The sequence below is a fragment of the Coptis chinensis genome, chromosome 4 (genome assembly GCF_015680905.1).
Source record: "Coptis chinensis isolate HL-2020 chromosome 4, ASM1568090v1, whole genome shotgun sequence".
Classification (NCBI taxonomy): domain Eukaryota; kingdom Viridiplantae; phylum Streptophyta; class Magnoliopsida; order Ranunculales; family Ranunculaceae; genus Coptis; species Coptis chinensis.
The window spans coordinates 91,287,058-91,338,632 of record NC_141459.1 but is presented as its reverse complement, the minus strand read 5'-3'; the positions used below and the strand labels follow the sequence as shown (position 1 = coordinate 91,338,632).

The window sequence follows — 51,575 nt, the reverse complement described above, 5'->3', positions numbered from 1 at the left end:
TATTTTTCTATTTACTTTTCTTTAAAGCAACTAACTAATTTTTGTTTACACAAGTTTTTTTCTTCTATTTTCTTCACTCATACTATTTCTCAGACTTATTCAGATGGGTAGGCTTATTTTTATTTTTATTGGTTTTAAAGATGGTCGGGTAAAGGATTTGTGGTTGCGAAAAGGCTAAATGAAAGGCTCAGTGGGGCGACTAGCGGATAATTACTTATAGGTATAAATTTTTAGCTATATCGACCCAAAGAGGGCCTAAATTTTTGCTTAGGATATGGTATGATGATCAAGCAAGTGGATGTATGATTTCTTTACTCGTATTTTACTTCTCTCTTGTGTCATCACTCAGATATTTCACTCATATTAGGCTTTTAGGCTAGATGCTCACATGATATGTATTAAGTACTCTAACTTAGGTCTCAAAAAAATACTGCCAAGTACAATCATAGATGCTCATGCAAGATGTTCGTGAAAAGATGCAATGACTATTATATACATGTTAATCTAAGTTTTAAAAATTAAATCCTAATTCAAGTACTACGTGAGATTTTTATACTAATATCATCATGGAGAAGGGAACAATACCATTATCCCTAAGTACATAGTATAAACTATTTTTATGATTTTAACTATTTTATACGATAATTAATATGTAACATACAACCTAATATGTACTTAAACATTTACGTGTTTCTATACCACCCCAAACAGAATCATGCTTTGTCCCCAAAGTATGGAATGAAAATAAAGGATAGAGAGTACCATAGAAACGTGCTTGTAAATGAGAGCACCTGAAAAGGAAAGTTAATCTATACTAATATAAAGAAATAAAAACATACGCAACTCCTATATGAGTTTTACCCGTTATGGGGATAACATGAAATAATAAATAGCGCTTGGGACATAAGCGGACTCTAACAGAAATAAAATAATACCATACGTTCACAAATCAAGCATGCACATATCATGGTTCCTATAGGATTAGCTTATGAAATTCCGCAAAATAGGGAAATTTTACGAAATTAAGGTACCTAATTACATTATGCATCCCAATTAATTTTAATACGTGAACGTACTTTGTGCTACAATTAAATATACCACCCCTAAATAATTTGGGAGAAGGGAGTTCATGAAATAATTCAATAACACAATTAAATTACTTAACTAACTAACATATACTCTATTGGAGTAAACATGACAGGCAAAGGGTGACAAAAAGTTCTGAAATGAAAGGCCAAAATACGCCACCCTCAAACAAAATTTGAAAATTATATTTAAGTTTGAAGAATTTTGTGGCCTATACTTCATTAAGGTGGTATGTTACAAAAACTTAGGTCTTTTAAAGTCAGATTCCCTTGACTTTCTAATACATGTTCATGGTTTAATTTTTTAATTTTATATATTTGATTTTTGGAAAAAACAAAATTATGAGAAAGAAATAAAATGAAAATGAAACAGAGTATACCAGAGAATACAATGAGTATTTTATAGTCAGATATTCAAGATTTTATCTAAAATATATGTTATAACATGCATTTTACCATATATCAACAACCGAAATAGTTATGGGTCTTTCCATAAATAATTATCATGGAATGCGCCCCCCCCCCCAAACAGAATTAAGCACCAAGATTTTCTATGACGTGGCTTAGCGAAATGAAAGTGAAATCTGATTGATCTAGAACCTAATCAAGCGTGTACTCTCTTCTTTTTCCTCCAACGAAAGGGTCTCCAAGTAAATGATTGTGAGAAAAAGAATGGTTGTGGAAAATATTTGGGATATGGATAAGTTTTAGAAAGAAGGGATGGAAAAAATGAGAAAGTGTCAGGTGGCTTGACCTTGGGTATTACTTCTTCACCAGATGGGTTTAGAAAGTCCAGAAGCACATGAGAGAAAAAAAGGTCAAGTGCAAACTCAAGGTTCCTTTGAAAAGGTAGATGGTGGGGAATATTGGTGGTGGTAAATGATTGGTATTTATGAGGGATTAACTCAGTGGATGATGGTCGGGTGGTGCTTTAGGTAGTTCTTGAGAGGGTGGATCATCACAGGCTCTTAGAAACTTGTCGAATTCCTCATCTAGGTTATTCGCATCCACGTAATTGTGGTATTCATTTGCATCTTTGAGGAATTCATCTATTTCGTCCATTGTGAGATTGACACCATCTCCCATAGGGTCGAAAGGCAAGGTGGAAAATTCTTCCTCTATTTCAGTTATGTTCAGGGAGTGTCTTCTTCCCTAAGATGGGTATCTACTAGTGTGGGGATAAAAGCGACGGCCGCACTAATGTGAGATACAAAACTCTCAATTGACTTTACTTCTCCTTCTACATGTAAACCTAATTGTCCCTGCTTGAGTCTAAACATGTTAACTTCCATAGACAGATTTCCAAAGGAAAGAGTCATTGATCCATCCCGATAATTGATTTGGGCATTGACAGTTACTACGAAAGGATGCCCTAAGATGATGGGAATAAAATCATGAGCAACTTCTGTGTCAAGAATAACGAAGTTGGCTGGGTAGTAAAATTCCTGAACTTTAATGAGAATATTTTCATCTACACCCTTGGGATACTTAATAGAGTGATCGGCTAACTGCAAAGTCATTTTGGTTGGTTTAAGATCATGTATACCTAGTTGTTTATAAAGGTAAAACCAGAGTAAGTTAACACTCGCTCCTAGATCTAATAGTGCAGTTGTTATAAAGTTATCACCTAAGGTGTATTGTACAGTAGGACGACCAGGGTCCTTGTACTTAACAATTCTATTATGTTCAGATAAGGAAGGATACTGTTTAGTTAAGAAGGCTTCTTGGGGTATGTTGGTTTTTCTCTTTGTGGTGCACAACTCTTTTAGAAACTTAGCATGTCCAAGTAGACTTTTTATATATAGCATCTAGAAAAGGTAGGTTTATAGTTAGATTTTTAAACACTTCCCTAATCTTATCAAAATTCTCATCATTTTTAGACATAATTGGTCTTTGGGGAAATGGTGGTTTTTCTCTATACTTAGCATATGGGTTAATATTAATATTAACTTTGTCTTTATACCTAGCATGAGGGTGAACATATTGATAGGGTTATATACTAAAAGCATTACTTTTGTATTAACTCTAATTCTTCATTTTTTGAATAAGAATCATATGGGCAAATATTATGCATATTATATATATTATTAGTTATATGCATGTGTCTAATACTTTATGTTGTAGATGATATGGTGTAAACACACAGAAGATCATATCATCAGTACCTTATAAAGTATAAGTAATCGTTTACAACCTAGATGGATTTGGACAAACCATTAGTACGGTTGTAGTATAATCTGATATTAGTCTATCTTGACTATAGGATTACACTAGTACACTTTGTGTGTATTGAATCAGGGACCAAGTGAGATTGTTTCTCTTTATCTCGACTATGTAAGAGAACAAACGCCCTCTGTTTATTATGAATGCTTGTCCTCTTAATCCGGATATAATAGCGGGCACTTACGTGCATTGTACATTGCTTTAAATCATCAATGAGTAAGATTCATTTGTGAATCAACAAACTCGATGGATTGGGTAATGACATTGTATGTAAGGTGTCTTTGCTGATTATAGAAGGAATCCGTGACCCAGCAGAAGTCGGGTTGATGATGTCCCCGAGAGGAGCTCAAAAGATTGTTATGTAAACCCCGCGGTGGATTTATTCCGACATGACAATGAGGTTGAGTGGTACTACTCAAGGACATAAGAAGTTGATTAATGTAGTTGTCGAAGAACTTGACTTAATCAAATGGACATTGATATCTTAAACACGAGGAGATCAATGAGCATATAATATGGAGCCCATAAACGGCCGACCGCGTAATTTGGGATTAGGGTGGTAGTCAACAATGACCTTTAGTGGAATAAGCCATTTGTTGTTTTGACTTGGGCGTCATTGATTCGAGGCGAACATGGGAAGCCCAAGCCCGTCAGGAGGCCAAACCCTAATTTCTCCTCATGGTCCCTGTTGTAGCCTATATATAGAATCCTTCTTCTCTCTGGCCGAAATTAACCTATTCACTATTCATCTGGATTAGAAAAAGAGATAAGGAGAGATAGATCCAAAATTGGATCTAGCTTTGTGAGAAAGAAGGGGATTGGTAGATCATTGCCCACACAACGTCCAATATATTCTAAAAGAATACAATAGAAGATCAAGGGGTTGATTTCGGATTTGATAAAGCTTTGATTCCCAGAGATTACATCTACGCTGATTCTCAAAAGGTATGTTTTCTATCCAAAATCGTGAGAACCCCATTGATTCCGCTGCGCGTGGGTTCTCGCGGTTTGTAGAAATATTCATTCTGAAATAACAGTTCCTACACATATTTATGATTTTTATCTTTTGGTGGATTCCCTTTTGGTTGTGGTTTGACTGGTACTTCTACAGTTGTAGGGTCTTCATCAATTTCTATGACAGTATTAGCTATGGTTTCATTTTCAACTTTCGTTTGTGGGCAATCTTCAGACATATCTACTTTGTTATCAACTACTACCTGATCGAAGGGTAGTGATGGCCTGTAGTCCCCCTTGGTTTATATTACCATTACACTGAATACTGTTTACTTTAAATGCGGTGTTGGTTAACTTAGGGTTAGGTAGTGCTTGGCATGGAAACATGCCTGTTTGGTTATTATTTTGGTTAGCAGACATGTCAATAACTTGTTGGCATAAAGACTGCATCATTTGCATCGTTTGTTGTAGCATGTTAGCGTTTTGATCATGCTGATCTTTCATAAATCTGGAGTTTTATTTGTTCATTTTGTTCCTTCATCAAGTTGGAGTTTTGTTGCATGATTTGATTTTGATGTTGCAGCAAAGTTACTACTATGTCCTCTGTAGATGGTTTTACTATAGGAGGAGTGACTAGAACTAAGGCTTGTTGCGTGGTCATGTCTTGATGTTGATAGTTTTGGGTCATGGGCACTAAACCTTTGTTCTGGTCACCTAAATCTCCCTATCCTAGATGTTGGTTAAATTGGTGGAAGTTTGTAATGGGCCTAACATTTTGATTATTAAAACTTAGAGGTGTAGCTTGTTGTTGTGGATTATAATTAGTGTTTTGCCTCCATTGTGTGTTAGGGTTGTTATTAAAAGCGCAGACATTGTCTGGCTGTGGTGGTGGATGTTCATGGACAATAGGATAATAGAAGTCAGAATGCTCAGGACTAAAACATAAATTACAATGAGGAGAGTTTATATTCATGACTGGAGTGGGTTTCGCTTCTTATTTATTGACAGAGAGGGTATCGACCTTTCGAGTGAGGGATTCACTTAGAGATATTAACTCAGGGTTGGGTGTAGCCTCAAACATATTGGTTGCCTTAACTATTGAAGAAGAAGTATTGGAGCGGGAGTAATCGTTACCTCCCCAGTTGTTTCTTCTCTTGGATTGATTATCTAAGAAGTTATATGCATCTGTGGCTCCTTTACTTAAGAAATTTCCTCCATTCATGATGTCTAAAGTCTCCTTATGGTGTTGGGATATGCTTTTAAAGAAGGCACGAACTAGTGTGTCTTTACCAAGTTATGATGGGGACATTCTACTAGAAGATCAATGAAACGATTCCGAGCCTCAGAGAAAGATTCTTGAGGCTTTTGGCGAAAGAAATGAATATGTGATAGCATCTCATCAGTCTTCTGTGGTGGGTAAAATTGTTCCATAAATAATTCAACTAGTTTTTCCCATGTGTCGACAAAGTTTGGCTTTTGTGTTGTTAGCCAAGCTGCATCTTTCTCAGCTAGGGTGAAAGGAAACACCCTGAGCTTTATTTGTTCAGGTCTTACGTTAGGATGATGGAATGTTGTTAGTACTTGTTGTATCCTACGTAAGTGTTGATAAGACTTCTCATGGTCTAAGCCATGGAAAACAGGTAGCAAATTAAATATATTAATGGGGATTCTAAAATCTCCCGTAGTATCTACAAGAATTATGCAGGACTTAGGTCCATCGTTTAAAGCCTTATAAAAATCAGAGAGGGTTTCTTCACCCATTGCTACATATGTAGTGGTAGTGGGTGTAGGTGGTGTGTGTGTGGTGATGTGTGAATTTCTAGCTAGATAGGCGATTATTATTGCGTCTATGATAAACAAATATAGCAGGTTTATGCATATCATATCTTAATCTCATGCAAGTTTTAAGTCTAATAGGCAAGTCCTAACGAGCATGCAAAAATAGCATGATTATTACTAGAAATAGAATCCTCAGACAATAATTTCGAGGATATAAAGAGGTGTTACCTGGAGCGTCCTTGCTACGCATATAAATAGCGTCTTCAACATCCTTGAAGCATGTCTACGTTACTTGAACAATTATACGAATACTGGTCTGGGTACACGGTGTGGATTGTGAAGTCCTGTAAAAAGATTAACCTTATTAGTTCAAGAGTTTTAAGAATTAGGTTAAGGCTTTTTACTATGGGCTTTGTGTTGGGCCTTGATGTTAGGCCTATGAAACGGGCTTTGGTAGTGAGTGGGCTTACTAACTAATATTAATTATTTTTTTTTGTATTTTTGTATCAAACCAACGGCCAGGTCACTTAGGAATTTGAGGGAGGTTGTCCGTGCGTGCACGTTCCTTAATTAGAGAACCCCAATTCTTTCAGTTTGCTAGACACCGTTTAGAATGAAGAAAAATAATTTTTTAAAATTTTGTAATTTTTAGATACGAGTACTGTACTATATTCGTGGGATAATATTGCAATTAATATTAAAAAAATTAATCTAAGCTAACTAAACTAGAATTGCAGCTTTTTAAATAAGGTATATTGGTAGCGGTCTTGTTGTGAGTGAACGTAGAGTGCGGTGCGCGCTCTCTAAGGACAAAACTGATGCGCGTGTCGCACTCTATCCAAAAAATATGAAAAGTTTACAGTAGTATGCTGAGATATCCAGAAAGGATCCTGTAAAATTTCAGAACAATTAGAGTTAGGAAAGTCTTTCTACTGCGCTGCAAAGTTAGTGAAACAGTTTTCGGTACACAATACAAACAAACGAATGGTTAACCAATCAAAACAAAGTAAAAAATTTCCAAAATTTTAGTGGAGACTCCTGACAGATCATGTGTGTTCCTGTAGAAAGTTTAGAGCAATTGGAATTCTACAACCCTCCTTATCAGCTGTTGTTCCAGATATTAAGTGTTACAAAACTGCAGAAATACACTGGAAACAATTAACTTGTTAGGTGGTCAAAACAAGTCAAAAACTCTTCAAATATTTACTGCAAACTCCTGACTTATGATAGATACTCCTGTAATTAAAAACTTAGAATTTTTGGAACTTCCTAAGTAACAATACTTGTCTGTTTTTCCAGAACCTCACTGGTTGAAAGCTAAAATGCAACACCTGAGAGATTGTGTTATTTCACTAGGTAAACACAACTAAGATAATTATGAAAATATTCTATTAAATCACTGACACATCACAGAGTGTGCCTACAAAATTTCAGAATTGTTTAAAATTTAGAAATATGTTTATCGGAGTGTTCTTACTGGTAGTCCGCAGTGTAGTGAAGAGCGTGGGTAGCGCTCTTAAAAGGCAAATGTGAGGGTGGGGCGCCCCTTAAGTTTAAAACCGTGAATTCAAATTTTTACAGATGACTCACAGAGATGTCTGGGCAACTTTTCTTTAGTCGTATACCCCAATCGGCAGTCAGAAAAAATTGAGAAATTTCGAATAGTACGAAAACAGTTAAAAAAAAAGAAAAATAGGCAGTGAACAGTATTTTCTAGGTTTAATCATGCTAGAGGAAACAAGATGGCAGCGGCGCCATTTGATAAGTATAAAAACAATGCTATCTCTAACACTATTCTTATGCTATCAAGATTTTATATTCTACTCTCTTAAATCATGCAATCTAGGGAGTAATCGTGTTCGTACTACTCTTGCTCTCACATACTTAATGAATAAACATGGAAAAAACTATTAATTGGATGAGAGAGTAATGATTATGCTAGAAAAATAGTAACTTGTATAAGAGTAATAACAAAGAGACATAAAAGTAAAGAAATTTTGAATTGAGATATTATGGAGGCTACACTAAGAACCCTAATTTAATTAACCCTAAAACTAAACTACTCTACTCTACACTAAAGAAAGGGCTGGAAGAGGAGTATTAAGTTTAGCCTTAAACCTCTTTATATAGGAAAGGGTTAGGGTTACATTTTCGTACATGGGCCAAAAAGGAGGACTTTGGGCCTCTAATGTGAGCCCAAAGTCCATTAGGTTAAGTCTAAATAGGTCACAACTACTGAAAATTACTTCAGTGTCTTTTTCATCAATTTTTACAACTTTGATTGGGACAACGCTGGGTCCATTGGAAAGATTATTCCGATCCGGTCGTTTTGACATAAAATAGGCCCAATTCCGAGTCCCGAGTCCAAAGATACGCCCATTTGAAGTTCTGTTGATGTTTATGTTCTTTTTCTACCCGAATTGACTTTGACTGGGGTAGAAAAAGGATTTTCTTCATGATTCTTGGGCTTTAAATATTAAACTTCTTTAGCAATCATCTTGACTCGTTTTCCATGGAAAATGACATATTTAAGCATATAATCAACTTCAAGACTTGAAATACAAAAAATTACGTAAACAATACTAACTCTTATATTATATATAATGGGAAAACTTGCCGCCGTTTATTAGTTGCCGTATTCTCAGTTTTAACCCAATCTTTTGGTCCAAAAGGGTACCGAAAAGTTTCACCCACAAAATTTCCTACACCGCACGTTCAAAGGGTAAATCAGTCATTGCGTGTTTCCAACACTTAAAACTCACGAAAGTTGGAAATTCTAGACCAATAGACGCATCACTTCGCCTACAATTTTCATGAATAAACCGATAATCCACCCCCTTTCAGAATTCAAAAAAGGGCCTACTGTTTGTCGCCCTTTCTCCATATTCTTACCCTTCTATTGTAGAGAAAAAAAATTCCTTCAATCCATTTTTAAATTCTCAGTTTTAATATATCCCTCTAATCCTCCTCTTCTCTTCCTTTCAAATGAATTGTTATAGATGTTTAACACTGTCGGAATGGAACAACTTGTTATTTGTATTTTTTATTTTTATTTTTTATTTTTAAGTTTTCATCATTTTAGTTCTTTCTTGGTTAATGTGTTATTTGCTTTGTTTCGTCAACAGCGTGCGTAGTATTAGAGACAGGAATAGATATCAAATTATATTATACTTACCAGCCAAGCATATTTTATACTTACCGCATTTCATGCTCAATTATAGAGTGGGTCGTCTCTGCACAAGTAATTAGTTTGACCCACCCTTCTGCAAAACTATATACAATCATATATTTAAAGATATATCATTAACCAACATATTACCATAATTATATTATTTAAGGCTTTCTTTGCGTGTCCCTAAAATCACGTCATATCTATGTCTTACCTAGTTTCCCTAGCTACCACAATCGCTACCCAACGCCGAACATGTACATCCACATGCCTCCCCTCACATAATGAACCACTCTGTGCATAGCTACCCTAAGCAGGATATCACATACCAGGTAACCCTCACACGAAAGCCATTATGTGAGTACTGCCACTATTCGGCATAAAAATATCGCGCGTCTGGTTCTAGTTTTTGACGCGAATAATCAATCCACTATTATTCGCCCGAGAAAGGGCCATTCAGATTCACTAAAACGCTAGAAGGGCTAATCAAATTACTTACGCCAGAAGGGCCAATCATATCACATACGCCCATCACTAGGGCCAAATCACATGAGTTGTGTAGCTAGGTTCTAGGATTTTCGTTACGTAATTTATTCAGGTGCCATACCTTAGTATCTCATAACCATTTCACTCTATCACGTGCCAAATAAATTATTGCACTAAGCCACCATATTTGGAAAATCTCAATAATAATTCTTGTTCTATCTCATGCCAGTATACTTAATTGTACTGAAGCTCAACGTTTCTCGTTATAATAAAAATCCACATTATCACGTGCCAATACTATTCATTGCACGATATACAAGCATCTTTATATCAAATCTCAAAACTTATTATTTCACGTGCCAATCATATATTGCACTACACCATATGAAACATCTCAAGCCTTCATAAATACTACAATTCATTTAAGTAGCAACTCATAATAGTAATCAATCATGTAAGGTATTCGTTCAATATATTTATGTGAACTCAATTCACTATCAAAGGCACACATTATTTCCATTTGTGCACAATATAAATAGTAAATAAATAATCAAAATATATGTCCATTCTACCAATGTCAAAATGAAACGACTTTAAAAAGAAAGAACAACTCGAGTCCAAATATCATGCATAATTATTCGAGTCCAAATCACAAGTCAAGTCAAACTGATCAACCATCAAAAGCCCAATACTAAAGTCCATGAATCTAAGTCCGTATGTAGTTTAATTCTCATAAAAACGTATATATCTAAGTCTTATAAGAATTCCCCTATTGTTACGTGCCAATATTTATATGCTTTACACACAACTCATGTCAATATTAATTAGATAATGGCAAACAAATTTATACAAGCTTCCATAGCATTTGATTTGTCCATACAATTTACAACATAAAACGTAACACAATTATACAGTCAAGAGTCCACGATCAAAGCCCAAAACCAAAACCCAAAAGTCCAAATATTTAAAGACCCCATTTGGATCTATATTAAGTTATATGGACCAGCCCCAAAACAAACTTGAAACTGGCCCAAATAAAACTAATTAGTTTTAGCCCAAACAACTTAAACTAAATCGGGCCCAAACTAAACAATCTAAGGTGATCTGGCCCAAAACAAAACAAATAGAATTGGCCCAAAACAATAAAAATGAATCCGGCCCAACAACTAAAATCTAAAGACTTTGGCCCAAAGCCCAAAGCCCAAGCCCAACCGGTCATCTTCCTCACCAGCTCCAGCAGCCTCTCCTCCACCACCAGCCACCACCAGTTCTTCTCCTCCTCCACTCATCACCCCATCGATTTTGATCCTTGGAAAAATCCCAACGACTTTAATACATGAAAAACTCGATTTCCTCTCCCCCTCACCAGCGCCAGTAGCTATAGCAGCTCTCCTCCACCAGCCACCACTGACCACCCACCGGCACTCCAACCTAACCGAAACCACTCAGGAGGAAAAACCCAACCAAAAGACCACCAAAAATTGGAAGTGAGACTGGGTGCACTGGGTCGCGATCTCGGTCACCCAAACCAGCGCACCAGCTCAATCCCGCCACCATCGATTCTTCTCCTCCTCTACTCTCACCCCATTGGTTTTGGTCCTTGGGAAAAACCCAAAGACTTTAATTAACCACAAAAAACGTAATACCTTAAATCGATTCCCTTCCTCCAAATCTGGATCTGTATTGCGCCACCATTAACAAGCATGAAGCTTCAACAGCTCCTCCCCACTCTCCAGTACTCCAACACCCACTACAACTAATCCTCCGTCAATCAAAACAACAACAACCACAACAGTATTCAAGTTCAAACTAATACACCGGACGATTGTGGGCTCGCGCCGCCATTACCGACCTCAGTTCCAACAGTTCAACAAATCAACTTCCAGAGTTTTAGTAATTAAGCAAAACAACCCATAGCATTTAACGAGTTAGCCATTCAATAGGATGAGAGAAAAATAATAGCATAGTAAAAGGAGAACAAAAACTAAGCGGAAGAAAAACTCGACAATAAATGTTTTTATTCGTAATAAAAGTAAAACTCTAGTTTCGATGGAAAAAGAAAAAACATAACTACTCACTTGTATTAAAAGCTCCACGAATCTCTTATAGTCCGAATCGTTGCTCTACCACTCTCTAGCAAGCGAGCCGCCTCCATTTTATATTATTATTATCCAAAAACCCTATTCTCTGGAAAAATATGAATATATACCTGGGTTTTGAAACCTAAGCCCAACACAGACTCGGGCCCAAAAATCAGGCCCACATATCCCAAATCCAATCCAACAAATTTTAAATAAATAAACTAATTAATAAATAAATAAATATATATATATTACAAATACGGACGTTACAATTTCCACCTATACATGTTGCCACAACCTAGAATTTGCAACAAATGTGGAGCAAAATAGTTCATTCATGAAACCGCAGAAATATGTTGCTCAAAAGGAAGAATAAATCTCTCGAGACCATCAGCACCACCAGATTTAGTTCAATTATTTTGTAATGAAGGTGACCTTGGGAAACATTTCACAGAAAACATACGGTCGTACAATCATGTGTTTCCATTTACTTCAATGGGTGTTGTATATGATGAAAATGTAACTCTCATCTATTACTTACTAAGAGTTGGTTGAGCCTTTTCTTCCTAACGTCTGTTGTACGTATGGTCATGAATCTTCTTTTGTGAAAATATTTCAGTTTCAAAATATTTGACTGTAATGCACTTTACACAGATTTGATTGGAATTTGGTGGAGTTGGTTTCTATTAAAAATGTCATTTTTTGGGTTCTCTCAAGATTATGTGAGTTCCTCTTTCTATGTTTTTATTCTTCCTCTATTCATTGTCTTACTAATCATCGCGTAATTTGTATTGATGCTTTAATTTGACAAAGAGAAACTTGCAATAGGTATGAGTTATTCACTCATCTTTATATATATATATATATATATATATATATATTAAATGCTCAAATATTTGTTGGATTTTCGGTCTAGGAAGTTCTAATATTTTTAGGATAGACTGGAGTCTGAGATGGGAATTGCGTGTGCATAACCGCTAAAGTTTTTATTTACTTTTTTCCTTTAGTTTTTCTTTATCATACCTAAAAGTTTTCATTAACGACAGTGTGAAATTGTTCTTTTCAAAGTTTTCTTAATAGCATATTGTTGCAAATATATTTCCCAAAATGAATAGTCATACTTCTATGTGTAGAATATCTTTTCCCATCTGCAATTTGATCAATATTGATTCTTCGTTTTTTGCTTTGGGATAAATGTGATTCTCATTATAGTTTGAATATTGTGGTAGGGAATGTTCCATTAAAATTAAGGTAAACGATGGGCAGAGACATGATATGTGGGTTACCTCTTCAGAACATTAGAATGGGAACAATGCATGTAGTAGACACTGTGATGTTAACTAGAAGGTACATCATTTCACTGCCCCACTCGATTTTTTTTTGTCTAATATGTTCCTTTAACGTTAGATAATTCATATAGGGAGGACATACCATGAACTATTAGATCATCCAATCAGAAAAGAATTATAGGAAAATATTGTAAGTTAACCAGATGGGAATATGGGTCCATCTTCGAAGTGTTGTTGATCAAACCTCGAAATCAGAATAAAAAGGATGCATGTCAAATTAAAAGAGGATAATTATTCATTGGAAAACATGCACTTAGCAAGTGGAGAATAGATAGTTAGTTAATTGGAAATCGTGCGATAATCTCATGCGTCAATTCTAGGACCGGTCGTTTCTAAATTTAGAAAGCCGAACAAGATCAATATGACTTCTATTCAGAGTTTGCTTTTGAGTTCAATTGCTGCTTCAGAGGTCAGAGGCTTCTTTTGTACATTGTGATGTTTAAATCCGATTGAATATGCTGGTGGTGTATTGGTGTATTTGGTTGTTGCAAGTTTGTTTCTACATAAGTTGTCGTATCTTTACTGTTGTTGCAAAGTAAAAACCTATTCTTAAAAGTCAATTGTTCGATCAATCAATTGGCATTCCAGATGTACTACTCTCTAATTTTTAATTAAAAAACTGAGGTTTAATCTGTCTGTACACAAACTATAGCTTATGAACAACAAATACATGGGGGTTTTTTTTTGTGCAGTTTGCATGCTTCAAATTAATTAACATTGCATTTTTATTTTGTGTAATGGACATTATGGGAAGTCCAAATATTTTGGATCGCAACTGTAGATTAGATGGATACAACCATTAAGCAATGAAATTTTAAGTTCAATTTAGGCTATTTTCAGACATACGATTAAGCCAAAACATTTTCTTCCATTGGTTGAACTTAATCATGTAAGTTTTTTCCATTCTCAGTGTTGCAGGCTACTTTCAGACATACGATTAAGCTAAAACATTTTCTTCCATTGGTTGAACTTAATCATGCAAGTTTTATCCATTCTCAGTGTTGCAGGCGCAACGCGTGTGCCTATTTACTAGTTTATTATAAACATAATTGGTCTAAATGTAATACTATCAAGGGGTTTAAACTACACTTTTGGATACTTATCAAGAGACATCCTGGATTATGTGCATTCAGATGTGTGGGGACCTTCTAGAGTGGCTTCTAAAGGAGGTAATCGGTATTATGTCTCTTTCATCGATGATTATACACGCTATGTGTGGGTATATATCTTGAAGTCCAAGGATGAAGTTTTTGTGACATTTAAAAGGTGGAAAGCAATGGTTGAGAAACACACAGAAAGAAAGGTGAAGACTTTGAGGTATGATAATGGTACTAAGTATAACTATAGTCCTTTCAAGGAGTTCTATGCGCAACAGGGTATTGTTAGACACTAGATAGTGAGGGGCATGCCACAGCAGAATGGGTTAGCAGAAAGAATGAATCGCGTTGCTTAAAAAAGCTAGATGTTTGCTTTCCAATGCCAATCTTGGCAAAGAGTTCTGGGCAGATGCAATGGCCATGGCATGCTACTTGTATAATAGATAACCAATTCTGGCGATAGACTGCAAGACACCTTATGAGGTGTGGACAGGAAAACTAGTTGATTATGATATTTTGCGCGTATTTGGATCTAGTGCTTACTACCACATGAAGGATAGTAAATTTGATTCTAAAGCTAAGAAAGCTATATTCTTGGGTTATGCAAAGGGAGGAAAGGGATACAGATTATGGTGTCTTGAGAACCACAAGTTCCTAGTCAGCAGTGAGATTACCTTTGATGAGACTTCGGTGCTATATTTTAGCAAGTCGAGAATGCTGGAGAGAGTGGTGATTCTATAGAATCTCAAGTGATTGAGATGCAAGCGTCAGAGGATGGTATAAAGAGTGAGGTTCTTAATGAAAGAACTATTCAACAAGAAGTAGAGTTACAACAACCTGAGCAACAAGTTGTGGCTATATCAAAGCCAAAGAGAAGTGTTAAACAAGTTACAAAGTATGGGTATGAGTGGAGCATTATGGTTGACCGGACTCGGTTGCCTACGCATTGAATATCGAGGGTGATGAACCAAACGACTTTAAAGAAGTTGTTAGAGATGGTCAATGCAAAGATTGGTCGGTGGATATGCAGGAAATGGTGGGGCTCATGACAAGTTTTGTACTTGAGGATTTGTTTCATTGCCTAAGGGCAAGAGGGCTTTGGGTTGTAGAAGATTCTCTATGGAGTTGAGTTCCAACATTAGGTGGAGTCACTCCATTTCTTATATTGTTGATTGATGCCTTTCATAGGCATGGCCCTTTTGTGGGCATTATTTCTCTTTGTGAGCATGAGTCTCTGTGAAGATAGTCCTTTGTGGGCATGACTCTTTGTGGGTGGCTCTTCGCGGGTAAGACACTTTGTGGGTGGCTCTTCATGGGCAAGACTCTTTGTGGACAAGGTCTTTTGGGATAGTTGATGGTGAGTTCGGGATGTGGTTTGAAGAATAGTGATTCTTGGTGGATAGTATGCTTGTGTTCAGTTCGGTTTTATGTGTTAAAACCTCACCGAGGTGGAGAATGTTGGGAAATAGAGATTTCATAAAAACAGCATCTTGATATCGAATATGCATGGCATAGCCAGCAGCTAGGTACTGAGAAAGCGAGGGATTTTCAGCATTGAAACACCAAGCCAAGCATGATATTTCGGTATCCAGATACCGAATTTTTATACCCACTATATAAGAGAAAATAGAAAGAGTGTAATAACTTTTTCTTTATGAGATACTTGGATCTAACTTTTTCTTTGTGAGAAAGTTGAGAGAACTTAACCTAGAACAAAAGAGAGTTTTGAGAGAGAACATTCTTTGTGAGTGTTAGTGAGAAATCATTCTTAGTGAGTGAAGTGAGAAATTCTCTTGTAATCCTCTATCTTGTTCATCTATTAAATCATTGATTTCACCGTGTGGAGATAGGCACATTGCCAAACCACCTTAAATTCTTGTGTTGTGGTGTGTGCTCTTTACTTCCTCTCTTTACTTGTTGATATGATGCTTGTTTGTTGATATTGTTGTTGGGTTGTTGTTTGGGGAATTTGTTGGAACATTTGTCTTAGTAGAAAGATCACACCTTTGTGGTTGATCTAGTTGTTGTTGTTAGCTTCCGCGACATTGTGTTATCTCGATCTTCTACTTAAAAGAGAAGTTAACCAAGCCGCGAGAATGGCAATTATGTAATACACACTTTACATGAATGGTTGTGGACTTGTGGTATCTCTTTGACTTAGTTGTGTAAATATATTTGCTCATATGTAGATATGAATGATTTACTGAATTAATTCAGCAAAAAATAAATGTTTTTGGAGGTTTTGCTAGCTAGGTTTCTGGTTGAGATACACGATCGTGAGTGATTCATTTATAGGATTGGTCTCTCATATCCCACATTAAATGGGAACTCGGATACCCTTTTGTTGCAGTCTTTCCATATGTGTTTTTTTGGTAGTATCTAGCTCGAGTAAGATGGCATGTCTTCTAACATTATTGATTTCTTTCCCTACTATTTGGAGGTTGAGGAATTATGTAATATTCAGTGGTAAAGTGGCAACAATGTAAGCAACCATCCATAACAACATTAAACAAACACAATTTGTTTGAAATATATATAGTGCGCTAGGATTAGCAATCATGTTGGTGGTTCATTAAGAGAAGGCTCATTTTACTCTAGGCATAGAAAGTGAAGTTTTAATTACTATTGTATCTTTTAACTATCTGGAAACCTGGTCTGGCATATGTAAGTCGGTTTCAAGGAGGTTGTGCACCATTGTAGTAATGACCCTGCATCCTCACCTAACAATTTCCAGATTTGATGTAGTCTTTTTTGCAGGCAAAATGTGAATATTATATATAATAATAAGGTTACAATATAGGAGTTAAGCACCTCCCGGCTGGATTAAGTTCCCGTTTTGAATCCAAAAAATATATTCCATGAAGGTGATAAAGAATTCATTCTAATTTCTAAACCATGTGTGTTTCCAGTAAAAGTAATTCATTTATATCTTGCTTGAATGTTTCTAGCCCTGGGTGGAAGAGGAGTCGGATCCACATCTTTCCCCTTTGTCTTGATTCCTTTCTTCTTCTAAATCTGCCATGGTTCATCACCATCCTCTGAGTTATCCTTGTCATCAGTATGCTCCTGCAACATCCATGTAGGCTTATACTTTTTCTTTGATATCGTCTGACATGGTTCTTTACCATCCTTGGCATTATGATAGGGAATATAGGGGTAGTAGAGGGGCATAGTTTTTTTGTACTCTCGGAGGTAGGGGGTACATACAGTGTCTCGATAGTCTTTCATTTCGAGTGTTTTAAGTTAAGGGGTGCATGCTCTTGGTTTAGTCTGTCAGAAGGGGCGCACGCCCTATGGGCTTTTTTGATGTCAATCTTTGTTTTCAGTCGGTGAACTTAGATCACCGCTAGCCTTTGTTTTAGGTTTAGGAAACCTATTTAAGGCCTTTTGAGGGTTTGTAAAAGACACTTTTGGTTTATTTATTTTATTTGATCGAATCTTGGTTAAAGATTGACTATTTTATCGATTCTCGGTTAAAGATTGATTATTTTAGATTGTTTGAGAGCTAATGCTTCGCATAATTGCATCAGTTGGTATCAGAATCAGCTACGGACTGGATATGTATGATAAATAGCGTATGGCCGAACTTTCTAGGCAGGTAGCATCGCTACACAGTCTTTACTCGGCAGCTTGACCATTCTTATAAGTGTCAGACACCAGCAGTGGAAGATGCATTGAAGGTAAACAGTTCTAAAACTTCGAACCTTGTTGATGTGGTTGACAAAAATTCAATTTTTATTTTTGAAGTTGAAGAAAAATTGAATTTTGTTTATTGGGATTTACCCCCTTTGTTTGATGAGGGGTCTGTTGAAGAGGGGATGTATTATCAAGTAGGTAAAAAATTGGATTTTCTCTAATGGGATTTACCACCGATTGATAATGCTTCTCTTGACGATGACAAATTATCTGTTTTGTGTTTTGTGGATCTGAGTTTGTCAAACTTGGAGGAAAGATTTGGTTGTGTTGGTTTGGTGTGTTTGTTTGAAGGTTTTGCAAATCCGTTCCTTGACGACTTTGAAGATTTATTCCTTGAGGAGAATCCTTGCTTGTTTTTCAGAAGATATTTGTCTGTGCACGTTGTGACTACGAGTTTTTTTCGACAAGCTATGCAAATTAGTCAATATCGTGGCAAAGTTAACATTTGAGGATGACTTAAGTCTATTTTGCTGTTCATCTTCTGTCTTTGTGCCAGTGACATTCGAGGATGAATGTCCTCAAAGTCGGGGAGAATGATAGGGAATAGAGGGGTAGAGGGGCGCATGCCCTGGTGTAACGCCCGTATTTTAAAAATACATTTTTATCTATTTAATTAATTAATTTAATTATTTTCAAAATTCGTCGGATTGGACTCGGGATACATGGGCCTGGTTTTGGGCCCGAGTCGGTGTTGGGCTTGGGTTTCGGACCCAAGTATATAAGCACATTTTTCTAGAAAATAGGGTTCCTGGATAATAAAATAATGAAAATGGAGGCAGAGAGAAGCTGGTTTGCTGGAGCGTTGGAGCGCGACGAATCGGACTAGGAGGATTCGTCGAACTGTACATACAGGTGAGTAGCTATTTTGCTATTTCACCGAATTTATGGTTTTCCGTGTATACGGACATTTTATCTGTCTAAGGTTTCTGTCCGTTATTATTATTCAATTTCCTGTTTTATTTGGAGTTTTGTTGCATTTGGTAAATCGGCCGGAGTGTTAAACCGTTGAACTCGAGCTTAAACCGTTTTGAACTCTTCTTTGGTGTTCATGGCGGCTAAAAGCCCAAACAAATAAATCGTATTGATTATCTGTCTTGTTAGTTAGATTATTCTTTGTTGTTGTATCGCGGGTTGGGGGAGTTCGAAGCTTGAAGGTCCATAAATGGCGGACGGGCCTTGGGCGTCCTCGAAATCGTTTTTTATGTGTTTGATTGTTTGTTTTGGTTTGGATGTTGGTTGTTGAGGTTTGGATGGGTGTTGTTGGGTTGTGTAGTGCGTGATGTCGGGGGCCAAAGCTTGGTTGGAGGCGGCAATGGCGGCCGAAGCAAGAAATCGTTTTTATTAAACTTTGTTGTTTGGATTTTGTTTGGGTATTTGAATGGATTGAATGGTTTGTAGTGATGGGACCGAGTGTTGTGAAGTGGGGAGCGTTTGAACAAGCTTTAATGGAGGTCGGCGGTTTCTAGATCTAGTTTTGGGGAAGGTTAGATCTAAGGAATTGAGGCTTTGGCGTTAATTAATGTTAGAGGGTTTTATTTATGAGTAAAACCGATAGGTTGGAATGGGTAGGTGATTAGGATTAGTGGTGGCGGATTTTTGGTGGTGGTGGAGGAAAATTTGGGGAAGAAGATGATGCAATGTAGCTGTGGTTTGGGCCTTGGGCGAATCCACTTTGCTATATGGGTCGACCTTGTTTTGTTTGCTTGGGCGGTTCTTTTGTTTTAGTTTTGGACCGGTTTAGATTCAGTTCTTGGGCCCTAGTCTTGTTTTGTCTTGGGCGATTTCTTTAAGTGGTTGGGCCCTTTTCCTATTTGGTTTGAAATTTTTGGGATCAATTTAATTAAGATTTGTGGACCGATTCGATTAAATTGATGGGCATTATCATTTTGTGTTTTGGACCGGTTCTAATATTAGCCTATGGGTCCGTTTCATTTGTATTTGTGGACCGGTTTAACTTAACTTTTTGGGCGGGTTTAATATTGTATGGACCGATCCATTGGACTTAAAATAGATCTACATGGGTCTTTTTGTTTTAGACTTTCCTGTTCTAAGGTTTGGGCTCCGCTTTGTTGGTCCGAACCATTACCTTTCGTCATGAGCCCACGAGCCATGCACCTTTGACCTTAGCCATGAACCATGGCTATGACCTGAACCCGTCGAACACCGAAACGGCGGTTGGACTTTGACAATAGCCGGTTTGACTTCGACCACGGCGTGTTGATTTTGGCGTTGACCATGATGTGTTGACTTTGACCATGATGGGTTGACTTTGATTTTTGACCATGATGTGTTGACTTTGACCATGATGGGTTGACTTTGATTTTGACCATGATGGGTTGATTTTGACCGTTGACATTGGACTTTGACTTTGACCATGATGGGTTGACTTTGATTTTGACCATGATGGGTTGACTTTGACCGTTGACATTGGACTTTGACTTTGACCATGATGTGTTGGCTTTGGCTTTGACCATGATGTGTTGACTTTGACCATGATGGGTTGACTTTGATTTTGACCATGATGTGTTGACTTTGACCATGATGTGTTGACTTTGACCATGATGTGTTGACTTTGACTTTGACCATGATGTGTTGACTTTGGCTTTGACCGTCGACCGTTGACTTTGACCGTTGACTTTTCCAGTTTTTCACATATTTGACTATATGGATAAATGTAATAATAAAACGTTGTCGAATATTATATAATTTGGGTTTGTCATTATCTAATTTAGATTTGGCGTGAGTAGTGGAGTAAAAGCATATATATATTGGGCTTTGATTGTGGATTTGTTGATTGTTTTATTTGTGCTTTCGCTTTATGTGTATATTATATGGACACATATAGTAATAAAATGTTGTGGAAGCTGGTATAATTGGGTGGTCATTATCTAAGAAAGATTTGACCTTGATGTTGTGTATTTTTGACACGTGACGATATTGAGATGTTAGGAGATATTATATTCCTAATACGTTATAATAAAAATGTATGCGATACGTTGAAGCATTGTGACATAATATAATATGTTGAGATAGTTATATTACTGCAATACCATGGAAAAATGTATATACACTCCATTATTTTATATGTGAGATGCTAATATAGTATTGGTGAATATTTGCCCACGGGAGTGTGGTGTAGTGCAATAATATATTGGCACGTGAAAGAATGAATTTTGGTTAGGAGATATAACTGAGATATTTCTATGTATTGTGGCTTAGTGCAATAAGGTAATTGACCTGCACGTGGTATAGTAGAAATGCTTATGAGTCATAAACGTATGACACCTGAATAAATTACGTAACGAAAATCCTAGAACCTGACTACCACAACTCATGTGATTTGCCTTGTGTGGGCTTATGTGATATGATTGACCCATGTGTTGGGTGTATATATAAGATGTTGATTGACCCACGTGTTGGGCAATCGTAGCCGAATAGTGGCTTGATATATTCCGTTCGCAAAATAGAACGATGATCGCGCTAATATTTTATCTTTGAATAGTGGCGGTGCTTACATAGATTTGGCTTCCGTGTGAGGATTTACGGTGTCGCGCATCCCGCTCGAGGTGGTTCACGCACGGAGTGGCTCATTATGTAAAGGGAGGCATGTGGATGTACATGTTCGGCGTTGGGTAGCGATTGTGGTAGCCAGGAAAACTAGGTAAGACATAGATCTGACGTGATTTTAGGGACACACAAAAAGAAAGCCCGAAATAATCTAATTATGGTAATATGTTAGTTAATGATGTATCTTTAGATAGATGATTGTATATGCTTGGTGGTTATAGTTTAGTTAGAACCTAAAATTCCTCGATGGAGGAACTACATGCCTTATTTATTATGAGTATAGGTTGTTGTGTGGTTAGTGGGAAGTTAAAGGCCTCAAATTGGAGGAACTACCGCCTTAGTTATTGAACTTAAGGATGTTGTATTAGTCGTTGAAAGTTAAAACCTCGATGGAGGAACTAACTGCCATTATGGATTGTGTATGTATATGTATAATTATATGTTGTATTTTAGGGCTACTCACACCAAAGATTTTTATAATCTTGACCCGATTTGCATGTTTGCTTATCGGGTGTGTTCATTCAATGAACATAGTTGATAAGTTTTGACAGTGTAGTGTTGTTGAAAGTGGGTTCTTTGCTTGTGGTTTTGCGTGGCGTTGATCCGAGGATTTGTGTTGTTTTCCCTTGAGGTGATATAGGTTTTCAGTCTAGACAAAGTTATTTGTATTTTCATTTGTAATTTTAAATAAAGAGTTATTGGAGAGAGATTTGTAACCTAATTTTATTTGTAAATTTTTGTAAGGAAGAGGACTTTTGTTTAAGTTAAAATTTTTATTGGTTTTAATTATCCGCATATTTTAAACTATTTATGGGCTTTTGGAAGTGGAGAGTGCGTCACACCTCGGAGATCGAAGAGTCGGGGACAAATAATGTTTTTTCCGAATTCTGTCGAAATTCGGGGTGTGACACCTGGTGTCTCAGTAGTCTTTTATTTCGAGTGTTTTAAGCTAAGGGGTGCATGCCCTTGGTTTAGTCTGTCAGAAGGGGCGCATGCCCTATGGGCTTTTTTGATGTCAGTCTTTGTTTTCAATCGATGAACTTAGATCACCGCTAGTCTTTGTTTTAGGTTTAGGACACATATTTAAGGCCTCTTGAGGGTTTGTAAAAGACACTTTTGGTTTATTTATTTTATTTGATCGACTCTTGGTTAAAGATCGACTATTTTATTGATTCTTGGTTAGAGATTGATTATTTTAGATTGTTTGAGAGCTAACGCTTCGCATAATTGCATCAGTTTGTAAATGACACTTCTTTTTTATTCAATTTATTTGATCGACTCTTGGTTAAAGATCGACTTTTATCGATTCTCGGTTAGAGATCGATTATTTTAGATTGTTTGAGAGCTAACGCTGAATTACTCCTACATCACATTATCATCATCATCTGCAATGTCAGCCCAATTAACCGTTCTTAGCAGTGAATTTGTCTCATTCAATAATTTGAGCCTGTTTCCACCTCCAGTAGTGGAAGAGGATTGCTCTACATATCTCGTGGATGAAGAAGAATAGGAGTCTACTCGACTATTCAAGCTCTCAACTACAGTGCCTTTATCTATATCAGGAGGGGATGCTAAGTTAGGAGCTCTGTTGAAAGTTAGAGACCCTTGAATCTCAACATCTGACCTCATCTGACTCATCTCATTCCCCCCTTGTCAACATCATATCATCAACCAAAGGGGAATCCTCGCGAATGATAGTAGTTGAATTTTGATCTTCAATAGCCCTAACCTCGATAGATGTTTGTAGCCCCATTACCTTCATAGTAGAAACTTCTGCAAATACCACTACTTCTTGTTCCACTACTTCGTTTGGTGTAGTTCCCTGTTCATTTACTGGCACTACTAGTTCCATTTCTTCATCTATTCTTGCTTCCTGATCATCAAAGATTGCTGCATCCAAGTCTTTGGGAGCTATAGGTTCTTCTAGAACAAGAATGGGCAAAACTTCTGTAGAGCCTTCAGCCACTGCAGAAATAGATACTCCCAGATCCTCTGAAGGAACGATTAATCCCTGCGCATCCTTGGCTCCACTTATTTCTGCATCTGTGTTTCTCTTATTGTTTCTTCCTCTATTCTGTCTTTTCCTTCGTGTTGGTACTTCCATGTTGGCCTGCGGCGCAGCTCTTTGATCCTTCTTTAGTCTAGATTCTGTCTTAGTTTGCATTTCCTTTTGCAGAGCTTTGCATCCACTCATCAAGTGACCGATGGATTTGCAGTGCCCACAAAATTTTGGTAGTCTTGATACCTCAATCTCTTGCAAAAAATCATCCCCATTAGGAACTTCGACAAGAATTTGATTTGGTATATGCTTGGACAAATCCAAATCAACCAAAACGCTAGCATAGAACCCTAACTCCCTTTCAGCAGTGGCTTTATCTATGCCTATAGGATACCCCATACATCTACCCATAGACATCAGGATTTTGTAATCCCAAATTTGTTGCTTGAGCTTTGGAAATTTAATCCACACCATGGCATGAGTTATGCACTGAACATCAGGATCAAAATCTGGTTTCCATTTTGATAACCTTAATAATTGATTTTCAAAATTCCATGGACCTCCACTCCAAATTTTAACTAGATCATCTTCACAAGTTAGCCTAATCATGAAATAGCCCTTACCAAGTGGAACGATTTTCCAGTTACCTTTTGGTCGCCATTTCTTTCTCAGCTGCTATCGCTCGAACCGAATCAAGCTTGATCTTTTGGAAGTCTAATCGACCCACTAAACTGAACTTGCAAAAGCTGATACCTCTTTTCAAACGCTTTTTCTGGAATTCGGATAGAGGGTATGTTACATTACATAACAGGAACCGGCAATTCAGAAACATCTATTTCCATGGAAGCGTTGGCCTCAACTTTTTTCTGCAAAAGAAAGCCTTTTAACAGCAGCGTTCGTACCATTAGAAACAGGTTGAACCCAAGCCAAAGATCTTTCTACCTCAGAAGTGACCAAGTTCGCATGACTGAGATTTTCCAATTCATAAAGATCCATACTTATTTAATTACACTAAAGACCCTCGTCAAATGAGGGGGGGATAGGGATGATGAGGATTTTAATGGGGACCATTTTAGTGGCGATTGAATAGCTAGCACTACACCAAATTGGTTAATAAAAGACAGGTTAAAAGACGCGAATATTAGCGCCGAATCTTTGGACCATAACCAGCGTCGTTTGTATTACAAAAGTCTCGTTTATTATTTTTGTTTGAAATACTTCAAAAAGCCCAAAACGAAATCCTTTGATCAGACTCCACTCTTTTTTCTTTGTTCATTTCATCTTTTTTTTTTTTTCATTTCTCATAAAGATTAAGGCGATTCCACTCGTTGTCAAAGGTGTTTTACTCAATAAGGTGATTTTTCATTCACCTCAAATCTAATTAGAAACCCTAGCTTTCTTATTATATTTTCCGTTCTCCTCAAATCGAATGGAATTGTTAAATTCGTTGATTTTGTTAAATTGAATCGAATTGTTAAAGGTGTTTTTCATATTGTGGTATTAGAAACTTTGAATCTTCCTATTTGTTAGATCGAACTTATCATGTTTAGTTGTTTTACTCAATAAATTGTAATGAAGATTTGAGTTTGCTTTACTATATGTACTCGTGTTTTCTAGATCATGCTATCCTAACTGTTTATTCTCATGTAAAGTCTACTTTTATATTGTTTTAAGCTTGCAGAGTTGCTTTTTATTTTCTAAGAAACTTCTTTAGGCTCTCCTTGGAGGATTGACACCATAACTTCAACTTTTGCACAAACATAATTGGTGCATGATATATTGTTGTTTTTAAAAACGTTGTTTTAAATGTACCTTGGTGCATGATTGTTATTGTTCAATTAATAAAGGTTGTGCACGTGTACTGTTGTGGTAAATGTGATAGGAATGGCTTTATTACCACTAAACAAAGATTGGATGTTAGCACCATCGAATAGTGATGAATACTTGGATGGACTTGAATCCTTTTTAAAGTTCATGACTGATAGATTAGGATAAGGAACTTGGTGCTCTTGTCCATGTGCGAGGTGTCGTAATGTGAGTGGAAGGGTTGATCCGAAAATAGTGGCTGACCATTTAATTCGTATTGGAATAGACCCATCCTATACGACATGGTATTTTCATGGGGAATCATTTGAAGAAGATGCAATCAATGTTGAGACTGTTGGTCCTTCCTCCCATAGCCAATATGAAGATGGCTATTCTCGAGACATTGATTTAGTTAGTGAAGAGTTGGGATATGTCCATCTTGATGGTTTGGATGAGTCCATGGATGGGAGTACTTCAGATGAAGATCGAAATGTAGATGAGATGAGCTTGGACGACGATTCAAATTCTCATAATGAGTACCACTTGCCATAAATCCAAATGACATAGGGAAGGAAACGAAGTTTAACAATTTATGGGAAGATGTGAAGAGGCCAATTTATTCATCTTGTAGGAACAATCAAAAACGAAGTTATCTCAGAATGATTGAGCTTGGTTAACCTTAAGACAAAACATCACCGTCGGACAACCTGTTTCACCGATCTATTGAACACTCTAAGAGGAATTCTCCTCAAGATAATACCTTACCAAGGTACATACATGAAGCCAAAGAATTGATCAAGTCTTTAGGTATGGAGTATGAGACGATAGATGCTTGTCCAAATGATTGCATATTATATTGGAAAGATGATGAAAGTCTACAATGTTGTCCAAGATGTGGTGTAAGTAGATGGAAGAATGAAAGAGGTGATGATCTATTAGAGAAGAAAAAACCCGTACCAGCGAAAGTATTGAGATACTTCCCCTTGATACCGAGGTTGCAAAGATTGTATAGGTAATCCTATTGTTTAAATACTTATAACACATTGCCATTTAGTTTTAACACGTAGCCAATTAAGATATTTATGTTTTCGTAGTGTTCCTTGGATTGCGGAGCAAATGACATGGCATTCGAGGGCGGTTGTCAATGAAAATAGAATGCGTCATCCAGTCGACTCTCTTAATTGGAATACAATTGATGCTAAGTATCCGGAGTTTTCTTTTGAGCCTCGAAATGTCCGTCTAGGACTTGCAACGGATGGGTTTAATCATTTTTCTCATCAGAGCAATTCGTATGCTTGCTGGTCTGTTATGGTTGTTCCCTATAACTTACCTTCATCTCTCTGCATGAATAATCAATTTGTTATGGTGTCTATGTTGATACCCGGGAAGAGTAGTCCAGGGAAAAACATTGATGTCTACTTGCAGCCTTTGATTGCAGAGTTGAAAGAGTTGTGGTCCCCAGGCACTCCAGGCCATGTTATGATTCTTATACTCGGTCTACTTTTACCATGAATGCAGTTTTATTATGGGTTATTCATGACTTTTCTGTGTATAGCATGCTTTCTGGTTGTAGAATTGGTGGAACTTGTGGTTGTCCTGTTTGTGCCGAAAATACGTGTTCAATTAGATTGAAACATGGGTCTAAGACTGCATATATGGGTCACATAAGATTTCTTCATGAAGATCATCCTTCTAGGCGTCAAAAGAAACCGTTTGATGGAAAGGAAGAACTTGAGACTGCTCCATCCCGATTGACCGGTACTCAGGTGTTGAGCATAGTAGAAGGGTTTGAAACGGTGTATGGAAAGGGGGCACCAGATAATGGCCCTAGTGCGTGGACCAAATGCTCAATTCTAACTAAGTTGCCATATTGGGAGGCAAGTAATGTTTGAACAATATTTTGAATATGATTTATCATGTTTCATTGTCATTTGAATGTTTGTATAATGCACAGGACTTGTGTGTCTTTCACAATTTGGATGTGATGCATGTAGAAAAGAATGTCGCGGAGAATCTCATTGCAACTTTTATGGAATTGGACAAGAGTAAAGATGGGTTGAAAGCACGCCTAGATTTGAAAGAGATGAAAATTAAGCAACATTTGTGGCCCATAGAATCGGGAGATAAGTTACTATTACCAAAGGTTGAGTTTGCTCTATCCCGGGTTGAGAGAAAACTCTTCTTAGAGACTTTGCCCACTTTGAAGGTACCTATTGGATATAGCTCTAATTGGAAGCGACATGCAAACAGGGTAGATTTTGAATTGAAAGGACTGAAGTCACATGATTATCATATTTTGATGCAACAATTATTACCATTACTACTAATGCATGCTTTTAAAAAACACAAGCCATTGCGTGTAGCTATTGGGCAATTGTCAACATTCTTTAAAATCCTTTGCTCCAAAGTAATTTACCGTGATGAGCTTCGTATTAAAGAAAGAGTGGTCGAAGCATTGTGTGTCTTTGAGAAATATTTTCCACCTTCGTTCTTTGTTATCATGACACACCTTGTTGTGCATTTGGCGGAAGAAGCAGAAATTTGTGGACCAGTTTGGAGTCGGTGGATGTACATTTTTGAGCGGTAAGTTTTTTGAGCAAATCGTGCTTATTTTTGTTATTAGTTATAAATAATATCTTGGTGGTGACATGCCTTAGGATGTTGAGATCTTATAAGAAGTACGTAAAGAATCCGGGACACCCTGAAGGTTGTATTGCTGAACATTATGTCATTGAAGAATCAATAATGTACTGCATGGAGCACATGCCCAATGGCTCAAAGGGAAGCCACAAGCGAGGCAAGGAGAGATATATTGATGATGATGGTGAATTTGTAAGCGAAAAACCCCTTAACAAAAAAGGGGTACATACACTAACTTAGCATTTGGCCCCCATGGACTCAAAAGTAACCAGTATTGTGTATGTCTAACATATTATATTTCAGAAGGTTAAGTGCATTTTTGGTTATCTGGAACTCTCACATTTGATTTCGGTTAACCTTTCTGCTGATTCTGTCAGGGTCACTTTGGGTATCTTAATGTGGACCTTAAATTTGCTTACTACTTTTTCTTACATTTATGTACTTAAGTTTGTGCTAAAACTTACAGAAGTGTATATGTCCCATTTATTCTCCATTTATGCCTTTGAGTTTTTTTTTTGGTGTAGTTCATTTTATTTTATGGTTCATTGACTTATTTTTTGTTGAATATAGGAAAGAAATTTATTGAATTTGATGCCGATGGACAACCAGGTTGAGATAATTCAAGTAGCTATTCCAAAGACACACTTGGTGGAATTGCGAAAACTCATTGTCCAATTTTCTATGAAAGTTTCACAAACGCTTCGATCAAACTAAGAATGCAATTTGGAAGAGTATCAAGGTTAGTGTTGAAAATACATCAAAATGAATATTTATTTATTTGTAAGTATATAAGATTAACATTGATCTGACTTCATTCTTATACGAGAAAGAGTACCATGTTTCCGATACATATTGGAAATGTCAATTCAAGAAGGTTGGTAAGTCTTTTCAGGGGAGTACAAGCATCGCCTTTAGAGTTAAACACTATGACAAGTGCAAATATGATGACGAAAGGAAAAGGAACTCTCCTAAAGGAGTAAAGCGGGACGAAAGTGGGAGAGATTTGTAGACAATGAATCGAAACCTTTCAGAAGCGAATGCAGTTGATTGGCAAGAAATCAAGACAAGCAAGAAAGTCTTTGCATACATCAAAAGTGAAAGAGGATCGATAAGAACAATCCATGAGTTGGTATGTTATTTTGCATCTTAATGTATGAGAAGTCAGAAAATAGTAAGTTGGTTCTTATAGCTTTTCTTCTATTATTTGTTTTTTTTAGAAAAAGAGGAATCCTGGTGCTAAGTTCACCCGAACAGATTCTTACATAGCTATCCATACACGCAAAGATGGTTCTTTCATTGCTCCCGAGAGGATGGTGAGCTATTTAAATATTAAATTGGAACTAGTTATGACTATTATATGTTTTGCTTTTGTGTGCATGTACAAATAATTTGTTTTGTTCTTTGTGTCATTGTAACAGGCTAGAATTAATGCTATAATTGAAGTTGATCCGTCTAGCGTTGACTTAGACTTGGATAATGATCCGGTTGCGCAAGTGTTTGGTCTCGATAAATATGGTCGGGTGCGTGGTATGAGTGCTGGTATCACGAAGACTTCTCTTGTATCATCAACTCCTGCCAAAGAGAAGCTTCACCAAGAGTACCAACAACGTACTATGGTTGAAGAGCGGGTTATGAGTCTAGAGAAACATATGATCAATCTCACCCAAATCTTGGTGGAAATGAAAGACCAACAATCAAATTCACAAAAGAGTGTTATCGCTAATGCAAAGAAGCCCGATAACATCTAATGTAATCTAATTATATCTCTTGAAATGCTTGAGCTGCTTTTTGCAATAAATTTATGCTTAGATGCTTAATTTGTTTTTCTTTGTTAATGTTTTATTTGTTTTGTAGGTAAGGGAACCAACAAATACACAACCTTCACGAGGTATGCAACTGTGTAAAATGTTAAACATGCATAGAGAACTGATTGCTAAGGGAAGAGCGATGAAGGGAAACATTTTTTATGATCCGGATGTCGATTCCTCAATGGAGATGTACAATGTCCAAGTATCTCTCATCCTTGATCGTAGTGAGCGACTGTTTGGGTCCAAAAGGACATTTGGAGAGCTTCAGCTGCCCACAACAGTGAAATGGCCAGCAATCTTTACTCGTTTTGTTTAGGTACGAATTTTAAGTTTTCTCAATTCTTGTTGGGTGTCCTGCTATATATGGTTGAGGGTTTTGAAACTTTTTAAGGTAATGAGGGGATCATTAGATGATAGGTATAGTTTTGTGACTTGGGTTTTTGTTCTTTCAACATGTTTAGTACTTGTTAATATTCGACACTTATACTTTTTTCAGAGTCCTGTTTTAGTGATTTCTTTTAAACTTATACTTTTTTCAGCCTTTCTTTTTTGTCACAACTGTTTAAAGCCTTTTCATATATTATTAGAATGCCCAAAACAAAATTTCTATATATTATTAAACACTTTTCAGATAAACCCCAATTCCAATATCCAAACTTTAGGCCTAAACTCAATTTTGAAATAAAACCACAATAACCAAGTTACTAGTTTATGACCATACCATTCTCGCGTACCTTAAAATCTCAATAAAAACATGTAATAAAAACATATATCATCTTAGGAAAAATTGCTAAGAATTTTTGTCTTTTGGGTTGTGGAAAATGCTGCTTGCTATAAAACCAATGTTGTCCCTTTGTCTTTGTTGCTTAATTCTCTCAATCACAAATTGGCTTGAAATTAGATTATGTATAAGAAGTGATGATCTGTCTGCAACTCTGCATAGCCCTAGCTTCTTCTACTAAGCTGGAAAGATTTGCCACTAAAATAGGAAGAAACACATTTTTTAAAGCTACTATTTATATATGCAACTCCACTATGTGTTGGATGTTTTGGACATTGCTCACAATTGTATGTTTTGAAACTTCGCAAGACCGATTGTAAAAATACCATAAGAAAAACAATTGTAGAGACTTGACCTGATCTAACGTATCAGGGTATGTATGCAGCCATTACTTGCTCAGTCTCACTTAATCTTTTTGATGGAGTGAATGGAAGCTCACTATCTAGTGATTTTTTTATATTAAAATTAAACGGAAATCCTTTTTTGTTCAATATTACTTGCAGTAGTTCGGTTGTTGTTCTGCTATGTTCTTTACGAAAAAATCAACTTCTTAATATTGTGAAATATATTTCAGTAAAACGGAAAGTGTGAGAGTGTGACACATATATTAAACGGAACCCGATATACAGCACTCAATTTTACTAGTTTGTGAGACGGTTGTTGTTCTGTATGTTTGCAGTAGTATTAGTATATCAGATAAATCTATCAGATAAATCTATCACATCTATTTGTTCTGTGTGGTAGCTTTGTTTGTGTCTTAACTCTTGATTTAAATGGGAAGAGGCTGAGTAGCTTTTTCGTAGAAAACACCTCTACCAATACAATCTGCAGCTGCACTACTACCTGCCTAAACTATTCCTTGAGTGTTTTGTACTGTCTAACTTTTGTGTATATTTTTATGTCTTGCAGGACTTTGAAGCACTTTCTGTTGTTTGTCCCAGCTCTAGCTTGACATCTTATACTCACACAAGGATATACAAAGCTTGATAGTTATTAGTCAATGATGTACAATGATACACAAAACTTGTTGTTTGTTGATTTGCATATACTGGAATAGCTGCTGGTCATATCATTTTTTGGAATGGTGATTCGTGGACAGATTTTGCCTACACTTTGATATACAATTAGTTAGTTGGGCCTCATCAAAAAGCTCTGCTGAGCCTGAGGCTGAGCCTGAATGTCCAGGTCAAATTTCTTTTTTTTTTAAAAAAAAACACTAAAACCCAAAAACCAGGCCCCATAAGTGTCTATCAAAAAAACCACACTATCTTAGGAGTGATTCTTTCTTAAAGTGGCTATTGTATTTTCCAAGGCAAAAGACGTTTACCAAAGCGTGGTTTAAAATTTAAGACATGCTTATAAACGGGTCACTATCCGTCACTTTTTGTGCGTGGTTTTTTAGGTTTTTTAGGATAAAAGACGCACGGTACATGTCTTTCTTAGGTGATTCTGTTGTAGTGTAGCTAGCGCACTATCATCAATGGAAGAAAAGTATTCTCTTATGATCAGAAACGAAAAGTAGCAAGGGATCTCAAGATTGATGGTATACTATACGGGACTGAAGTACAACAAATACAAACTCACATTCCATTTGCTGTAGTTTTAAAAAATGGTGGTTTGATTTTTTTGAATTTGTATGTGTAAGCCGAGAGAAGTTGGATCCACTATGTAGAGCCAAATTCAGTTATAATTTGATGAAGAAGGCCAATAACCAAATTGAAACGAACCAATCTTGTAATTTTTATCTTCTTGCAATGGCCAATAAGGTGAAGACCAAACCAGTGAGGGCGCTTCAGTATTTTCAGTTACAAGTTCTATCTGTTTATTGCATGCATCTACTGCGTTAAACAGTTCTAAATAGTAAATACTCAATCTATTTATTTCATAGATATAGAGATTGCATGACCACATTCTCGACTCCAACGAATCCCCCAAATACTAAAAATGGACAAACTAATTCACAAACTCTTTTGCCTGTCCTAGCTAACACGTTGTAATGGATAAGAACATTTAATGGTCAGCAATACGTGGATTCAAAACTAACAGAATGTGGATAAAATTGAACAACAACGTTCTTGCTTCGTCATGAATCCTAAATTAGCCATTTTGATCTTCAGACAATCGATTTTTTTTTTTTTTCGACCGAGTATGTGTCCAATTTTAGAGAATAATAGTTGACTGAATGACTAAATTTAGAATAAAAATGCAGGGATTCAGTTAAACTCGTGAGACTCGAGGTCATGTCCTCATATAAATGATCTTCCGCTCATCAGAGTTTCAAAGTAGAAACCTCTTTCTTCCCTGAACACCTCTTTCCCAAGAAAAGAGGCCAGAATGGAAGGAAGAGTGTTTCAACTAGAAAATCTTGTCACTATTTCAATTCTCATGGCTTGCTTCATTTCATCTAATGCTCTTCCATTTTGGGATACTTTTGAGATAATATGGGCTCCAGACCATTTTAAAACATCCCCAGATGGACAAATCTGGGATGTTACACTTGATCACATAACAGGTTGCATATATAACTAAGCCACTATTGTTCTTTTGTAAATTGGGTTTCTTTTTTAAGTGTGTCTATGATTCATATTTTTTCGTTCAACTTGAGGTGAACAGGCAGTGGTTTCCGAACAAAGCAAAGTTACAGATATGGGTGGTTCAGCATGAAGATAAAATTAGCGGGCGGGGACTCCGCTGGTGTTGCTACCACATTTTATGTGAGTCTCTTCAAATTACAAAATCAATTCCTCTAATGTACGATATTCTGTGAACATTTTATTTCTTTCAAACGGTAACGTTTTATACAGAGGCTGTTGCTTACAGCCCAAGCAACTAAATGTTAACCTCCTCATCGCACAAGAGCACATAATACGCTAACCTCCACAGCGAACAAGAGCCACGTACATTATACGATTTGGTCCACTTAAACAACACATCACTTTCAACCTAGTCCGAGACCAAACATGACAGCCTAGAATCATAGATAACGTATCCTTGTGGAAAGCGTTACTTGCAGTCGCACACCCATTGAACAATGTCTTGTACTCTTGTGTACATACGTTATATTTCAACGATAGCTATGCCAAGACAAAATGACGCTCTCATTCATCATCTTCTGGGTCTTCCATTGATCTGTAACAATGTGATTATGTATGTCAAATTGACAAATTGTCGGACTCTTTTATTTTATTTTATATTTCTGAAAATTATCCTAACACACTTGTTTTAAAGATATGAGTTTTTAAATAACTCAACTTACAAACTGAATCAGTAACTTACAATGTCTGTACTCCGAAACAATCGCCTTGAAACCGATACAAACTGTTTTAAAAAATGCCATGTTTGTGTTAGGCACACCAAAGTTATGTATACTACGTATTGTTGGTACTGTGATAATTTTGGAGCTTATGTGGAAAATTGATTGAAGGGATAATTTATTGCAGTTGTGCTCAGATAAAGATGCTGGACCACATAGAGATGAAATAGATTTTGAGTTCCTGGGGAATCGAACGGGGCAACCATACAGCATACAAACAAATGTATTCAAGAATGGGGGTGGGGGACGAGAGATGAGGCACAATTTGTGGTTTGATCCAACCCAAGATTTCCATTCCTACTCTTTTCTTTGGAACAATCACCAGATTGTGTAAGTAGTATTATTCTTCTTTAGTTCCTTGTACGCATTCTTTAGAGAGAACAAAGTACTAGCTTGCGCTCAACTTTTCAAATCCAAATTTATAACTAAAACAAGGACGCATGAAGGATTTGGTAATATTCTCGTGGTAAAAACACCCAAGAACTAAATAGATCGATTCCATTCAGTCCAATTTCTACCTGCAAACATTTCCAAGATTTGCAGGGGAAACAGGCACAGACGTAATACACCAACTCTCTAATGCGCATGTATGGCTTGTACTGTAGTTGTAAGACCATAAGTGAGAATACGGTTTCAAGGAAAGGCCCAGTAGACTGTATTATATATCATTAATTTCTTGAAAATGTAAGAGAAATTCCACAGCCATAACTTTAACATTGATTGGCTTATACATTTTTTACAGGTTTTTTGTTGATAAATACCCCATACGGGTTTTCAAGAATGTCTTCAGACGAAACAGATTCTTCCCCAACAAAAAGCCCATGTACCTATTTTCAAGTATATGGAATGCCGAGGCTTGGGCGACAAGAGGTGGGCTTGATAAGATAAATTGGAATTCAGCTCCATTTGTTTCCTCCTACAAGGATTTTCAAGCTGATGGTTGCCAATGGTATAATCCTTCACCAGCCTGTGCCCACACTACAACTCAGAAATGGTGGGACCAATATAATGCTTGGCACCTCTCGCAGACTCAGAAAAATGATTTTCTTTGGGTTCAAAAGAATTATGTTACCTATGACTATTGCAAGGACAGGCAAAGATATCCAAGAATACCAACAGAGTGTTTATTGAATCCTTTGAAATGATCGAAGCGCTCAGAGAAGTGTGGTTAAGGAGAAAATAGCTTTTCTTCTAATTCTTCCATTATCTACCAAATTTCAATCTTTTTCTACTGTTTTCTTTCATTCGCCACCGTGTGTTTGTTTCCATCACTGGATCCTTCAAACATGCGCCCAGTGTAATTTAGGCGTGCAAATAATGTAAATACTTATACTTCTCGTCCATATCACCGTTTTTATGTTATTGCATCATTGTTGTATACCACTATTCCATACTAACCATTTCTTGTTCAAGGCATCAACCTTTGTCTTGCTTGCTTATTTCTTCTCTTTGTTGTACCCCTAACTGAATAGTCTTTGGTCGATCCGCAGCACCTTTTGTAGTGCACCCTGGGTATATTATGTCAACTACTACATGGTCGATCTGGTCATTGTAGTTTTGTAAGACCTAATACTTTGTCGCTTGCTTGCTGGGATTTATCCCTTGTTTTGTAAGGCTCATTACCCTATGAAGCATGAATGCTTGTCAATAATTAAAACCTTGTTCATCAAAAAGAAAATTGAAAATTGGGGGTGATTCTTGTGTTTATCAGTTTATGCTACTTTGGTCATGTTTTTTGAGCATGCTCGCCATACCGGAATCCCAGGTTTGACTTTGAGGCATAGTGTCACGGAGTATTTAAAGACTAGGTTCTATACTTATTCTCTAGAGAAGAAATAAATTCTAATGTTCCCTTTTGTTTATAGTGCAAATTTTATTTCAAACTATATAAGGAGGGGTGAGTTCCCGATTCTCCTCATGGTCTATGACCATATGTTAGTTAGGAGTTTTGTTGGTGCAACACCAGGGCCAGTTCATGACGCAAAGCCTTTTGGATTGGTCTAGGGACGTAGTTTATTTGGAGCGAGAGTTGGGGCAGCTAGGATTCCAAACAAATTAAACATCCTAGCGCCCCACACTATGTGTGTTGGCTTGGTTGTGGTACCATCGCCTCGTCCCAAAAGAATTACGTATCCTGTCTCCTGTCAGCTAACTTCGAATGGTTGTGCTTCGTCTCACCTCGGGCTTACCCGAGGATTCACCTAAAGGTAAACAAGGAAACCTTTAGTCTTGGCTTATCTGTGAAAAAACTCAAGCACCAATACTGTGGGAGAATAAAGACAAGAGCGCGGGTCGCGCCCTTGGACAGGCAAAGTCGAGGGCGGGGCGCGCTCAATCGCCTGGAGATTTGTCAAGGCAAGAGCGCGGTTCGCTCCTCGAGCAAGACTAATGTGAGCGCGGGTCGTGTCCTAGTCGGTTTTGACAGAAATTTGACAGATTCGTATGTTTTCTATAAAGGAAAGTCTCCAATCTTTTTAGAAACAATAGACACGAATATGCACTCATGTTATGCTATATAAACACCTCTGTAACACAAAACCAATATCAATCAAGCAATATAAAACCTTTCTTCTCCCATGGACGTAGGTTGTCGTATTGGTACCGAACCACTATAAATCATTTTGTTTTGTCTCTTTAATTAGGTGTTAAATTCTACATGGTATCAGAGCGGAGCTCTTAATCTCTTCTCTAATCCAACCTAAATAAACAAAACACTATGACATATCCAAAACCATATCCAAAGTATGTTATTACAACAGAGACTGATTTTAATCCCGGTTGGAAGTTGTCATCAATTCTTTTAAATGGAACAAACTATATACCTTGGTCTAGGGCTGTTTCGCTATCTCTGGGTGGCAAGCGGAAATTGGGATTTGTTAATGGTACAAAGGTGTGTCATGCCATTAATGATGCCGAATATGAGAATTGGGTTTCCAATGATCAGCTTGTTTAATCTTGGTTGCTCAATTCGATGGAGTCAACTATTGCTGGAATATTTACTTTCTCTGATTCTGCAAAGGAGATGTGGGATTCAATTGAAGATTTATACGGAAACCAGAACAATTCTGTCTGTGTGTTTGAACTTCAACTTGCAATTAGTGTTTTGCAACAAGGTGAGAAAACTTTTACAGAACACCTTGGGAATTTGAAGAAATTGTGGGATGAGTTAAACATTTATCGTCCACACACCATATATGCTAAGACTCTTTTGAAACGGGCTGAATAGGATAAAATCTTTCACAGTTTTTCATAGTCTTAAACCAGAATATGAAAATCTGGAAAGCAATATTCTAATGGAAAACACTCTTCCATCACTTGCTGCTGTTTGTGCTACTATTCAAAGAGATGAAACTACAAAGAAAACCATGAATTACGAGGTGAAGTCCTCAATCTCTGAATCTACTGTATTAATTGCAGAAAACGACTTTCGAAAGAAGTCACAGGGATTTGAAAAAGGTAAGGGAAAAAAGGAACCGTCTCATTAATATTGTGATTATTGTGGAAAGAACTGGCACACCAAGGACTGTTGTTGGGAATTATATCCACATCTTAAAAAGGAAAAGGAACTGTCCAAGAAAGAGCATGCCACAGTAGCCGAGACATCAATGTCCAACTCAGATATTAGTCATCAGTTGAGTCAAATTCTTCAACAACTCACTAAGTCCATGCCATCTAGCAAAGGTCAGTATGGCTCGACTTATGTGTCAGGTAATTTACATGCCTATTTTACTATGCCAGAAAATAGTAACTCATGGATAATTGATTTGGGGGCTATTGATCATATGGTTAATTGCCCTGCCTTTGTCCATAATTTTGTGTCCAAAACCGAAAAACATAATATCTCCATAGCCAATGGCTCCACTGTTCCCATTCTAGGTAGTGGTCAAGTGGATTTTTTTAATCAAAGTCTCAAGAGTGATGCTCTAGTTGTTCTTTCCTTCCCTGTCCAACTTTTATCTGTTGGCAAACTTACAAATTCTTTAAATTGTGATGTCATTTTTTCTCCTAATTCTGTCGTCTTTCAGGATCGAAAGTCGAAGAGGGCGATTGGTGAAGGAATTTATTCCAATGGACTCTATTTGTTGAAGTCGAATAAGAAGGCGTGTTAAGCTAGTTGTTTGTTTGTGAGTCGCTTTTTGCATAAAAGACTTGGGCACCCATCTAGTCATGTCTTATCAAATTTGTTTCTGTATGTTTCTATAAACTCTGATGATGTTTGTGACGTTTGTCAATTTTCTAAACAAACTCGTTTACCGTTTCCAAATTCGCATTCCATATCTAATAAATTGTTTGAGTTAATTCACTCTGATTTATGGGGCCTGATCTTGTTAATTCTTATGATGGTCATAGGTATTTTGTGTTGTTTATTGATGATAAATCTCGTGCTACATGGCTATATTTGTTGAAATCAAAGACTGAGGTTGTGAATGTTTTCAAGGATTTTCATAATATGATTACTAATCAGTTTGCTGGAAAAATCAAGACTTTTAGATCTGACAATGGCACTGAGTTTTGCAAATGTTTGTTACCTGAGTACCTTCGTAGCCAGGGGATAATTCATCAAACTAGCTGTGTTGGCACACCTCAGCAGAATGGCGTGGCTGAAAGAAAGAGCAGACACATTTTGGAGACCACTCGTGCTCTTATGTTGGGCATGAATGTTCCTAAGTAATATTGGTCTCATGGCATCTTAACTGCTGCTTATTTGATTAATCGACTTCCCAGTCGGGTTCTTGGTTTTAAATCTACATTGGAAGTGCTCAAATCTAGGCCGCTGGATCTCTCTCATTTGCGAGTGTTTGGGTGTGTTTGTTTTGTGCATCAACAAGCTCTCCATTAAGATAAATTCGATGCTCGGGCTACTCGATGTGTTTTTGTTGGTTATTCTACCACTCAGAAAGGCTACATTTGTTACAATCCGGCAACAAGAAAACCGATTGTTTCTCGTGATGTCCGATTTGTGGAATCTGAAACCTTCTTTCAAAATCCAGCTATGCCTGGGAAATCGGTCCCAGGGGGATTGTTTGGCAGATTTGGCACCTCTCCCAGCAGTTGGTGAAGATATAGTTCCGATCCTAGCAGTTGGTGAAGATATAGTTCCTATCGAAGACGTTATTGAACCCACCGAAGATATGGGTTCTACTGAATAGAGGGAGCGATGCGCTCTGTGACTGAGCTAACAGAGGCGCGGGCGCACTCCCAAAATGAGCTACCAAAGGCGCGGGTGCGCTCTAGTGCTCCTCCAGCACCTCCAGCTCCTCCAGTGTCTCGACAATCAGAACGAGAGAAAACGACCTCCAGTAACTCTCAAGGATTACTATAAATTTGATAGATAACTGCATCCTCCAGTGATTCACAGGAATTTTTATTCCTTGTATGACGTTTCATATCCACTACAGGAGTATATAACGTATGTCAATATCACTTCATCTCATCATGCTTTCTTGAGTACAATCGATGATGTACAAAAACCCAAGAACTTTAAAGAAGCTAACTCTCGTCCAGTATGGAGAAAGGCGATGCAAGAAGTACTTCGTGCTCTAGATGAGAATAAAACTTGGGAGATTGTTATGCTGCCTTACAGAAAGAAAACAGTTGATTGTCGTTGGGTATTCAGAAACAAGTTCAATAGTGATGGTTCCTTAGAAAGGTCTAAAGCTCGACTCATTGCAAGGGGATTCACCCAAACACATGGTCAGGACTACAAGAAAACTTTTGCACCAGTTGCAAAGATGAACACATTTAGAGTTCTTGTATCTTTAGTTGTTAATCAATACTGGAAATTGTTTCAGATGGATGTTAAAAATGCATTCTTACACGGTGATCTTAAAGAAGAAGTGTATATAAGCATCCCACCTTGACATCAGAAGGAGGCTAAGGTTGGATTAGTATGCAAGTTAAAAAATGCTATCTATGGACTTAAATAATCTCCACAAGCGTGGTATGCCAAGCTCAGTTCTGTTCTAGCTATGACCAGTCTTAAGCGGAGTGATGTTGATCCTTCCTTATTTGTTAAGTCTAGCAAGTTAGGCTTGGTTGTTGTTCTTATTTATGTTGATGACATTGTTATCACAGGTAATGACCATGTCGAAATCTCTAAGCTCAAGGATTTATTGCACAAGAAATTTTCCATCAAGGATCTAGGTATTATGAAGTACTTTCTTGGGATTGAAATTGCTTATTCAAAAAGAGGCATATTTCTTAATCAAAGAAAGTATGTGTTAGATCTTTTGAGTGAAGCAAGAAAGCTGGGGGTAAAACCAGCTGATTCTCCAACTGACAGTGGAGCCAAGTTGGATCACACCGGAGATCTTCTTACTGACATTGGTCAGTATCAGCGATTAGTTGGTAAACTAATATATTTAACTATTATCAGACCAGATATTTCTTATGCAGTGAGCTTGGTTAGTCATTTTATGCATGCCCCAAGGACTCCACATATGAATGCAGTTTCTAGAATATTGCAATATCTGAATGGGTCGTCAGGCAGAGGTATTTGGATGCGGAAAAATGGGCATACATCTATTACTGCTTATACAGATGCTGATTGGGCAGGATGTCCAGTTGATCGGCGGTCTACTTCCGGTTATTGTACCATTGTGGGAGGAAATTTGGTCACTTGGAAGAGCAAGAAATAGAATGTAGTGGCTCGTTCTAGTACTGAAGCTGAGTATAGAGCTATGGCTTCCACCACCAGTGAAATAATATGGCTTCGCGCTTGTACACACAAAAATGTGTACTTAGGTTTATGCAATTGATTTTAGAGTCGCCACTAACTTTATTAAGGAAAAGTTGAGTAAAACCTATGTGAAGGACTAGCCCTTAAAACTAGATGATTATTGGGTTCGGGAGTCAAGGTACGATGTGGGAAGGTGTTAGGCACCTACGTTTGCCTGGTAAAACTAGCCTTACTTCTATTAAGGTGTAATGTATTTAAGATAGGCGAACGAAGAAAGCTTGAAAAATTAATCAAACAAGTTGGATGATCTTCACTAAATTATTTTAAAACTAATAACTATATGCTATAATAAAACTAAAAAAAATAACCTAATATGCAATGCTAAATGAAATAAAAGAGAAAAGAAAGATGTCACCTTATTTTGAATGTTGTCTCATACTTGATTGTAGATTGATTGATTGATGATCTTGATTGATTGTTGATGAATGATGATGATAAACTTGATCTGGAATTGACAACTGTAATTTTTGGATTGAATGAAACAGGTGATTTGAGAAAAAAAACAACTTTTGGTGAAAAAAAGTTTCTACTCAAGATCGAAAGAGGGGAAAAGGAGGCTAAAGACGAAGAACACGAAGAACTTCATTAGAAAAACCTCAAAGTCAAAATTTTACCTTCAACTCCAGATTAAAGTAAAGAAATTCTACTCTAGAATGATGAACTAGAGAAGAAAAAAAAGAACACTCAAGAAAAGAAAACTATTAGGCTATTAGCTCTGAATAGCTAGGTCCAGATTATTAGCTTCGAATTCCTAGCTCCAGATGTTTTTTTGTGGGTGAATGAGACCCATATTTATAGCTTTTTGGGATGGATTTCAATATGGTAATGAGTTTGATCCAATGGCTGAGTATTGATTAAGAAAAATCCAATGGCTTGATATCTTCTTGGTTGCACCTCCTAAATCTGGCCCTTGATTCAAGAGGTGGGATAAGGGGTTCGATCTTGGCCCTTGATCTTTGGATCTTTTAGATGGATTAGGGCAAACAAACAAACCCTACACGTCCTCAATAATCCCACAATCCAGAGTTTCCAAACTTGGCTCCAAAATGGTATATTCTTTAGAATATTCTTGATTTTTGGGATCAAATCAAATCAAACAAAAAAGGAAGGTTCTCTAGGTTTTTGGAGGCTTGAAAATGGGCTAGAAACCCTAATGAAAAGGTCCAACTCGAGCTGGATCCACAGCCCATGAGCATATGTCCAAATCCAACCAACTGCAAATTCCCTTTGACCGGGTCAAAATTAGGCAAACTCTTCTTCACAAAAGATGATCCTTAATCCATTAGGAAGGCCCATGAACTCTTAAAAATACCTTTGGGTCGAAATCTTACTCCAAAAATGTGTTGCACTGAACAGTGCGCACAATGGGCTGAAACAGGATATGGCAAGATTTGGGTTTCTGAAATCCAAAAGGAACCTAGGCCGCTTGTACTTATTTCAAGGATTTTTCAAGGGGAATTCAAATATGAAATAATCTCATCCAAAGAAAGAGTGGAAAAAACGAGATTTGGGGTCCAAAGGGTTACAGGGGCATTTTGGTCATTTTTAGCTCAAAACTCAGAAAGCAACGAAACTTCAGCTATAGCTAGAACATGATGATGAGAGTCTAAAGACGCTAAAAGAAGATGAAAAGAAAGAAGTTTGATGTAGAAATGAAGACTCTAGAAATCAAATCACCTTATATGATCAAATTTAATTCAAGGCAAAATCGTGAATGAATTATGCCTGGGGTGCAAAAATGGGGTGTCTACAGTTGCCCCTCTTTGGCGGAGGGTGCTTGCAACAGAACGGCAAAGCCATGGAGACTCACCATTTTTGCCAAGCTCCAGCCAAAATATCTCATGCAATTTTTGAAAATTCATTTGAAAAATATTTTTGAAATAGGGCATTTCCCTAGATATTTGAAATCCTCAATTTTTTTTTAAGTTGTTTGTGAAAGCGCAGTTGAAAATGGTTGTCAACTCAAGAGAGGATGGTATCGTACCTTACAAATGCATGTTTTACGTCTTACATTTTTTCAGTACTCAACCAAAGTATCACGTCTTCTAATGCGGGTATTTTACATCTTACATTACATTAGTGTGTACTAGGATAATGACACTCATGCCAAAAAATAGTAATGGACAAGGATGAACAACTTTTTCAAATCAAGGGACAATTTATTTATTTATTTTTTAAATCTAATATTTTCAAATTCATTTTGGAAAACTGGTGAAATTAAATGGATAGATCAATTCATTCATGATTTTGACTTCGATTAAAGATTCTCATATGGTGATAACCAAACACTGACGAAGGGAAAAACTCACAAGGGAGAGTAAGAAGATCCACTGGGGATGGGAGATTCTAAAGATGAGGGAAGAAGACACAGACGAACACTGCTGGGGAAGATAAGAGATGTGCTGGAGATGAAAGATGGATGCTGGAGATGATGATATTCAAGTTCAATCAATCAATCAATCAATCAATCAATTACGTTCAAGTACTCGGATTGGAAAAGACTGTCACTATGAGTTCAGGCTGATCCATCCGTGAGGCTGTCAGTAAAAATTGACATTGTTCTCGCGGACAATTTTAATGTTGCACAAATGAAATTACCAAAATGATATTAATGATCAAGTGGTTGCCAATAGTGCAATAGAAAACAAAATTTGATGAATATTTTCTCATACTGGAGGGTAAGAACCCCATGGTACTAATATTCATCATTTTTTATTTTTTATTTTTTTTTATTGGTCAACTGTCAAACTGGTCAAAACCGGGTCCAACAGGTGAAAACCTGGTCAATTGGACCAACCGGGTCAATCTGGGCCAAACATGTTGAACCAGACCAAACCGGGTGAGCAGCATGTAAGGTGCACCAAAATTCCATTTCTGGTGCTTGCACCGTATCACTTTACAAAAACAGATCTTTTATTTTGAGAGAAAGGAATCTTTGAACGGTCAATGTCCAAACAAACTTCTTTATTTCTTTTCGGTGCCTTTTCTATTTTTTTTTTTTTTCCAAATACAAGTACCGCCAACGAGACATTCTTTTGTAATCTTTCCAAACTCTAGATTAATGCATGCAAACATTCCTATTCTAAAAGTCACAAGATCTAATTTATATACAACTCCTAAATTAATCAGGGTAATTTCCCAATTAGTAACCCATAATATCAATCTGTTCCCAAGTAGTAACCACTCTTCAATTTTGACTTTTCAACCTCACTTTTGACACTTTTGCCCTTCTCCTTATTTTCAAACAATGCCCACGTGGACCTACAACACTCTCTCTCCCCTCTTTACCTACTGCGCATAACTCTGTCATATTGTACTTGATGAGTTTGACTTTACAGTGATGGACAACCGTTGGATCTTGATCAAGAAAACACGTTAATCAAAACATGTTGTAGTATCTGTGGTTGCTATAATGAAGAAGCAACCCGACTAATAAACTATCGCAACTCTCGGTGATTTTGGTTGTCGATTACCTTTACAACTTTTACCTCGTATTTTTTGAGCCCAACCTAAAAATAAGGACAAAATCTCAAAGTTTCTATTTTTTTCTTGGTTGTTTCTTCTTCTTCCTCGTCATTGTCCCTCTGCTTTTTGTATTTTTTAAGGTTTGACATGGAAAACATGACACATTCACATGATAAAGGTATAGTTTGTTGTTTTTTAAGCTATCTAGGGCCTTGGGTCTACGGTTTTGTTCCACGTAGTTTAGTGTTTTGTTTGTTTGATGTTTCATCTTTCAAGGAAGAGGGTTTTGAAGACAGCTATGACGTCTCCATGCATAAATGCATGTTGATTATATAGTTGTGGTAGAATGTTGGGTTTAATATTAAGGCATTTAAGATAGATTCTGTCATAAATGTCCTAAAAGTGTTAGTTTAACTAGTTTGTGCTTAAATGTTTGAATTTACTTTTCAATTTTTATGGTTTATGGTTAGGTACTTCTTTGTAACCATCGCTTTTTGGTTGTTTTTTTTACTTACTGGTTAGGTACTTCTTTGGATGTTCTTATTCACTACAATGGGGAGATGAAAGCGGACAAGTATGGCCGGATGAAGTATGTTGGTGGCGAGGTGAAATTGAGAGTTTGTGATGGGGGTATTTCATTTGAAGGATTCATGAGTACCGTGGAAGGTGTGTTGTCGAGAAAGAGATCTACTTTTTCTATAAGATACTTGTGAAGAAGTCCCCCGTGTCGAATTGATGAAGAAAAAGATTATTTGAACATGATTATGAAACAAAGAAAGTCTCTAAGAAAAAACAATGATGGTTTGGGTTATCAACGAAGTAGAAGTGGTAAGCAATGGACGACTAATGTTAAGAAGAAAGAAGTTGCTCTTGAGTTGTTTAAGAAAGACGCGACTCAAGCATTATTTCTCTGTGAAACACTCTTTTCTCAAAACGTAAGAGCTAGCTCGTCAGAAGCGTCCTATTAACCAATTTAAACTTGTCGATGAAGCAATTGGTAAGTAATGCAGTTCCATTTGGTTAGGTCATTATTAGTGAGGGTGGGTACATGCTTTATTTCCTGATAGTTATGAATCTTTGGTTTTCCAGAAAGTCCCCTTGACCAACCCTGGAGTGGGAGAGTGGGGACTCATCAATGGGAAGATGTGGAGATTTACGATGTCGAAGAACACATTCAACCTCACAGCTTGTCAACGTTCGAAAAGGTAATGGCAGGTAAGTCTTCGATATCAATGGGATATGTTGATAGATGATAGCTTACCTGTCGCTGATAGTGGTGTGGAACTTACTGAGTGTTCATTGAAATATAGATATTTGGCCAGAGGGTGTTTCCTCTGAAGTTACACCTGAACCTTCAGTACAGAAAAGAGAAACGGTCACACCGCCTTCTCTGTTTGTGGAAGGTACACTCTATAGCCTTGCAAGGTAACATATAGTTCCAGTTGCTGATAGTGGGGAGCTAATTACTGATATAATACTGGGGGCGGTCAATGATGGTGATGAGCAAGATGGTGTACGGATCTTGATCAACCTTATTATGATGACTTTGATTCCCAAAATCCATATGGTGATACAGAGGACGTCCCTGAGGAATATAGAATTTCCATGAATCAAAATATTGACAATAATGAGGGTGATGATGATGAAGTTGAAATACTACATGAAGTTAATTTTGAAGAAGAAGTAGTACAAGTAAAGGATGGAGCTGATGATGATGAAGTTAGAGTAGTAAATGGTGGTAATCAAGATGATGATGATGAAGTTCAATTATTGGATGATGATTGTGATGTATGGTCTACTCCTAACCGTAGTCAAGAGTTTTTTTGGGGAGGCACGCCTATGACTGTTAATGATGAGGAAGGCCAAAGTGAACCTGATATGACTGTTAATGATGAGGAAGGCCAAAGTGAACCTGATATTGAAACAAATGGAATGGTTGATGCTTCGCTTATTCGGTCTGAAGAAGATCTCAATTCAGAAGACTTACATCAAGGATATGATCCTCTTCGCTCTCCCCATAGTCCAGAAACACCAGCTAAAGTGGATGTAACTCCTCCTCATGTGAACCTGAAGTTTGTTCCTCCTAAAGTAGGACAACACTATCCTACTCGGGATGATCTTATAAAAGACATGAAGTCATACGCAATAGCAAACATGTTTGATTTGCGTCGTCGCGAAAGCACTTCTCTTCGAGAGGATTTATATGAAGTGTAAGTCTCACAGTTGCACATTTCATTTGTTTGCAAAACCGACCAATCGGTTACGATATATGGGTTATTATAACCTTCGTGAGAAGCACATACATGTTCACAAGATAAAGCAATTGCAACTAATAAAAAAGTGATGCAAAATGGGTTTCAGAAGTTGTGAAATCGAAACTTAGGGACAATATTGATATGGCTCCGAAACAGTTGCAGTTGGAGGTTAAGGGCGCACACCAGACAAATGTGTCGTATAAAGTTGCTTGGAAAGCAAAAGAAATTGCAATGCAAAAGGTAACTGCCTTGGTTATATCAGCAACTAATGAACACAATAGTAGCAACAACTAACTTATGTTTGTTTGGCTTTTTTTCTTGCAGATAAGGGGAAGCTTTAGTCAGTCGTACCAAATGTTGCCAAATTATTGTAAAGAACTTAAAAGAGTGGATTCAGATTGTTTCACCGAGCTGCAAACGTCATCGGCCCCTGAGCACAAGTTTGAACGTTTGTTTGTGAGCTACGGCGTCACTGTCCGAGCTTACAAAAGATGTCTTCGTCCATTGATTATGATTGATGGCACTTTCATGATAGGTAGGTACAAGTCAATCATACTAACTGCTATCGCAGCTGATGGCGATAGACACGTGTTTCCAATTGCATTTGCCATAGTCCCAAAGGAAAATAATGACCACTGGGATTGGTTTCTGGAAAAGTTAAGAGACCTTGTTGTTGGGATGGAGCAAAACTTTGTTCTTCTCTCTGATAGGCATGTAAGCATTCTTCAAGCCGTGCCTAAAATACTTCCTAATGTGGTCCATTGCTTTTGTGCACAACACATTTCAAATTGTATGACTAAGCAAGAGACAAAAAGGAAGGTGAAGAGAGTTTCAAAACTTATGAACAGCAGAATTTGTAAGACTTATGAGCCAAATTTATTGTGTCGACAAAGAAAAGGTTATGCAAAGATTGTAAAGATTCGAAAAGAGTCGTGGTGTTGTGCTTTTTGCTCCAATGAGAAGGTATGGCATTTGCTACACAAATCACATAGAGAGAGCGGAACAAGATGATACTTCCAGAGAGCTATGCCGGTGACATCTCTTGTCAATGGTATCGGGTTGAACATAATGAAACATTTTATGACTACCGGTGATGGCATCAAAAGCTGAAGACAAAACCGACCAAATCAGTGAGGAAATGCTCATCTCGTCGAGATATTCGAGTAGACGTTTCCACGAACAACAAAGGCAAGTGAGCACGTTTACTCTGTGCAATCACTAGACCCGTCTCGACACCGTAGACCTTTTGGAGAGGACTTGCATCACGCGGTTTCTTTCAACAGGGTTGGTCTTCCTTGTAGCCATGCTATGAAGGCAATCGATCACTGTAAGCTATGTGCATATGACTTTTGCTTGCATTGGTACACAAAAGAAACGATGATGGATACATATAGAGAGAACTGGACACCATTAAGAGGAAAAGAACAGTGGGTTTGGGTTTATGATGGCATCATCGTCCATCCACCCGTTGATGAGGTGATGCCCTAAGACCACAGAAAAGAGAAAAGCTCTAAAGGAGAGGGAGTCCCAGTGCAAAGAAGAAGGTGTATGCGTTGTGGTGGTCTTGGACACAATAAGGCAACTTGCACGGTTGCCAGTGATGATGCTGAGTGGATTGATTTTTCAGCTGGGATTCCACCAGATTTTGCATATGAAGAGTACATATGATCTTTCTTTTAACCAATCACCAATAGTGGCAGCTTTGGTTTGTTTGTTTGAAATTGGCACTTGCAGTTGCATATATGTTAGTGGTAAATTGTTACCCTGTGGCTTTACTTCGGGGTTGATATTTTGGATAGTTTTGGTTGGCAATTTTGGTTTCGTAATTAATTTGGTTTGAACGGACATCTTCTTGTACTATTAATATCAGTAACTATAACAATGACATGGTCAGTCTCTAATGGATAGTTTCTTTACAAGTAGGCTAACATCATCAACACTGCCCTCTATTTTCATTTTAATAGGACCATCAATGGTGATTTGCAACTGGTTTTCCTTTGTCACCTTTGCTTCACTAGCAGGTGCTTTAGCCTTATGTGTTCCTTCACCTTCTAGATCTATCCATTTAAAACCCTTGCATGGATCGGCCCTGCATGAGAGAAACCTTCTTCCCAGACTATGTGGCTTTGTACTTACACCATACCTCATATTCATACTTGAGCATAGCGGACAATGCGTAGTTGCCCATGGACAGTTGATCTTCCAGTGCCCAGTTTCCCCACACTCAAAACATTTGCTATAGTTGGTTGATGATGAACCAACATTTGTATTATTCTTGGTAGAATCCTCACCCCCACCCATTTTGAACGAGAAAAAAAAGAGAGAGAAATGGGATGGACCAAGAAAGGCAACCCAGTTTGTACTTATAAAGGAAACACACTATTTTCCCGCCCAAGTGGTGTTGGCGCCAAACTATTCCCGCCCAAAACATTTCCCGCCTAAACCATACACAAATGTTTGATGAAACAAAATATTCCAATAACCATATTGCATTGCGGGACCTATCAAAGAACTAATTCCATAAAAAATGCTTCACTAAAAACTTAACTCATCACTCCATGAAAGCATGAAGCAATGAATGACAAATTCCATCATCACAAATTAAGTAGAGTGATGATATTAATGGCACCACAAAATGATATTACCATACTAAAATTAGACAACTAAACACAAAATAGAAGAAGTTATTTGTTTCACTAAACACAAAATAGAAGAAATAGCATCCACCAAGCTGTTTCATAGTGATTCCCCTCACTCCACGCATCCGACTTCTTTAGCATCCTCCAAACTCTTCTCCAATTGCTCTTATCTGCTTTTTGAAACAGTATCTGGATTCAACCCACAATTAATTATATCCATTCTAATCCTCTTCCTCATTCGATGGGGTTGCATATCTATTTTGTTTACTTCCTCAGGTACACCCCTCAGAAGGCAGTCTAGATAGGCTAGGCAAAATAGGCCACAACTATTTGTATCTGGTTGTTGAGTAACAGGCACAAACTCACGAGCCCAAGGGGCTCCCAAATCATGAGGTGACGATGGATCAGCACACCTCATGACATAAGTAAGACAAGTCTCTATAGCAAGTTGCTCATCAGAAACTTTCTTCAGACCAAGAGAATCATAGTTGTAGATTTTTCTCTTTCCAAAATTGTAGACTTCAAGAACCCAGTGGCTACCTTCAACTTGAAGAGGAATGATAAGAGCCATTGCCCTAGATGGGTGTGCTTGATCTCTAATTCTTCCTTCATAAAGGGTCTAAGTACTCTTTAACAACTTCATGTGGATGATACGCGACCACTATCTACTCACATCGGGGGAGTTGCACCACTGAAGGTTTGGTCTTCCATCTTCTTCTTAAAGTTTTTATACTCTCTGTTCATGAATTTCTACATCAACAAAATCATAAAGTACTTCATCAATAAGGTGAACTATACAAAACAAATTCCATCAACCAATGAGATACAACTTACAGAAAAGTATACATCCTCAATGATAGTATATGTTTCTTCTTCTGGAATGCCATTTTCCTTACAATGTTAGATGTACCACCTGATCAACAGCTTCACATATATGGTGATCACCTGAGTCATAGAATTTTCAACATTATTATACAGAAGTTGCTGATGGTTAATATGTTAGTTGCTGATGGTTAATATGTTAGTTGCTGTTGGCTAATATGTTAGTTGTGTACTGACCTCCCCATCTACCCACTCTCTTCCATGCAATGAATGGAAACTTTGCACTGAAATAGACTGGTTGTATCCAAACACTCTAGCATCTAAACAGTTTTGTGGACTGTACAACCTTGTGAACATCTTCCAATAGTACTGTAGTACGAGGAGGTCACCTTTGGTGGTGGTTTTCTTGATAAATGTTTTGGCCAGAGCAGACTTGATCAGTTCATCACATTCCTGTCCAATGTTTTCTTCCCATGACTGACCTTGCATCCCTTCCCTTCTCTTCTTTCTTCTTTGGTGTGTTTCTTCAATTTTCTTTTCCATTTCACTTGCCATTTGACTCTGTATGCGCACCACATCAGGGACCACCATTTCCCCCTCCACAGCATCATCATCATCATCTACATCATTATCACGTTCTCCCAACATCACATTATCATTTTTAGATTTCATAACAACAATAGATTTGAGTTGACTATCTACCTCAAAGGTTTGAGCGGTTGTGGGTGACAATACATGCAAGTCAGTTATATCGATACTGCAAGAAAGTAAAGCAGAAAATGTGACCTTCTCCATTTCTGAGTTCAGGACTTCTTCCCCATCAATATCAACATCATCATTGGAGGGAACATCAACATTAGGTGTAGGCAAGGGACCATCACCAGGAGCAATGTCCAAGGGACTAATAAATGGCACATGCTCAACAACATCCATATTATAGACTTCCACTAGGGAACTTTGGCCAACCACATTCTCATCAACAGGCTCTTTCACACCCTCTTCCTGCACTTCATTGCTCAAAGACTCCTGAACCACATTCTCTTGACATTTGTAGGTATTTACAACCCTCTCTTCAACCTCCTCAACTAAAAACTCTAGAGCACCCTCATCATTATCATAAGGGCCTTCATGTTCATGTTCAGGTTCTTGGAAAAAACCATGTACATGGTCTTCCCCCATCACCTGGTCATCATGAGGAGTCTTGGGTAACTCTTCACTAATATCTCTCAAAACATCAGCTGCTGCAACAAGATCAGTTTCACTACCCTCTCCCTCTCCATCTTCTTCTTCCTCACCTAAACCAATCAAATTTCTTCTTCTTTTTGGTTTGTTAGCTTCCTTGCTCTTAGCCTCCATGTCTTTTCTTTTCTCATTGACTTGACTTCTTTTCAAAATTGTTTGCCTTTTGCTAGCCTTTACAACCTCTACTTTACTTAACCTTGGTGGCTGGACTCTCACTTGCTGCATACTATGTTTCTCTTCACCCCTCCTCCTTACCATTTTAAACCCCGCATTCACTCCTCTTTTTCTACTTTCTTCAACCTCATGTGAAAGATCAAATGTAACTTTCTTAGAGGATGATGACTTCCTCTTAGAAGGTAGGGATGATGACTTCCTCTTAGAAGGTGGGGATGATGACTTCCTCTTAGGAGGTGGGGATGATGACTTCCTCTTAGAAGGTGGGGTAGACACAACTTCTTCCACAACAACTTTAACCTTATTCTTAACAAACCGTGTAGTAGGTTTTTTGACAACAACATCAGCATTGGTGTAGACACAGCTTCTTCCCCTTGTTTTCTTTGTTCTTGGTCCCTTCATAACC

At 37.4% G+C, this 51,575-nt stretch overlaps 3 protein-coding genes across 3 annotated transcripts; 2 read left to right on the top strand and 1 right to left on the bottom strand.

The window, feature by feature from the left end:
* Positions 1 to 28,943: 28,943 nt before the first annotated feature.
* LOC147505616 (uncharacterized) lies at positions 28,944 to 31,507 on the top strand. Its single transcript, XM_086605591.1, has 5 exons — positions 28,944 to 29,060; positions 29,149 to 29,244; positions 29,350 to 29,643; positions 29,786 to 29,941; positions 31,430 to 31,507. The coding sequence occupies exons 1-5, from the start codon at positions 28,944 to 28,946 to the stop codon at positions 31,505 to 31,507; spliced, it is 741 nt and encodes a 246-aa protein (XP_086461717.1).
* Positions 31,508 to 32,762: 1,255 nt separating this feature from the next.
* On the top strand, positions 32,763 to 35,198 carry LOC147505615 (putative xyloglucan endotransglucosylase/hydrolase protein 8). Its single transcript, XM_086604162.1, has 4 exons — positions 32,763 to 33,032; positions 33,134 to 33,234; positions 33,961 to 34,163; positions 34,576 to 35,198. Exons 1-4 carry the CDS (start codon positions 32,855 to 32,857, stop codon positions 34,976 to 34,978), a joined length of 885 nt encoding a protein of 294 aa, XP_086460288.1. The 5' UTR covers positions 32,763 to 32,854; the 3' UTR covers positions 34,979 to 35,198.
* Positions 35,199 to 49,097: 13,899 nt separating this feature from the next.
* On the bottom strand, positions 49,098 to 49,502 carry LOC147505614 (uncharacterized). The gene has a single exon (XM_086605590.1). The coding sequence runs from the start codon at positions 49,500 to 49,502 to the stop codon at positions 49,098 to 49,100; it is 405 nt and encodes a 134-aa protein (XP_086461716.1).
* Positions 49,503 to 51,575: the final 2,073 nt, after the last annotated feature.

Excerpts from the sequence above, each read along its gene's own strand:
- LOC147505616 (XM_086605591.1), top strand. The coding sequence starts at position 28,944 with ATGAATCGAAACCTTTCAGAAGCGAATGCAGTTGATTGGCAAGAAATC. Across the intron at positions 29,245-29,349 it reads TCATTGCTCCCGAGAGGATG|GCTAGAATTAATGCTATAAT; the intron begins GTGAGCTATTTA and ends TCATTGTAACAG. Across the intron at positions 29,942-31,429 it reads TGGAGATGTACAATGTCCAA|GACTTTGAAGCACTTTCTGT; the intron begins GTATCTCTCATC and ends TATGTCTTGCAG.
- LOC147505615 (XM_086604162.1), top strand. The coding sequence starts at position 32,855 with ATGGAAGGAAGAGTGTTTCAACTAGAAAATCTTGTCACTATTTCAATT. Across the intron at positions 33,033-33,133 it reads TACACTTGATCACATAACAG|GCAGTGGTTTCCGAACAAAG; the intron begins GTTGCATATATA and ends TGAGGTGAACAG. Across the intron at positions 33,235-33,960 it reads GTGTTGCTACCACATTTTAT|TTGTGCTCAGATAAAGATGC; the intron begins GTGAGTCTCTTC and ends AATTTATTGCAG.
- LOC147505614 (XM_086605590.1), bottom strand. The coding sequence starts at position 49,502 with ATGGCTCTTATCATTCCTCTTCAAGTTGAAGGTAGCCACTGGGTTCTT.